Source organism: Panthera onca, chromosome A1 (assembly GCF_046562875.1).
Source record: "Panthera onca isolate mPanOnc1 chromosome A1, mPanOnc1 haplotype 2, whole genome shotgun sequence".
NCBI classification, from domain to species: Eukaryota; Metazoa; Chordata; class Mammalia; order Carnivora; family Felidae; genus Panthera; species Panthera onca.
The window spans coordinates 23,545,601-23,617,689 of NC_138339.1; positions in this window are offsets into that span (position 1 = coordinate 23,545,601).

The window sequence follows — 72,089 nt, forward strand, 5'->3', positions numbered from 1 at the left end:
GTTAAGAAAATTTTCAGCAAGTAGTTCTTTAAGTAATTTTTCTACCTCCTTCTCGGTCTTCTCCTCCTGGGACCCCCTATTATGCAGATGTTATGCTTGATGTTGTCCCATAGTCCCTGTAAGCTATCTTCACTTTTTAAAATTATTTTTCTTTTTGCTGATGTCTAGGTGAATTTTATTGCTTTATCTTCCAGCTTATTGATCTGATCTACTTTTGCTATTCTGCTGTTGAACCCCTTTAGCATATTTTTAAGTTCAGCCATTGGTATTCTTCAGCTCTGTGAACTCTGATTTTCTTATGTATTCTCTTTTTTGAGAATCTCACTATGTACATCCATTCCCCTGAGTTCAGTGAGCTTCTTCATGACACTACTTTGAACCCTTTATCAGGTACATTACCTTTCTCTGTTTCATTACATTGTTTTCTGAGGATTTTTCTTGTGCCTTAATTTGGAATACACTCATTTGTCTTCTTTTGCCTGAGTCTCTGTGCTTGCTGTGTAAGATGCAAAATAGCTATTTCTTCTGGTCTTGAAGGAGTGGACTTCTGTAGGAGAAGGAAACCCTGCCCTAGCTTTTGATATTTCTTGGACCTTCATGATTTTCTAAGTAGCTTGATTTATTCTTGATACTTTCCCATTGTTAAGGGTGTGCCAAAACTTGTCAGTGTTCCAGGAGGAAGGATCTTTAGATGTGCCTAATTTCAGGCTAATTGTTAGCCAGATTTTCAGGTAGCAGCTTAAGGTAAATGAATATACAGTCTGGTAGGTCTCCAATTATAAAATTGTCTTATTTCCAGACCAGTAGATCTGGAAGTGCCCTGTGTATGAGAACTGATATAATTATAGCCTTATACATCCATATAAGATCCTTTCTTGGAGGTATCAGCAAATTGTAGTGAGGCTAAGGGAGTGTGCTGTGTCTCCTTGCCCATGTTCCTTTGGGGGCACTTCTGTAGCCTCTGAATGTGTGGCAAACCTAAAGCCTTGTCCTTGGGATGAAGCTTCAAGAAAAGAAAGTGACTTTTTCACATGAAGACTGGGGAGTTTTTTCACTTTATTCTTTGTGCGAGTGGTAGTTGGTAGCCTGCCAAGGATTCTCTCTCTAATTGTTTCAGACCCATGAGGCCCGGAAATACAGCCCTTCTGGTTACCAGAGCCAGGTGTTCAAGCGGTATACTCTGTAAGGGCAGTATGTGCCTGTTGGCTGTGGCAGGGTTGGCTACAGCCGTGGCAGGAAGGATGGGTAACTCATCCAGTTGTGGCAGGTTAGGCCTCAGCTGCAGTGTGTAGAGGTAGGATGCTCCCACTAGGCCTAGCAACCTAGTGGCATGTGTGAAAATGATGCCCACTCCAACAAGACGGAGGGACAATGCAAAATTGGTGACTGCCAGCCCCTCTGTCCCCAGAGAGAAATCCCAACAGGTTTCTGCCTCACTATCAGATGCTTTAAAAAGTGAATTTCTGTCATGGGTCACCTGGATGGGTCAGTCAGTTGATCGTCCTACTTTGGCTTAGGTCATGATCTCATGGTTCATAAGTTGAAGCCCCACATAGGGTTCTCTGCTGTCAGCACAGAGCCCACTTCAGATCCTCTGTCTCTCTCTCCCTGCCCCTCCCCCATTCATGCTCGTGCGTTCTCTCTCTCTCTCTCTGTCTCTCAAAAATAAACATTTAAATAAATGATAAATAAATGAGTTTCTGTCACATATGTTCCAAGAACCTTTCAGACTGTTTCTTTATTATGGACGATGGGCAAATAGGTCTGTGTGGAAGCTCTTCAAAGGAAGTGTTTATTTTTATTTTTATTTTTTTTATTCCCTATATCCCTATAGTTTTCCTTTCAAGAGCTTTGGTGTCTCTTTTCTCTGGTGCAATTCCCAAGGGTATGTATGGCTGTCTGATGTGGAGCACAAATCCCTCATTTCCCAGTGACAAATTCTGTGCTACAGCATCGCTCCCAACTGTGGTTCACTGAACTTGGGTTGGAGTTTCTTGCAAGACTATGCCCCAACCCATCTCAGCGTGACCCTTTTATCCTTTGTTGTGGAGGTACTGTTCAGCTAGTTTTCAGATTATTTTATAAGAGAATTTCATATGTAGCTGCAGATGGTTTTATCAGAGGAGATAAGTTCAGAAGACCTTGAACCAACCAGCAAAAGATTTTTAGAGAAACAGAAGAGGGACCAGTCATGAACCTATACAGATAAGTATCAAAACAAGAAGATATGGCCTACGGGGTAGAACAGCAAATTTGAAGGAATAGGCCTTGAAAACTGTCACTATTGTGTCAAAGTTGTCTTTTCATTGAGTATAGAATAAATCCATTCACCACCACATGCTAATAACACCTCCCCATCTGTCTACTGGTAACACCAAACCAAATCTAGGTAATCACATTCCCTTAATGTTCATCTTGTGAATATCTATCATGTTCTTAAGTGATATACTGTGTTGGAATTTCATATTGAACAGAGCTCATAGTTTTTGGAAACAAGTTGATTTCATGAGACTAGAGAAAAAGACTGGTATCAAAAATAAAATTTCACTGATGGTGATAAAAAATTAAACTTTTACAGGAAATTGCATACTTAGAGATCTATTCCTATGCTCTTGACCAGATCCACAGTATGGCATTGGAAAACATGGGACAAGTAAACATAATTTTCTATAGAGTTAATTATTTTACACATATACATACACATATACAAACTCACACAAACATCTATAAATATGAATATATATACAAAAAATATATATTGAATAATATACATTAATTTTATGCATGTAATAATGGATTTTAAAGATAAGGCAAATAAAAAAGCTCTTGAATAATTTATACTTAAGATAATATTAAAATAATTATTTTTAGGGGCGCCTGGGTGGCTCAGGCAGTTAAGCGTCCGACTTTGGCTCAGGTCATGATCTCACAGTTCGTGGGTTCGAGTCCTGCGTCGGACTCTGTGCTGACAGCTCAGAGCCTGGAGCCTGCTTCAGATTCTGTGTCTCCCTCTCTCTCTGTCCCCCCAGGCTGGCACTCTGTCTCTCTGTCTCTCTCCATCTCTCTCTCAAAAGTAAATAAACACTAAAAAATAATAAAATAAAATAGTTATCTTTAATATTTTTCCTTCTGAAGTTTTAATTACATATTACCTCAGTTATAAGATCCTTATCTTCTCATATTTTTTTAAAGTTTGTTTCTTTATTTTGAAAGAGAGAGGGAGCACAGCAGGGGATGGGCAGAGAAAGAGAGGGAGAGAGAGAATCCCAACCAGTCTCTGCATTGTCCATACAGAGCCCATTACGGGGCTTGAACTCACAATCCATGATATCATGCCCTGAGCCAAATCAAGAGTTGGATGCCTAATTGACTGAGCTTCCCAGGTGCTCCATCTTCCCATATTTTTATGTGGATATAGGTAAGACATGTTTGACGTTCAGTGACATAGTACAATTGTCATTGGCTAGGTGGTAGTTAAAATGACACTGGTTGTCAGAGCCTGCACAAGGATGAACCTACTTATTTCTGTTAGCATGACTAGTCACCCTCAGTCTTTTGAAGTCTCAGTCAGTAATAATTTAAAAATCATTTGAAGAAAGAGTACAGGTCTTCTCTTCCATTCTGCAAACCTTTCATTGTCACCTTTAGATGAGATGAAACAGAAGTTTCTTAAAACTTGGGGGAACAGAGATCAATGTATTGGGGGAAAAAACCTCAGAGATACTATAACACATTTTATTAAATTAATGCTGTACCACTAACACTATTGATGGCACAAAGTATGATTTTGAGTGGAAAATATAGAGTTCACTAACCTTAGGAAAAAATCATTTGATTCTACAAATGAAAAAAAAATTAGGAATATTTAGCATTTTCATTTTATTGTTTTCTCTTTCCACATATCCAAGAGTATTATATTATAGAAATCTATGTGTAGTATAAATGAGCTTTTTTGTAAATGAAATACTCTGGTGCTGTGATAGTTAGATATTTTAACTTTAAAATAATGTTACCATTAACTAAATAAATGCAAGTATTCAAGGAGAAAAGTATTGTCAAGGGTCTAAGAACAGAGGTGTGTAAAAAGACGACCATTTTACACGTTTGGAAGCAGTTCATTATTGACAAATGATAGCTCATTAGTTTATTCAAAATATATATTGAGTACATACTCAATGATAGACCCTTTTAGATGTTTACATGCTTAAAGGTGCTCACTAGATAAAAAAAAAATTAATGATCCTTATCCGTTGGTATAAAACAATTATAAGTTTTGGGGTGGTTTATCATGCAGCATTTGATAAATGATAAACCTCAATAAGTTTATGAAAAGCCACCATCATTTACCACGACCCATATATTTTATGTGTATGCTAAATAGGCCCACTGAATATGGCTATGATGAAAATCCCCATCCTTGCATATTTCAAATCTTTCATGGTGGCATTGTTCTCTGGAGTCCCTCTATAAATATAATATAACTTTTAACTTACCACTTTTGTAGGAGGTAGTATTAATGGATGCCATTTGGCTTTTCCAACAGAATAAATCATTATTCCGTGGATCATGAAAACCAGTGTAGGTTTTCTGCTAATTATATCTAATGAAACCTTACATCCTGAAACTGAAGATATAATCACAAAGAGGTTTGGGGAAGACCTGGACCAATTGTAAAATTAACCCAAGTCAAAGTTCTACTGATTACCTGATTTTTATAAACTTCTTCTCTGGTGGACAGAATATAATAACATTGTCCTCCAGATATTAGTTTCAGTTTAAAGCTAGGAGTTCATGAAAAGTCAGTTTATTTCTCTTTTGCCAATGTACAATTACCCTGGTAAGTGGTCTCAGCTCCCCCCACCTTTTTTCTATTGTGGTAAGGACATTTGATAGGAGATTTATCATAATTTAAAAAAAAATAAGTGCATAATATAGTATCATTAACTATTATGCACAGTGATATACAGCAGATGTCTAGAACTTATCTTGCATAACTGAAATTTTATACCTGTTGAATAGAAACTTCCTATTTTTTATCTCCTCTCAATTCCTAGTAACCCCTATTCTCTCTTCATCTATGACTGACTATTTTAGATACCTCATAAAAATGAATCATGCAGCATTTTTTCTGCGATTGGCTAATTTCACTTAGAATGTCCTCAAGATCCATCCATGTTGCCACTTACAACCAGATTTTCTAAGATTTACTAAAAGGGAAAATTACAGGGTGACATTTGGTTATGTAGCAGGATGCTCCTGCAAGAGGAAATGATCTCAACTTTATTTAAAGGTTTTTGACTATGTAAACCGGCTCAAGTCTGGGAATTGATTATGGTGATTGCAGTCATTTTCTGTTCAATAAATACAGATATTTCCTGCATATGCAAAACAAATATTACCTTTGCAGGCTGTCCATTTGTATCCATTGTTGAGAGCATGATCAGCGAGGCACATAAACATTCTGTGAGTCAAAGTGGGGGCACCTGAGTGGATCAGTGGGTTAAGCATCTGACTCTTGATTTCCACTCAGGTCATGATCTCACACGAGATCAAGCCACGCATCTGGCTCTGTGCTGACAGCATGAAGCCTGCTGAGAGTCTCTCTCTGTCTCTCTTTTTCTCAGCTCTTGCCCCACTCTCTTGCGTGTTTTCTCCCTCTCTTTTTCTCAAAATAATGAAATAAACATTAAAAAAAAATTCTATGAGCCAAAGGGAATATCTTTTTGGTCCTTCCAGAGAACATTGTTAGAGTAAGCAAGTCTTATATTCTGCATCCACTGAAAACTTCTGATCTCGTTCTCTCTTCTTTTTGTACAGAATACCAAAAAACTTTAGGAGTTTCAATGTTATTTTCCTGTTACCTTTGGGTTTATGATTACATTTACCCACCAAAATGTGTCATTTCTAGAAAATTGAGTTAACACATGGAAATCAGAATCTCTCCTGGTTCACAAATTATACATTCAAGCTGTTCCAATACTACATACCTTAGATCCTGATGCACGTCCTTAAAGACCTATTCCTATACTTTTTTTCCATAGGCTTCATATTAAAAACCTCTTTTAGAAAAAGAGGTGCAATTTTATGAATCTAAAGAAATAAGTGAAATCCCAAAGAAGTAGGAAATGGCTGCGAGTGATGTGGTCTTAATATTCTCAAATAACAATATGGTGACTATTATCTTCAGATAGTGAATGTCAGTGGGAGTGACACCATGAAACTGAGCTTACTGAACTAAGTGGAGATGATAGTATCCATGGTAGCTATGGCTAATGAGCATACATTAAATGATATTTATAAGATTAGTATGGTCTCCATAATGGGCAGTTGAGTTAAAGAATTAATCAGAGTTAAAGAGTTGAGTTAAAGAGTTGAGTTAAAGAATTAATCAGGAGTTTTGGGTTCCTTTGGCTGGCTGTTAAGTCATTTGTGAGTCAGTGAGATACTAGTTTTTCCAGGGAGCATAAACTACAACCTTTATTCCAGGGATAGTTCAACTTTATTAGAAGGAAGATACTTCTGGTATCTCCACTAATGAGCCTAGTGGTCACTGAAGACTAAGTTGATCGTTGAACAGTGTGGGGGTTAGTGCTGCCAACCCACACACAATTGAAAATCCACATGTAACTTTTTTCTCCCCCAAGACTGAAAGCTTCTAGTCAAAAGTAAGCTATTAGAAGTTATCAAGAACATGGTTGATTAACATATTGGCATGTTATATGAATTTTATAATGTATTCTTGTAATAAAGTCAGATAGAAAAAAGAACATGTTATTAAAATCATGAAAAAGAGAAAATACATTTACAGTACTATATTGTAAAAAAAAAAAAAAAAAAATCCTTGTGGAAGTGGACCCATGCAGTTCAAACCTGCAGTGTTCAAGGGTCAACTATATTTATTTTGCCTGTACATAGCTGAAATATCTTCACGTTCTGTGTGATTAATGGATGTTTTCAAGTTTACAGTCTTCCACTTTTTATTTCCTGGCCTTTTAGATTTATTCTCCATGCTTACATAGTTTCATACTCAGCAAATATCAATTGAGACATTATGCATATTTCTGGATTTATTTTTCTTTATGGTTCGCCCCTTTCTGGAACTTAGCTCTGTGACTTTCAGCCATTTATTCTCCTCAGATTCCCAATCTCTAGTATCTCTTCTTAATAAGGCTCTTGGACTCTGTTTTATTTCCCATACCTGATTCCATCATCATCATCATCATCATCATCATCATCATCATCATCGTAATAAAAAGCATGTAAGCAGGAAATCTGAGTCAATGTCAAAAAATCTCATTTATTTTCCTCATGTATATAAATCAAAATTTAGCATTTCTTAGTGTCTAATTTCTGAAACATTTGTTGATCTCTTGGCAAGTTATTTAGGTTTCGGTTTTCATTTATTTTTAAGGCTTAAGTGGAAGTCTTGTCCTTATTAATTCATCATGATTAGAAATGGATAAATACATTTTAATTTAAAAATGGAGACAAATTACCAAGGGATACAGGAGTGCTGATGCATACGGGCACTTGTACCCCAATGTTTATAGCAGCACTTTCAACACTAGCCAAATTATGGGAAGAGCCTAAATGTCCATCAACTGATGAATGGATAAAGAAATTGTGGTTTATATACACAATGGAATACTACGTGGCAATGAGAAAGAATGAAATATGGCCTTTTGTAACAATGTGGATGGAACTGGAGAGTGTTACGTTAAGTGAAATAAGTCATACAGAGAAAGACAGATTTCATATGTTTTCACTCTTTTGTGGATCCTGAGAAACTTAACAGAAGACCATTGGGGAGGGGAAGGAGGAAAAAAAAAAAGAGAGAGGGAGGGAACCAAACCATAAGAGACCCTTAAAAACTGAGAATAAACTGAGGGTTGATGGGGGTGGGAGGGAGAGGGTGGGGGGGTGATGGGTATTGAGGAGGGCACCTGTTGGGACGAGCACTGGGTGTTGTATGGAAACCAATCTGACAATAAATTTCATATTTAAAAATAAATAAAATAAATAAAAGGAAAAAAATGTAGACAAACGAAATAAGAATGAAATGTGTCTTCACAGTATTTTATACATTATAAATAAAAATGAAATGCAGTCATTATTCTCAACATAAATATTATTAATTTTCTTAAAATTTGGCATGGCAGAATTTTGGCAATTGGCAAATTACTGAAATAACACCTGATGCATACAAGCTTTTTATTGTTTTTATTGAAACTAACAACAAACCTATGAGTAACTTGATGGTAAAGAATTTTTTAAATGAAATATTTCCATACTTGTCATGTAATTTTCAAGTGAGGAAAACTAAATCATTTCTGTTAGGTATTGTTTAATTTTAATGATGTCAAGAAAAACAAGTATAACATTGATAAAAAGTAATCATTCTTTTCAAAATTCCCATGTTAATTCATAGATTTTAATGCCAGATTTTAAATACATATATTTATATATATATATATAACATATATATAAATATATATGCCAGATTATATATATATTATATACATATATATTTTATATACATATGTATTTTTACATATGTATATATATTATATACATATATATATTATATACATATGTATATAATATATGTGCCAGAGTTTAAATATATATATTTATTTATTTTATGTCAGTATATCCTGGAACAAGACATGGATAAGCAAACTATTTACATTATTCTCTACTGTTGAAATGTTAGTTTCCTCCTTAATAATAATTAAGGTTTTTACTTAATTTCTCATATTATTTCAAGTGAGTGTATCGTTTCTCTGTTCTAATGGTTTTTTTAAACCCGATTTAAAAATTTTATTTTTTTTTTATTTTTTATTTTTTTTTATTTTTTTTTTTTTAAATTTTTTTTTTTCAACATTTATTTATTTTTGGGACAGAGAGAGACAGAGCATGAACGGGGGAGGGACAGAGAGAGAGGGAGACACAGAATCGGAAACAGGCTCCAGGCTCTGAGCCATCAGCCCAGAGCCTGACGCGGGGCTCGAACTCACGGACCGTGACATCGTGACCTGGCTGAAGTCGGACGCTTAACCGACTGCGCCACCCAGGCGCCCCTAAAAATTTTAAACCAATACATTTATCTTTCTTGGATTGAAAATGTCGTTTATTTATTAAATTTACTTAACACAGTTATTTTATGTGTCATGTTGGTAAAAGTAAGAAAAGCTCAGTTTTAAGGAACTATGCTATTTTACATTTATATTTTTAAAAAGCCTGTAGTATAGAAAGTTACTAAGCCTTTCAGCTATATTGCCTGGGGCAGACTGTTTCATCTAATTTTAAAGAGCGTAATTAGACATTACAAACACTCCTTTTTAAGAAAAGGAGGGACAGGGGCGCCTGGGTGGCTTGGTCATTTAGGCGTCTGACTTAGGCTCAGGTCAGGATCTCACGGTCCGTGAGTTCGAGCCCCGGGCTCTGTGCTGACAGCTCAGAGCCTGGAGCCTGTTTCAGATTCTGTGTCTCCCTCTCTCTCTGCCCCTACCCTGTTCGTGCTCTGTGTCTCTCTGTCTCAAAAATAAACGTTAAAAAAAAAAAATTTAAAGAAAAGGAGGGACTAATTTATATCTCCTAGGTATCCCTTGCTACCAGCAAGTTATAATTCTAAACATACTTATTCCGGTATTGAAATGTATAAAACCCTAACGTGACATAGATTTATGGTAATTTTTAAACCATTAGCAACCAAGTGTGGGTTAAATCTTTGAGAAGAAATAACCAGAGGAAATTATTCCTTAGGACGTCAAAGAGAAGAGAGGGATGGATGGTCAGCAGGAAAGGGACAGATAATTATTTTACCAGGGTATCTTTTTTACCTGTTGAATTTATTCTAAATCTAGAGAAGTATACTTTTTAAGCTGAAACTTAAAAGAGTAATTGGAATGTATGTAACAAATCTTTTTTAGCTCTGAAGTAACTCAAAATTAATAAAAATAATAAAGTCATGAAAAATGTATTTTTCTACTGAGGTAATTGCATATTGCTTTCAAATTTTAAACAAATTTGAAACAAAATAACATTTGGACAAAACAACATAGATGCCTATTAAAAAGAATAAAACAGGGTGCCTATACTAGATATTAAGAATTTTGCTATCACTACTCTACATATTTTTAACTTCATTTTCTCTAAGAGACTATGAGGTTGATATGATGATTTTAATGTTTGTTAAATGAGAATAAAGGCCCAAATAATACTCAATTGCCTGATTTTTTTTTCAGTTATGTGATTGGAAGGCCTGTATTTTATTTTATTTGTGTGTGTGTGTGTGTGTGTGTGTGTGTGTGTGTGGTAGTTTTTTATGTATTTATTTTTTTATTTTAACTTGTTTCATTTTTTATTTGTTTTTAAATTTACACCTAAATTAGCATATACTGCAACAATGAATTCAGGAGTAGATTCTTAAGAGGCCCTTAGCCATTTAGCCCATCCCCCCTCCCACAACCTCAGTTTGTTCTCCATATTTATGAGTCTCTTCTGTTCTGTCCCCCTCCCTGTTTTTATATTATTTTTGTTTCCCTTCCCTTATGTTCATCTGTTTTGTCTCTTAAAGTCCTCGTATGAGTGAAGTCATATGATATTTGTCTTTCTCTGACTAATTTCACTTAGCATAATACCCTCCAGTTCCATCCACGTAGTTGCAAGTTTGCCTGAATTTTTTGATGGATAAGGAACCAGAAGTGGATTTCTGACACCAATGCCAATCCTCTTAACCAAACACCCTCTATTTTCTCTCAATTCATTGATACTTTGAATCATGTTTAGATACAGCCAATGTGTATATGAAAGATAATGATACATGGATAAAACAAATGAGCCCTGTTTTCTCCACGTGTCTTACAGTCTAGGAGGAAAAACTCGTCACCAGATATAATTGTTTCCTCAAATCTTTACAAAAGGAGCATTTCATTAATCAGAACACAAATTAATGAGAAATTTAATGAACACATAGGTTTATAAGATTATTAAACTAACATTCATATTGAAAAAAATGATTAAACAGAACAAAATCATCAAGGACTCAGAATGGGTTAATGACATTAAGAATGAGATGCATATATGTGAGTCCTATTATACAAAGCATAAATGAAAAATGAATGACAAAATTCTGGTTGTAAGTAATCATATACAAGTAGGTGCCACTTTCCCCCTAATCCCTTGTGCTGTTTATGGAATGATTATTTGGATAACACATTGATTTTTATCAACACATGTGTCACATTACAACAAAAGTGTGATTGCTATGAATTTGTTAAGTTGATGTGAGGAAGGAGGGGAAGAATAAGAAGGTGAAGCAGGGGGAAGAGAGGAGAGAGGACGAGTGGGAAGAAATATGAAACTTTCAGACAATGTAGTAGGAGTTGCTGTGTATTCCTGTTTAATTTTTTTTTCACATTTTATTTATTTTTGATAGAGACAGAGCACAAGTGGGGGAGGGGCAGAGAGAGATGGAGACACAGAATCCGAAGCAGGCTGCAGCCTCTGAGCTGTCACCACAGAGCGTGACACAGGGCTCGAACCCACAAACCATGAGACCATGACCTCAGCCGAAATCGGACACTTAACCAACTGAGCCACCCAGGGACCCCTGTGTATCCCCGTTTAAAACCAAAGGTAAGTGGGCACCTGGGTGGTTTAGAAGGGTAAGTGTCCTACTCTTTTTTTTTTTTTTTTTTGAGAGTGAGAGGGGTGGGAGGGGCAGAGAGAGAGAGAGAGAGAGAGAGAGAGGAGTCCCAAGTAGGTTTATATTGAGCAAATGAATGGAATAGTTAGATAGGAAACCAATGTTGAATAGATTTAGAGTGCAAACTGACTTCTAGTTTTTGAATTCTTTCATGTAACATTAACTGTTTGGCTCAATGAGTCTTTAACAACTGCCTGACTGATTTATTGAGACGCTGATATACCAAATACCTGACTACTGGATGAGTTAAAAGAAAACTAAAACAAGATTCCTTATGGAGAAAGGAAAAAAGAAACATGCTGGGTAAACTCTCCTATGAGCTACAAATCATTTATGTACTTGCCACCTTGGGACACCTTTATGGGTTGAGTGCTATGTCCTGAAAATTCATATGCTGAAGTCTTAATCCCCAGCATCTCAAAATGTGACTGATAGGGTGTTTAGATATTTAAATTAAAATAAAGTCATTAGGATGAGCCTAATCCAATATGAATTGTATCCCTATAAGAAGGGGAAATTAGGGCAAAGAGCTGAATAAAGCAAAGGATAATGTGCGGACACGTAGGGCAAAGACAGCCACATCTACAAATCAAGGATAGTGATCCAGAACAGATGCTTCCCTCAAAGCCTTAGGAAAAAAAATTAAAAAAAAAATAATCCTGACAACACCTTGATTTTGAACTTCTAGTTGCCAGATTGTTAACAAATTCCCGTTGTTTAAGCCACACTATCTGCAGTACTTTGTTACAACAGCCCTAGCAAAGCAGTACAGGCACTCTAACACATACCATTAATTCCAGTTTCCGTTCTCATTTTCGTTAGCTCTCAAGGTTCACAGGGAGCTAATCAAAATTAATCATATTTGTTTAATTGTGTGTATACCGGCCAACATAGTGTGTCTCACATTTGGTCTCCCCTTTATTGACACAAATTATATTTGTGCACATGAAAACATATTAGATCCAGCAACTGTATTCCTAGACTCCCTTACCGGCTTATTTCTACTTCGTTGCTGTAATTAGGAGGTAGAAGAATCAAGAGCCGATTTGGGGACCTGCAGAAAACTGTTAGCCCCAACACCACTAGCAATATTGGCAATGGGACTCTCTAGATGCCTAGCTACAAATGTAGAGTTGTGGGCTCTGGGTTAGGGTAGTGATGTCTTCCATGTTTCTGTGGAGCCCCCCTTTTTTTTTCTTCTTTGCAATTTCAGCTTTACAAACAAATTTGTGAAAAATATATGCTTGGAATGTCCAGAAGTTGTTTTTGTTCTATCTGTGCACTGACTGATACAGAATAGGGTACAGAAATGAGTAGCACAGAGACAAATTAAGACAGTTTCAAGAGGAAAACAAGAGCACAGGTTACCACTGGCCGTGGCAACAGTACATAATATAATAGAATTTCAAGAGCATACTTCGTTTAATGTGTTTGGATGTGAGGAGGTAACATAGGTACAAGCCAGAGCAAAAAGGGCAGCATAAGTGGGTTAATAGGAGGTTGGATTTCTCGAAGAAGAATTTATATTTTCAAATTTGTTGACTCTTTTGATGTTACAAAAATCTTTGTGGGGAAGGCCAGGTAACTGTTATTATCTTCATATTATGGATAAGAAAATAACATGTCGGTTGCAGTTAGCTAGTTATATTGTTAATTCGATATTTGAGCTTTCCTATAGCCTTGTTTTTCACATTCAAAAAAAATGTATTTTTGAGGAACCATGGCTCTTTGTCTTATATTGATTTAGTTTGAAATATAATCCTCTGTACAATCTCCCATCGTATTGTAACCCAGTTGTTTTTCTCAAATTATGCTTTAAGGAGATATTATAGCTTCTTTTTATGTTCATTCACGTAAAGATTTCAAGAGTGATTTCAATATGTTACCCACTTACACTTGAGAAGATACATATTAATGTGACTTAAACTAATTTTTTTCTGAAGTGCAACACCCTTTTTGATAACTTAATATCCAGCCGTAAATCAAATAATGTCCAATCCGAGCAAAGAAGTTTAAAAAGTAGTTGAAACATGTTAATCTCAAATCTCAAGTCTGTATCTTTTCTTCACATTTTATTTAAGAAAAATTGACACAGAAGTTATAAATTTACATGCAAATTATCTTAATAGATTACAAGGGAAGGATGGAGAGTCCCTTACGCTAATAATAAATGTCTAGATATTCATAATGAATGTTCAGTTAAGAGCTCCATTATAAATTAATTTACAGTAACATCCAAGAAATGCAGTGGAGGCAAAAAGTGGTTGTGTTTACGAAGTTCAATCCACTTTAAGATATAGTTTGACAAAGGATACCCTTGAAAATCAGAGACCATAAAATATACAGACCTGGAGAGAATTTACCCTCGAAAGGATTTCAAGGCATAACAAGTAGATAAGTAAGAATGGGAATGAATTAATCATATTTGTTTAATTGTGTGTATACCGGCCAACATAGTGTGTCTCACATTTGGTCTCCCCTTTATTGACACAAATTATATTTGTGCACATGAAAACATATTAGATTTCCTGGAAATAAGTTAAATCAACAGAAAAAGGAATAATTATATTAGACTAGGGTAATACTTTAAAACATTTTAAAAAGGTGTTTAATTTCCTAATAAACCTAGGCATTGTGAAATGACATTAGCCGTAGCAATAAATATCCTTAGGTCAACTGTTATATACACATGGATTTTCATTTTGCGATATTAAGAATAGGAAAAGAAATTTGGGGATGTCAGTGGGTGTTGACAACCCCGGTCTCTTTTGGAAGGAATTATTGAACTTATATTCTGGGTAAATTACTTACTGTGTAGATAAACTTGAGTGAGACACTGAAACTCTGTAAACTGAACTCTTTGTTTATGAAGTATGGGATATAATAGAACCTCATAAACATTTGCAATAATTAAGTGTAACCCCATGCTAACATATTTAGATTTAGAAGGTACTCAATAAATATTAATAGCTTATTTTAAAGTTCTTTTATATGTGTTTATGAAGATTATATATATGTAGTAAAAATTGCTTGAAGGACAAATAACCATGATGCTGATAATGACCATAAAAATGTCAATTGCTAATGTTCATTATATTTAGTTTATGTTGTCTTTAAAGTCAGCCTTAGAAATTTAGAAAGTCTTAAGTCTATCCATTACTCTGCACTACCAATTCAAGTGTATTTTCACTCATCACAATTTAGAATTGTTAGTAATATTTCACAACAAACTCAGAGGAAAAGACTGCGCATAAATTAAGCAGTGATTAAGATATATGAAATTTAACTTATTTAATTTCCTAAAATACTAGTTTTATTTTCCTCTCTGTTGTATATGACAACAAAGTAAATTAAATACAATTAATTAGTAAGTAAGTTTATTGGTAGATAGATATTTTGAGAAAGTGTGAGTAGCGGAGAGGGGCAGAAGGAGAGGAAGAGACAGAGAGACAGACAGACAGACAGAGAGAGATTTTCAAGCAGACTCCATGTTCAACCCAGAGCCCAAACCCACAATCCTGGGATCATGATGACCTGAGTGGAAATCAAGAGTCAGACCGCAGCCGGCTGAGCCACACAGGTGTCCCAATTACCAAGTAAATTTAATAGTGTGTTAGAGTGTGATAGGTCTATGGACAAACATTGAGTGGATCCACAGCAGTGTAAGCCCAGGGGAGGGGATGCTGAAATTTTCAGTGAAGAAGTCAGGATGGATCTGAGTGATAAGGCAATATTTTAGTGCATGTGATGAGAATGTGACCCAAATAAATTTCTAGTGCAGAGTTCTAGCAGAAGGGAAGAGCCAGTGCAGAGGACCTGGGGCAGAATTATGCCTGGAATATTTGGGGAATATCAACAAGTTCAGTTTGACTAAACAAGTTGGGAGACTGAAAGGAGGTATGAAGACAGAGAAGTCTGTGCAAAGTAAGGGAGAGAATATGTGCAAAACATTAAGCGCTTTAAAGATACCTTACTGCTAAGAGACCATAGACTGCCATGGTTAAAAGCATAGACCCCTTGGGGCGCCTGGGTGGCGCAGTCGGTTAAGCGTCCGACTTCAGCCAGGTCACGATCTCACGGTCCGTGAGTTCGAGCCCCGCGTCAGGCTCTGGGCTGATGGCTCGGAGCCTGGAGCCTGTTTCCGATTCTGTGTCTCCCTCTCTCTCTGCCCCTCCCCCGTTCATGCTCTGTCTCTCTCTGTCCCAAAAATAAATTAAAAATGTTTAAAAAAAAAAAAAAAAAAAAAAAGCATAGACCCCTCAAAACATATACAACCACTATTAGCCAGTTAATATGGATTAAGAAACTGAACCTCTGTGCTTCAGTTTCTCCATTTTTAAAATTGTTATGATAGCACTTTCAACACATAGGATTGTTCTCAGCTATTACTTTATACTATGAGAAGCCAGAGTTGTTTTGAGCCACGTAGTGATATAATCTGGTTTATTGAAAGTTTCCTCTGACTAGAATATTAATACACTCTAAGAGGAAAGCCTGAATGAGTAAAAGCAAGAACAAAGCAGGCTAGTATATTCATTCAGGTGAGAAATCATGAATACCTTGTCGTGGTGGTGTTGAGGACTTTTAGATTTTAGACATTCTGAAGAAACACCAACAAGAGTTCATGACTGAGTGGATAAGAAACTATGTGAAGAAGACAAGAGTTAAGAAAAATTTCAATACTTTTCACCTGAGCAACAGAAAGGATGGGATCGTTTGGACTGGGGAAGACTGGTATAGAAAAAAAATGGTGATAAAGCCAGTACATTTTGAAAGTGGAAAATTTGGGCTTTCTATCACATATTGATTGGACACTTGGAAAGTAGGGCATAAATATTGAATAGACAGTTGGATTGGTGTGACTTGTGTTTAGGGAAGGGAATGAGGCTTGAAATATACATTTTTAAATATCAGGATACAGATATTTAAAACCATGTCACTAGACGGATTCACCAAAGAAGTAAATACACATATCCACACACTATAATTTTCTAAGCATATACACATACACACGTACTATAATTGATAAATTGATGTGTTTTATAACAGAAGTTTCTTCTTAGGCAACCCTGTCATGTGGCATATTATTTGGCAAGTGGTAGATACTTGAAACACAGAGAAGCCAGCATCTATTTCTGAATCATGGCTTATGGCATAAAAGGATAAACTGAGCAAAAGGTCAGTAGAGCAAAGCTGAGCATAAAATCTTTCCTGCTGTGAACACAGACTTGCCAGGGATATCACATTCAGCTTCTTGAGTAGCTTCAAAGTGTCACCATGAGCCATCCTCACCATCAACTGAAAACGACAGCCTCACAAATCAATGAGACCACTAATACTGAATTCTTTAGGAGGCACATGAAAGTAGGAAAAGCCAGCAACTGTTTCCTGGCTCCTTACAGAGTTTTTGCTTAAGGATAAACTAGGAGCACAACATCAAGCAAAAAGATAAACCCTATGACACCTAGGAAAATTTCCACCTGTAACAGATGGGATGATTTTATAATGCAAGAAAGAATATTTTGAGGACTGAGAAAACATTGGCTTAGTACAGCAAATCGATAACCAATGCAAGTGTAGGTCTTAAGCGTCGACTGGAACACAACATATGCAGTGGCATGGACAGCTTTGAGATTTTCAAAAAGGAGACTGACAACATGTATACATATACCAAGGTCCTATTGACTAAGTCCTTTACCTTGATGAATGTATATCCCTATTAAGAAGTATGTTTCTTAACATAAATGATGGTTTCTTTATAATACTATCTACAATGTATTGTGGACTAACATCATGCAATTGCAAGTGCTTATTTCTCCTGGAAAAGAGAAACTAGATTCTCTGCCTAAGATATGATTATGAAAATATTGTGCAGTAGTTTGCAAAAAAGGAAGGGGAGATTCTGGATGCCAGAAGTAAAGAACGAACTGAGTACTAGACACAGAGGTAAATAAGACGATACAGCAGTCGTCCAGTGAATTTATTGCAATAGTAATGGTTAGAGTACAGCACTTACAGGACTACAAAATTCCTATGGAGTAGGTACCATCAAAGGCCTTTAGTGTCAGTAATAAGGAAACCAACTAAATCTGTCGCCAGAGAAAACTAAGCTTGCCTTTGCTATGGCGCAATGCGTGGGGCAAAAATTCTCTCAAGAAATCAAAAGAATAGCCTTGCAACTTTGACATGTTTGAACATAAATTTACACTATACTTATAATATGGGGATAGCGCAAGCTGAGAAGGTAGCAATTAAAAAATGATCCTGGTGTGGTGCAAACCCTGGGTGGCCTAGAAATCAAATGCAAAATTGCTCTGGAGAGAGATATTAGTCCATGTAGGATTTATAAATGGGGAAAATCAAAAGAGGCCAGGTTAAGATGAGCTCACCAGCTCAAAATCGGAAATTAAAACATTCATGGGGATAGTCAGCAGTCAAAAGCACCAGCAGAATTTGAGGTATTGGATTTAAAACCTCAAAGTAAACCCCAAGAGTATGTGATCGTGTGAGGACAGAAAAATTACACATACGTGCATACATACAGCTAGCCTAAGTGTGTTTAAAAGGATTAAAGAGGTAACATTTGTCTTCTGGATAAATGTGGGAAGCTTGAAAAGACAGAATCTTAATTTAGCAGTGGGGAAAGTTAAGAACGAAGTTAATATATCCCCATAGAACTTCCAGAAGACATAGTAATTAGTGGCAGTAAATGCTGAAAGGTGAAGGAAGGTGACCTTTAAAGCAGATGGACTGGTTCAAAGTCTAATTGAGAAGAAATTATACATAAGTATCTTCCTCCCACTCCATGCAGGCAGGAGATTGTAGCTTCCTTACTTGAGAGAATACTGAAGGATTGTACTCTAGAGAGTATAAAACACAATTTCCTTTGCCTGGGAGGAAAAGTGGAAGGTTGGAAGACCATACTGTTCACATGAGAATTAAGGGATACTCAAGGATTTTTTTCTACTATTTGGTATTCCAACTGGGAGACAGGTATTCACCCTTCAGGTAGAAAATGGGCATTAACTTCTCTACCATATGTAAGGAAGTACAGCCAAATGGGAAAAAAAATATTATCATCAGAGATTTCCACAATAAGTACTAGCAAGGTCAATCTATAGTAAAGGATAGAGAGGGCAAGTATTCCCACGTGAATCTCAGTTGAACATGCTTTTTTAGTACACCCGTCTTATACATAAGATAATAGATCAACATCACCAGGAAAGCAACTAATAAAAAAACAAACTAAAGCAATTTGTGAGAATCATTTTATGGGGAAAAAAATACCATTTTGTGCCCTTAAAGATCTAAGAGAATGCTGCATGTATCAAAGAGAATCTGATATAAAAAATGAGACATAATATATATAGTTATAACATATTCATATTATATATGTTTGTTATATTAATATAGATTATATACATAGTATAACATATATATGCATACACACCCTTACATACATATACATACACACATGTATACATACACACCATACACATCTGATATATATATATGATATCATATATATATATATATATATATATATATATATATATATATATATCACTCTTCCAGTCTTCTAGTACAATGTTGAATAGAAAAGGTGAAAACAGATGGTCTAGTCTTGCTCCTGAGCCCAAGGGAAAGTATTCAATCTTCTGTCATCAGACTACAAATATCATACTTATCAAAGATGCTCTATATGAGGATAACAAAGTTTCCTTCTGTGTCTGCCATGAGAGTGTTCCACTCAGAGCTCTCTTCAAGAAAGAATCTGTGCTGGAAAGGGTAAAGTTAGTTGACAGACTTCAGCTGCCACAACTTGAGGATCCACCAAAGCATTTTATCAAAGCCACACTTTCCAATTTATGCCCAACCAATGACAGAACGGCGTGAGGGTACTGGAGTTATGATATTCCTGCCTAATATGTAAATCTTCTAATGGAATATCTTTGTGCTGGGAATGTCATTATCCTGGCCAGTACCTGATCAGAGATGCATTGCAGGCTGAAGCTCTTTCAATCCAATTTTTCCTCTTTTCTTCTCTCCTTACATTGTGGTTATGAGGGTCTCCTCACTACTCTCTTTTTCTTCTATGCTTCCTGGCATGGAATTCTATACATAATAAAACTATCATCTAAAGTGAAAACAAGGGGCACCTGGCTGGCTCAGTCAGTTAAGTGTCCAACACTGGATTTCAGCTCAGGTCATGACCTCACAGTTCATGGGATCAAGCCCCACATTGGGCTCTGTGCTGATACTGTGGAACCTGCTTGGGATTCTCTCTCTCCCTCTCTCTCTTTCCCTGCCCTGCTCACTTTCTTCCTCCCTCTCTCAAAATAAATAACAAACATTAAAAAATAAAGTGAAAGCAAATATTTTTGTGACACAGAATTATCTTCAGGAGACCCATAGTAAAGAAATCTTATATGTAATTTTTCAGACAAGAAAGTTAACAATATATGTAAATATGGATCTATACATGAGAATCAAGTTCTAGAAATAAACGTGGGTCAGAAAATATACTTTGCTTTACTCATTAATTTATACTTAGAGTTGTTTTTATGGTCCACCGTATGACTTAATATTCCACAGACATTTGAATATTTATGTTTTAGTGGTAGGTTGTATTTGTTGTTTAATGAGGTCAGTTAGATGTACAGAACTTAGGTTAACTTGATAGTATTGATCAAATATCTGTACCTATAGTCATTTTTATATACTTGTTCTATCAACTAATAAAAGTGATATTAAAATATTTAGCATTTATTGTAGATTTGATATTTCCATATTTAGCTCTGTTATTTTTCTTCATATATCTTGTAGCTCTGTTAATAGGTGCACACTTAGGATTATTAGATTTGAATAATTGATCCTTTATTTTTTATAAAATATTTTTTCAACTCTAGTAATGCATTTGAGGTGAGATCCACTTTTTCAGATATTAATATAGTCATTACAACCTACTTTAGCTGGGTCTTAGGATACTATGTCATTTTTCAGTGTTTTGTTTTAGCCACTCTATCTGTTAATTTAAAATATATCTCTAATGAGCAAGTATAACATGTTCTTAGTTTATCAAAAGACTGGTCTGATTTGTTTTATTGGTAATCTTAATTCAAACATATAAAATGAATAATTGACATGTTTGGATCTTGGTTTTTGGTTTTGTGTGTACCATTTGTTCTTCTTTATTTTTCACTCACCTGTTTGTGGCAAATATATCCTATACTGACTTAACTATATCTTTGATTTGGTAAGCTAGTGATTTTAGTATGCAAATAATATTACTGTATGTCATGAGAATTTTATTTTATTTTATTTTTTAATATAATTCATTGTCAAATTGGTTTCCATACAACACCCAGTGTTCATCCCAACAAGTGCCCTCCTCAATGCCCATCCCCACTTTCCCCTCTCCCCCACCCCTCATAAACACTCAGTTTGTTCTCAGTATTTAAGAGTCTTTTATGGTTTGCCTCCCTCCCTCTCTGTAACTTTTTTTTCCCCTGTAATAAGAGTTTTAAAAACATATCACAGTATATTTACTTTGTTCAAATACTTGACCAAAATTTTTGTATTTTACTTTCCCTTCATTATAAAACTAACATAATTTATTTTAAAGAAATAACTAGAGTGGGGGCGCCTGGGTGGCATAGTAGGTGAAGCATCCAACATCAGCTTAGGCCATGATCTCGCGGTCTGTGGGTTCGAGCCTGGACTTGGGCTCTGTGCTCACAGTTCAGATCCTGGAACGTGTTTTGGATTCTGTGTCTCCTTCTCTCTCTCTCTCTCTCTCTCTCTCTCTCTGCCCCTCCCCCTGCTCACTCTGTCTCCCCCCATCTCTCTCTGTCAAAAATAAACCTTAAAAAAAAAAGAAAAATCACTAAACTCTAAATATAAAATTGTGAACATAGAAAAATTATAAATATAAAAAAATACTAAAAAATTCTGTCATATATTTCTCTAGAGATATCCCTTTCCTGGTGTTTTTATTACATACTTTAAATCTGGCTATTTGTTAATTTTTCCCTCCACTTAAAGAACTTCTTTTAACTACTTCTGGTAGTGAATTTACTGGATAAAAATACTTTCAAGTTTTGTCTGGAAATATCCCTTGAGACCTATCAAAATTCAAGCAATATTTTCAGAGAATATAAAATTGTAGCTAAAAATTTTTATTTTCTTTTGCCATCTGACATTCCATTTTCCCTGATGGGAAGTCATTAGTCATTCATTTTGTTGTTCTGCTCTATGTAGTAAATCCCTTTTCCTTGTTATTGAAGAATTACTTTTTGTTTGTTTTAATAATTTATGGTATGCTATATGTGATTTCATGTATTTCATGTATATATGCATTAGTGTCTTTTATCAATTTGGAAATTTTCCATTCATTATTTCTTCTAATAGTTCCTCTAACTTATCTCTTCTCTCCTTGGAAGCTAGTTATATATAGGTTTTCCATTAACTATTGTAGCACATATTGGAGATGATTTGTTTTCTTACAGTTCTCACTCTTTATTCTCTCTTTATTCCACTTCGATTATTTAATTTTACCCATCTTAAAGTTCACTGGCCTTCCTATTCTGAATCCAAACGAGGTTAAGCCTATATAATAGAAAGTATTCCAACTTAAATACAAAGAATAAGCAATAAAGTAACACAAATAGAAAATTAGTTAAGTGCAATGTAGTGAAAAAACTTAGCATGCATGTAATTTGATTTATAATGAAAAAAGGGGAAGAAAATAAGAGTACAAAGAATATCTAAAGATATACTCACCACAAATTTTCTAAAACTGAAGAGATACCACACAAAAGTTAATAAAGTATTATGAACACCAAGCAGAGTAAATGAAAATAAAATGACTTATATAAACATCATAGTAAAATACCTGAAAAAAAAGAAAATGGTAAGAAAATTAAATGTAAAAATTTTAAATTAAGAACCAATAAAACTGACATCTGACTTTTCAGCAGAATCAATGAAATTCAGAAGACCATGGAATTATATCATTAAAGCACTTTAAGAAATGCAAGATTCTATAAAGAATATTCTTCAAAAATTAAGATATTTTTAAAGAAAAAAGGAAGTAATTTTTAACAAATATCCCTACACTATAATTCTAAAAAAGTGAAAGAAACTCATTCCAGTCAAATATAGGGATTTTAAAAAATGTACTTGACAAGGAATTGAATGTCAGGGTAGACAAACTTGAAAATTTTAAGTGAATGTGCCAGGTAGATGAATATTGATAGAACATATTTAAATTAGACAAAGATAAATTAAGAGATCTAATATACAAAGAATATAGCAGTATAAAGGGAATAGAAGTAATTCTCTTACCACACTATATTTTAAAAGTGATGGGATTACATACATTTCAGGGCAGTGAAATGTTGAAGAGTGATGTCCAACCTGCCAGTATTTTGATCCAGGGGAAGTTAATGAAAATTGAAGCAGGTTAAAACCAACCTTATATTTTTGGTTATTTTGAAGCCAGCCTTGCCTTTTGGTTGTTTGTTTTATTAAAGTGCATTGTAAATAATTGACATGCGAACAAGACAGTGAAAAGCAAAACAGCAAAAAAATCAATAGCTTTCTGCAAATTCACTTCAAAGTATATCTGGTCAGTGCCTTCTGGTGCACTTGAATCCAGATGAGTTGTAAGTCTCAAAATTCCAAGTCTATTTCTTGTATCCATATAGCGTGCATTTATTATATTCTTTATTCCAGATTTAGTTAATTCCCTCTATCTACCAGTTAATTTTACTATCAATCTAAGCCCTTCATCTTCTTTGGATATTTAAAGGTTTGATAGTATTTATCTCTACTTTCAGTATTTCTCAGGGGAACCAACATCCCAGAATATAATGCCAATTATTAGCCCCACTCACATCCTGTCTTGTTTCTTAAAATGTTGCCTCATTAGGGATATACAATAAAAGATCTAATGGAGTATGTGCAAGTTTTAAACAAAAGTGTACTGCAATAGAAATATAGCTATCAGGTTTGTAACCAGCTTGAAGGGCTTAGGGAAGGTGTTTGTTCGTTTCTTTCTGTCTTCTTCCCCAGGCAGCAAAATATTTGTAAAGACTAATTACATTAGTGCCTTTTATTAATGGCCTATAAAGTCTAATTTCTCTCTTAAATTGAAAAAAAAAAGTTTAACTTTATTATTAGGAACTGTTCTCATAGTAGGTGGCAAAATGCCAATTCAAGCTATATTAATCAAAAATTGAGTAAGGCGTAATAGTGATGCTGCAGTAATTCAGGAAACTCAAAAAGTGCTGAACTAAAATCAGAAATATAAATCCTTTCAAACTCTATTTTTGTGCCTTTCTCCCCACCCCCCATAGGCTTTGTCTCACCTGCCCCATATCTGTTTGCTCCATTTTCAAGTTCACACAGCAGAAAACAGCCAGTATCAGTAAGGTGATATCTCCACCATACCAGAAAGCAAGTATTAAAGAGCACAGTGGGATCTGGAAGTGTTTGTTCAGTTACCCAAAAAGATCCTCATTTGCATGTCTTGTATCTGATTCCCACCTCTGGTCAATAATTTATGCACTGGAGGCAGTGTCATCCCATTTTAATCTGAAAAGTCCCAAAGTAAACATGAAGTGAGAATGAAAATAGAGAGTTTCCAAAATAGCCTGGGGAAAGGGAAAAAAAATGATAAAGAACTAGAGAAACATGTCAGTTCTACCAAGATGACAATTTTTGTTCTCATTATGATTTTGTGTGTGTGTGTTAGGACTTTTTAATAGAAAACTGGAATAATAACAGAGTGTCCAGTCAGTGCTTTAAGCTAAAAGAATGAAAACAAGTGACAAAATCAACTTGCTTTAAAAAAGTTTAAAAACTGGTCTTTGCTTAAATATGTTGCATTATTGTTACATGAGAGTAAAAGACGATATATATACATATGTATATACATATATACATACATATACATATATACATATACATACATACACATACATATACACATATATATATCCTCTTTTACACTCGTATAACAATGTGTGTATATATTATATATATATATATATATATATATATATATATATATATATATGTATGTGTGTGTGTGTATAAGTAATTTTGGTATTGATATATTTCATAATATATCTTCACCAAGGCTCTGTATCTTTCATTTTTTATTCCTTTTTCTGAAACATTATGTTGTTTTGCTACTTCCAGAATATAGCATAGTAACACAACTCCTTTGGTCCTTCTTGAAATACCAAGTAGTTGGTCTAAAAACTAGCATAAATCTTTTAAAAATAATGCTTTATTAAGCATGCATACATATTTATGCCTGTGTTAGGAAACAAATAGAAGGTGAAAGGCGAATGCAATAAAAAAAAAGACAACTTCTTAGAACAAAAACATAAGTTATTGTTTTCATTACACTCCTTCAGGCTTGAACATTAGAAGGGATAATTTAGAGTTGCATATCTGGTGTCAAACAAAATGAAGAATCTGACTGCATAAAGCAAAGTACAGTAGACAATGGGTGGTGTCAGCTTCCCTCTAGTCTCCTCACGGAGCAGACATTGCAATATCATATGAAAGGTAGTGGAATAATGCCAAAGTTGCCAGGATCCAAATATATGTAAATATGGTGCTTAATTCTTTTGGCTCCTTCTGCTAAAATTGAGTTGTCTGATATATGTGTACCTTTGCAGGTTCTGTAGTTTAAATTGTGTTCTCAGAAGCTGCTGGAATAACCTTTGTAGTTAATGTTTTATGCAGTAGTTATACACCCGAAAGAATCTGATTCCGGATGTAGAAAAGCCATATTTGTACAAAATCAAGTAGTTTCAGAAAATTCTTCAGAAGAATAAGGCCATATTAGGGTGTCTGCCAGAAATTATTTTTAGAAAAAAACTATTTCACTCTAAAGTATTCAATACTTAAGATGGGTATGTTACCACCCACCAAGTACAAAACAAAAAAAAGCAAAAAAAAAAAAAAAAAAAAAACCCTGTTCTCTATCTTCTACTTTTGCTTCATTTATCATTTCAAATGTATTTAAAATATGCCTTTCATCTCATTTAATTCTTAACCAATACACTGAGGTAAACTGTATGCTGGTATTAATAGCCACATTTTAAACATAAAGAAATGACAAACAAGTAAGGTTTTAATAGCTTGCCATGGTGACGGAAGGAAAACTGGATTGTAGAGTTTGTATTTATTTCTACATCAGTTTTTACTACTGCCTCTCTGTTTTAGGAATAAAATGAGAACTGATTTTTTTGAGAAATATTTGGATAAATATGTTAAAAATATTCATCTGAGTAAACTTAAAGACCAGTTGGCTTTAACCAATGACTACTGAATCAAGCAGCATCCCATCTAGCAAATGGAAAGGAGAAATCCAAAGAGATAAACAAAACAGGAGACATTCATAGGTGGAAGGGGACAGGAACAAGGAAAGAGTGAATTATCTCATCTTTGGGGGATAGAAAGGCTTATCAGGTGTAGTAGCTTAGGAACACTGACCAGAACATTTCAGATTGACTGTAAGATGAATAACATTCCTGGGAGTGACTGAAATTGCAATTAGGTTAAATATTAAGTCTTGATTCGCTGATGTAGAGTTTAGCACAAGTGACTCCGCTGTAGGCCTATTGCCTTTTCTTGTTGTAATTTCCTCCTTTTGATCAAAATTTCAGATTGAGAGACATGAACAAAATTTAAGGCATTAGCACCTCTCCCAGCCTCTACTCTGAAGTTCTTGCACTTTTTGCTTTTTGTTGATCCTCTGTGTGGTATTCATGCTTTTTTTTTTTTTTTTTTGCTTAAATTCTGCGATATTCATATTCACAACTTTATATCTACAAATTTATTTCAGTCATTTTCTTCATACCTTTTCTACCATTTCAGTCTTAGGGAGATCATTTGCTTGGTGATTACCGGCTGCAAACATGCATGTAAAACTTTTGAGAGAATACAGCACAACAGGGAGACTACTGCTGAGTTTTATAAGTTAAAAAACTACATATACATATATATATTATATGTATATATATATATATACGTATATGTATGTATGTGTATATGTATATACGTATATACCTATACATACATATATATATATACTTACACGTATATATACACATATACATATACATATGTATGTATATGTATGTGTATGTGTATATGTATATGTATATGTATATGTATATGTATATGTATATGTATATGTATATGTAAAATGTATGGAGTGAACTCCAGAGCCATGGTCCCCAAAACACAAATCAATCAAAATCAAGTAAGTCAAGGAAAGACCCCATTAAGGAATTATCTTTTTTTTAAGCCAAGTGTCTTCCTCAGTGATCCTACAGTTTTGGAAGATACTGAATTTCATTTTCTCCAGAAGTGTTAATCCTGGTGTAGGAATGGTGTTGGCCACAGAACAATACCTCCTGGTTCAGCTAAAAGATAATCAAGCGCTATCCTATATCAAGAATGACTTTGGCCAAAGAGTCTAAGATTTTTGCTTGCAGCTGTTGTTTTAGCAGCTCTGCAATATCTTCAAGAGTTAAGGAGAGATTCCTGGTCACAGCGTCATTTTCACCTATTCCTAGCCAAGGGAGCTATGATCTACCAAAGGAAGCTAAATTTGAAATTTGGTAATTTCCATTTGAGTCTATGGCTCTAGACTGGAAAGATAAGAGCCAGGGATGCCAGTAACTTTTAATGGTCTGTAGACAACACAAATAGTTTTATTCTGGTCACCCATGCCTGTGTCTCTTTCTTTTTGTAGAGCCTGGGTGCAAAGTTCCCTGGGTTTGGGGTTATTCATCACAGACAGGGAAATAGAATCTCTAGGTTAGGTAGTTTGACACAATAGAGAGAGAACTGAGTTTGTTCCAGAAAAACTGAGTCTTTGGGAAACCCAAAAGTAGTTTGTGATAGGCACAACTACAGAATCACTAGTATCACTGAAAATTTAACAGTTGTTTGAAGTTTGGATGACCCCCTCCCCTTAGCAATGGACTGGGAGATAAAGATGATAGCATTGTCTTTCCAAGTCAATGCTAGAGTAAGAAAAAAAAGCAAAAAGAAGGTTTTATGTCTGGCTACTGTGTGAAGTCTTGATCTGGAATCTTGAGAGAAAGCAGTCTATCTCAAGGTCAGCTACTTCTCTTCCCAGTCAACTAGTTTTAGAGGTCTCCGGCATTAGGACCAGATGTCAAGTGGAGACTTCCTCGGCTGTGAGATGTATATCCAAGGTTCACCTTCCTGAAGTTTGGCTGCCCTTTGGATAATGAAGACAACCTGATATATTTATTTCTAAGGAGATTCAAAGGCAGTCTTTGTTCTTAATGATTCCAAATTAGAACGGTGGGAGAAAATTGGAAATGTTAGTTTGGAGAGTTGTAGCCGGATATTTGAAAAAATTAAATTTCAGAATCCAATCCAACTTCCAGCTATGTAAAAAAAAAAATGTAATTAGACATGTTAACAGGATTAGAATTTAATATTTACAAAGATATAAACATTTTTCTGTCTATAGTTATCACCATTTTCATCAAAGATAATCATATTAAAAATAATGTATGCATTAAATTTGGCCTGATTATTTACAAATGTAAAGTGAGAATAGTGATTGAACATATAAGCTCTTTTTAAGACTCGTTTACTGAAATCTTTTAAAAAAGATACGATGGTTTTTCCAAGAAGCTTTATTGGCTCCATAAAGTCAACTTTTGTTTCTTAGAACTGTCTTGTCACATCTAAGTATATGCACATTTCTCTCAAATATGACATTCCAATCAAAGCCTTGGTAATATAGTCAACATTTCCAGTTATGTTCTGTAACAAGAACAGGTTTTACTAAACTTAGGTAAATAATGATTTTGCCATTAAAAGAATACTCAAAAGTTTATAAATTCTAGAGGAATCAGGCAGGGAGGAAAAGTGAATGTTTTTATCTTTGTTTACAAAAAGTGTGCTTTACCAAATTGCTATAAGCTATAGGAAGCCTAAGAAAAAGTTTCCTTAAATTTTGAAAAACAAATCATCATAGAACCAGCAATGTTTCCAAAAAGTCATAAAATTATAATCATGCTTCTTAGTTCATATGGTCCTAATAATTAATACTTGTTCTGCTTTAATACAGTTTCTCCACTAGTTCAAGAAATTCTTACCCAGTTCAGTTTTGTCATCTTAAGTTTATCAGAAACCTATACTCCTCAATATCGTTTCCATGAATCTCCTTGAAAATAAAGCACTTTTGCAGGAATAATGTAAAACCATGAAAATAAAACAGTAAGAACCTGTTACTTGGTATGATACTGATAAAGATCTGATAGGAATTTAGTATAATGTAACTGACAAGGAAATTTCGTTATTTCCATGCATACATTTTAAGATAATAACTGGAATCATGACTAATGCTATACCAGGACAAAGCAGACTTTAGAAATTTCATATTTCTGGAACACTTATATCTATACAAATACAACAGAAAGAAAGCTTACTATTCTTATTTGACAATGCTTACCATATAAATTTACATACCAAGTTAGCCTAATTAGTTTAACATCTCTTCTTTTTTATAAGGAGAGAGAAAAAATCTTTTCAGATGCTTCAGGGACTCTGCAAAATCCCAAGGTTAGTTCTAGGTGAAAAAGACTCCCCTTAGAATTAGATTTTGGAAAGTTTGTCAAGAAAATCAAAAGATTCTAAAGCACTTGGTCAAATATGATCATAGGTCATTGTGAAACAATACTTAGTTATCCAGTTAACCAGAGTGAAATTTAAAGACTTCACAGGCAAATACAGAAAATTATTTTCCTAAAGCTAATATTACAAGTCTTTTGAGATAAATAGGAGATGTTTGGGGTGGGTCAAAAGGAAAAGGTGAACTCTGAACTACCTCTAGACCTGTATAGTTTTCAGCGTATAGGTCTTCACCTCCCTAGTTATATTTATTGCAGATATTTTATTCTTTTTTGGTGTAATTTTAAATGGATTTGTTATCTTAATTTATCTTTTTGGTAATCCATTGTTAGTTTATAGAAATGGAACAGATTTCTGTATATTTTGTATCCTGTGATTTTACTGAATTTGTTTATTAGTTGGTACAGTTTTGTGATGGAGTCCTTAGGGTTTTCTATATATAGTATCATGTCATCCACAAAGAGTGATAGTTTTATTTATTTATTTTTTTTACCAGTGTAAATCCCTTTTATTTATTTTTCTGGTATTATCGCTAGGGCTAGGACTTTTAGTACTATGTTAAATAAAAGTGCCAAGAGTGGACATCCTTGTTTTCTCCTGATCTTAAAGAAAGAGCTTTCATTTTTCACCATTGAGTATGATGTTAGCTGTGGGCTTGTCATATATGGACTTTATTATGTTGAGGTATATTTCCTCTGAACCCACTTCCTTGAGAGTATTTTTAATAAATGGATGTTGAATTTTGTCAAAGACTTTTTCTGATCATGTGGTTTTCATCCTTCATTGTGTTAATGTGATGTATCATGTTGATTGTGGATAATAAACCATACTATGTTCCTGGAATAAATCCCACTTAATAGTGGTGAATGATACTTTATCGTATTGTTGTATTTGATTTGCTATATTTAGGTGAGGAGTTTTGCATGTAGGTTCATCAGGAATATTGGCCTGTAGTTTTCTTTTGTTATAGTGTATTTAGTTTTGGTATCAGGGTAATGCTGGCTTCATAGAATGAATTTGGAAGCTTTGCTTCTTGTTCTAATTTTTAGTAGTTACTAGCTCTTTCATTTTTATAATATTTAATAGGTGTTGACTCTTTTTTAAAGATGTGGTAGAATTCACCAGTGAATCTATCTGGCCCTGGGCTTTGGTTTTTGTTTTTTTTTTGGGTTTTTTTGGGGGGAGATTTTTTTTATCACCAATTCAATTTTATTAATAGTAATCAGCTTATTCAGATTTTCTATTTATTCCTGATTCAGTTTTGGAAGATTTATGCATTTCTTCTAGATTGTCCAATTTGTTGGCATATAATATTTCATAGTAGTTTCTTATAATTATTTGTATTTCTGTGGTTGTGTTGCCTCTCCTTCATTTCTGATTTTCTTTGAGATTTCTCTCTCTCTCTCTCTCTCTCTCTCTCTCGTATGAATCTGGATAAAGGTTTACCTTTTCAGACAACAAGGTCTTGGTTTCATTGATTTTTTTTCTAATTTTTTTAGCTGCTATTTTATTTATTCCACTCTAATCTTTATTATTATTTTTTTTACATTAACTTGGGATTTTCTTTCTTTTTGTTTGTTTGCTTGTTTGTTTTCTAGTCCCTTTAGGTGTAAGGTTAGATTGTTTATTTGAGATTTCTCCTCCTTTGAAGTAGGCTTCTATTGCTAAAAATTTTTCTCTTAGAACTGGTTTTGCTGAGTCCCAAAAATTTTTGACTATCATGTTTTATTTTCATTTGTCTACATGTATTATTTTATTTCTTTTTTTGACCCATTTGTTGTTTAGAAACATATATTTAGCTTTCACATATTTGTGTTCTTTTGCAGTTTTTTTTTTTTTTAACGTTTATTTATTTTTGAGACAGAGAGAGATAGAGCATAAACGGGGGAGGGTCAGAGAGAGAGGGAGCCACAGAATCCGAAACAGGCTCCAGGCTCTGAGCTGTCCGCACAGAGCCCGATGCGGGGCTCGAACCCACGGACTATGAGATCGTGACCTGAGCCGAAGTCGGACGCTTAGCCGACTGAGCCACCCAGGCGCCCCTTGCAGTTTTTTTTTTTTTTTCCATGTAATTGATTTCTAGTTTTATACAGTTTGGGTTCGCAAAGATGTTGATATGATTTCAAGCTTCTGAGTCTTGTTTGGCAGTATAACATATGATCTATCTTGGAGAATGTATATGTGCACTTTTAAAAAATGTGTCTTCTGTTTTTGGATGAAATGTTATAAATGTATCTGTTATTCCATCTAGCTAATGTGTCATTCACACCCATTGTTTCTGCATTGATTTTCTTGTGAATAATGTATCCATTGATGTAAGTGGAGTGTTAAAATTCCCTACTATTATTGTATTACTATCAATTTCTCTTCTTATGTTATTTAGTATTTCCTGTATGTGTTTAGGTGCCTCTATATTGTATTCATAGATATTTACAATTGTTGTACTGTCTTATTGGCTGATCCCTTTTTCATTATGTAAGACCTTCTTTGTCTTTTGCTACAGTCTTTGTTTTAAAATCTATTTTGTCTGGGGCACCTGGGTGGCTCAACCAGTTAAGCGTCCGACTTGGGCTCAGGTTGTGATCTCATGGCTTGTGGGTTTGAGCCTGGTGTCAGGCTCTATCGCTCTCTGCCCCTCCCCGACTCGTGCTGTCTGTCTGTATGTCTATCTCTCTCTCTCTCTCAAAACTAAATAAATACTAAAAAATAAAATCTATTTTGTCGTTCTTTCTTTCTTCTTCCATTTGCATAAAATATATTCTCATCCCTTCACTTTTTTAGTCCATATGTGCCTTTAAGAATGAAGTGAGTCTCTTGTAGACAGCATAAAGATGGGTCTTGTTTGTTGTTGTTAATCCATTCGGTGACCCTATGACTTTTGATTATCACCTTGTTTAATTTGCATTTAAAGTAATTGATAGGTGTATACTTATTGCTATATTGTTAATTTCTAGTTGTTATTGTAGTTCTTCTCTGTCTCTTTCTTCTTTCTTGTTTCTGTTCTTCGTGGTTTGATGGTTTTCTTTAATGTTATGTTTGAATTAATTTATTCTTTGTGAATCTATTATATGCATTTTTATTCTGGTTAACTTTGGGTTTATATATAACATTCTACATGTATAGCAGTCCATATTAAGTTGACAGTCTCTTATGTTAAAACACATTCTAAAAGCACTACGTTTTTACTTCCTCCCTATGTATATGTATTTGATGTCATAGTTTACATTTTAAATTTTGTGTATCCCTTGACTAATTTTTATAGCTATAATTGATTTTTATATTTTTTGTGTTTTAAACTCCATATTGGCCTTATAATTGATTCATTGCCTTCAATGTACATTTTATGTGCATTTTTTCCCTTCTATAATTTCTTGTAGCTCTGACATTTTCCTTCCACTTAAAGAATTCTCTTTAACATTCTTATAAGGGTGGTTTAGTGGTGATGAACTCCTTTAACTTCGGGAAACTTTATCACACTTTCAGTTCTGAGTGATAATCTTGGCAGGTAGCATGTTCTTGGTTGTAGTTTTTTGCTTGTATTTTTAGCATTTTGAATATATCATGCCACTTTCTTCTGAATTGCAGTTTCTGCTGAAAAAACAGCTGATAGTCTTATGGGGTTTTTCTCGTATGTAACTGTTCTATTCTCTTGCTGCTTGTAATGTTCTCTATGCTTATCTTTGACATTTTTATTATTTTTTCTTGTTGTGGATTTCCTTGGGTTCATCTTGCTTGGGCTCTCTGTACTTCCTAAACCTGAATGTCTATTTCCTTCTTAGAAATTTTTCAGTCATATTTTCTTCAAACATGTTTTCTGCTCTTTTATCTTTCCCTTTTCCTTCTGGGAATCCTATAATATGAATATTATTTCACTTGATGTTTTCCCAGAGCTTCCTTAATCTATTCTCATTTTTATTTTATTCTTTTTTTTTCTTTTCTTTTCGCTATTCAGCATTGGTGCTTTACTGTACCCTGTCTTCCAGATTTCTGATCCATTATTCTGCATCTTCTAATATGCTGTTAATTCCCTTTAGCATATTCTTCATTTCAGTTACTGTATTCTTCAACTGATTTTTTTTTACATTCTCTTTCTGTTGAAATTCTTAATGAGTGCAGTCTTATCTAAAGTTCATCTTTATGAACATTGCTTTGAACTCTTTGTCAGGTAGATTGTGTATCTTCATTTTGTTCAGTTCTTTCCTAGAGTTTTATCTTGTTCTTTCTCTTGGAACATATTCCTGCCTCTTCATTTTGTTCGACTTTCTGTGTTTGTTTCTATTAATTAGATGGAGCAGCTACTTCTAGTCTTAAAGGAATTACCTGGTGTGGGAACATTCCCTGTGTGGGCTATGTGTGCCTGGCAGCTGTGGTTGGCTTACTAAAATTTTACTGGCCGTGGGCTTGGGATCCCAGAGTACTCTGCAGTTAGGCCAAAATGGTTGGTTGGCTGGAGATGAAGCAGGAATGGGCCAGTGGGTGCCAGGGTGTTCTGTGGAGGGGGCTTTCTGGTGGGACAGTAGGAGCTAAAGCATGTGCAGGCCTGATGCTCCAGGGGCACTGCATGCAGGGGATGTCCCAGTGGGATGGCTAGAGCTAAGGCATACACAGGATGGATGGTTTCAGAATGCTCCACACAAAACCCTCGGTAGGACAGCTAGAGCTGAAACAGGTATTGGCCCCCCATTGTTGACAGACACCTAATGGCTGTTTACCTGGAATTCTAGTATAGGCTGAGGCGCCTGGGTGGCTCAGTTGGTTAGCCGTTTGATTCTTAATTTTGGCTCAGGTTATGATCTCACAGTTCTTGAGTTCAAGCCCCACATCGGGCTCTGTGCTGTCAGTGTGGAACCTGCTTAGGATTCTCTCTCTGCTCCTCCCCTGATCATGCTCTCTCTCTCTCTTTCTCTCAAAATAAATAAATAAACATTAAAAAAAATCCTAGTATGTAGGAAGAAGAAGATAATTTAGTGACCTCTAAAATCATTTATGATTATCATGGAATTTGTTTTCCTCATGTAATCCCTTTCTTCAGAGACTTTATGGTAAAGAAAACATACAAACTCTATGTGTAGTCCTTGAGAATAGGTAGGTAAATTCTTCCACTCAGATTAATAGTCACTAAATATTGACTATATGCAATTTAAAAGCCTGTTTTTATTATTTTTTCCTTTTTAATGTTTCCAAATAAATAAATGTGTAATATTTAAATTGTAAATGTGTCAATGTAAATGTATAAAATGTAAGTAATTTTTAAAAATTATCATTATTATAGATATTTTCTGAAAAATGAAGAAATTCCCTTTAATTGTCTTGCTGAAACTGTATTTGGTAAATTATTTATTTGAATTTTAACTGAATTCTTCAGATTCTGCATTTTTCCTATACAAAATTGAAATGATTATTTTTCATTCCTGAATTCATTCCTTAATGAATTATTTTCATTCCTTAATCTTTGAAAAATGTTTCATTTAAAAATTAATGTATTTATAAAATTCATATTTATTTTTTCAGACTAAAGAAAAAATAGTCATTTGAACCTCAAATTGTAAAAATTCACATATACATTTTAAATGCCTTTTTTTGGGTATTTTCTCATATTCTATTTATTTTTTTATGCCACTCCTTGCTTTCTGCCCCAGAAAGGCAATAATTCTACTTCATACATAGAGAAAGGATAGCAAAAACAAAATTTTAATTATATATGTTTAAAAATTCAAGTTAAAGTAGTTGGAAACCATTTTTGTGCTTAAATTATAAATTCTGTGACTTTTAGGATCTTTTTGTTGGTTAGTTTCCTAAAGTATAAATATTAGTAAACTGGACTAATAGTCATGGATTATTTTTTAATTACAAACCACTCAGATGATGGTTGGCTTTTATAACTTTCTGTACCTATTATTCCCATATGCTACCCTATCTTAAATTTATTTTCATTTTATAAGAAGAACTTTTTGAAGCATTTTTTAAATATTCTCTCTCATGTCTATCTCTAACCTTCAAACTCTCTCATCAATGCATTTAAGCCTCTCAATATGTTGCCTCTGTTGTTTCTTTCTCTCCATCTTTGTATATCAGCCTTTGTACCAGAATTTTGTGAGATAATGGAAACATTCTCCATCTGCACTGTTAAATATAGTAGCAACTAGCAAATACCGACTAGCTGTTAGAGCATTCAAAATGAGGCTAGCGTAGCTGAGGAACTAAATTTTTAAATTTATTTAATTTTAATTAATTGGAACGTAAATACTTTCATGTGGCTAATGACTGTCGTACTCAACAGTGTAGTGTTACACCCCTTTATTCTTATTTTCTCATTCTGTCTCCTCTGCCTTCGTCTCTGTTTCTCTCTGGTCTGTCTCTAATTCTGAGTAGTATTTTTTTTTTTTTTAGAACTTAGGGTTATTTGCTTAACTCAAATCAAAGGCAGAAGCTATACTTTAAATTAAAACAGAAGGCACTGATCTTGTTCGTAACATTAACTCCTCTTCCCGTACCTCTAGGGACTGCTGACTGGAGCTGTTTGAATATTTTGCAGGTTCAGTTGTGATAAACTCTGAGGGGATTTATCATATACATTTTTTTTTTCTTGGTCATTGTTCTTGAATTCCGCAAAAATAAGGAGCCTACAGGGCACTTTGAAGTTCATTATTCTTGAGGTAAGCTAAAGGCAAGGAAATCTTACAAATGGCTTTAAACTTGTACAATATAGGGCTTTACTCTTGGCTTTTATTGTTATTTTATATTTGCCCACACAGTTCTTCACATGTTTTGACCTAGTCACTCATTGAAGTCACAGATTTTGTATCCTCTTATGTTTCAGAGACTATATCCATTAAAGTTTGTCTTTAATTTATTCTTAATTTTTTTCTTAAGCCACGTATAAAATCTGATATGTCTCATATTTTTAAGATTAAGTGAAGCCTCGATCAAAGAAAACACCGTTCAATTTTAAATTTTAGAGCACTATTTCCAACACCACTTGTATTACAAAGCTGTTTACTTTTTATTTTTCATTTTTAATTAGTTTCAGTTTTTAACTTTAATTCTAGTGTAGCTAACATGCAGTGTTATATTAGTTTCAGATGTACAATATAGTAATTAAACTATTCTGTGCATTACACATTGATTATCATGATAAGTGTACTCTTTTTTATTAATGTTTGTTTATTTTGAGAGGAGAGAGAGAGAGAGAGCATGAGCAGGGGAGGGACAGAGGGAAAGGGAGAGAGAGAATCCCAAGCAGGCCCCACACTGTCAGTGCAGAGTCGGACATAGGGCTCAATCCCAGGAACTGTGCGACAGCTGGATGTTTAACCAACTGAGACACCCAGGTGCCCTATTTCACCCATTCCCCCTACAAACCTCCCTTCTGGTAACCATCAGTTTTCTGTAGTTAAGAGTCTGTTTCTTGGTGTTTCTCTACCTTTCTCTCTCCTTTGCTCATTTGTTCTGTTTTTTGAATTTCACATGAGTGCAATTAAATGGTATTTGTCTTTCTCTGATTTATTTCACTTAGTATTATACTCTGTAGTTCCATACATGTTGTTGTAAATGGCAAGATTTCATAATTTTTAATGACTGGATAATATTCTAGTGTGTGTGTGTGTGTGAGAGAGAGAGAGAGAGAGAGAGAGAGAGACATCTTCTTTATTCACTCATCTATCCATAGACAAATGGGTTCTTTCCATCATTGGACTATTCTAAATAATGCTGTATAAGCACTAGGGTACATATATCTAATTGAATTAGTGTGTTTGTCTTTTGAGGTAAATAGCCATTATTGCGACTCCTGGATCATAGGGTAGTTTTATTTTTAACTTTTTGAGGAACCTTCACTCTAACAGTGGCTACACCAGTTTACATTGCTACTAACAGTGCTCAAGTGTTCCTTTTTCTCCCAATCCTCACCAACACTTGTTTCTCGTGTTCTTGATTTTAGCCATTCTGACAAGTGTAAGGTGGTATCTCATTGTAATTATGATTTGCATTTCCCTCATGATGAGTGATGTTTAGCCTCTTTTCATGTTGCTGTTGGCCATCTGTATGTTTTCTTTGAGGAAATGTCTGTTCATATCTTCTGCCCATTTTTAAATTGGATTATTTGGGTTTTTTTGTTTTGTTTTTGAGTAGCATCAGTTTTTTATATATTTTGAATACTAACCCTTTATCAGAGATGTCATTTGTAAATGAACCTGGACCACTTTTTTACACCATCCACAAAAATAAATTCAAAATGGATGGAAAACCTAAATGTAAGCAGGAGACCATCAAAACTCTAGAGGAGAAAACAGGAAACAACCTCTTTGACCCCAGCTGCAGCAACTTCTTAGTTGGCACATCTCAGTAGGAAAGGGAATTAAAAGCAAAAATGAACTATTGGGACCTCATCAAGGTAAAAAACTTCTGCACTGCAAAGGAAACAATCAACAAAACTAAAAGGCAACCAATGGAATGGGAAAAGGTATTTGCAAATGGTATATTTGATAAAGGGTTAGTATCCAAAATCACTAAAGAATGTAGCAAACTCAACACCCGATAAACAAATAATCTAGTGAAGAAATGGGCAGAAGACATGGATAGATACTTTTCCAAAGAAGACATCCAGATAGCCCACAGACACATGAAAATATGCTCAAAGTCACTCATTGTTAGGGAAATACAAATCAAAAACCCACTGAGATACCACCTCACACCGGTCAGAGTAGCTAACTAACATTAACAGGAAACTACAGATGCTGGTGAGGATGTAGAGAAACAGGATCCCTCTTGCACTGTTGGGAATGCAAACTGGTGCAACCGCTCTGGAAAACAATGTGGAGGTTCCTCAAAAAATGAAAAATAGAACTACCCTATGACCCAGAAATATCACTACTAGGAATTTAGCCAAAGGATACTGGAGCACTGATGCATAGGGGCACATGTACCCAATGTTTATAGTAGCACTTTCAACAATAGCCAAATCATGGAAACAGCCTAAATGTCCATCAACTGACGAATGGATAAAGAAGATGTGGTTTATATACATACAATGGAATACTACTTGGCAATGAGAAAGAATGAAATCATGCCATTTGCAGCAATGTGGATGGAACTGGAAGGTATTATGCTAAGTGAAATAAGTCAGTCAGAGAAAGACAGATATATGTTTTCACTCATATGTGGAATTTGAGAAACTTAAAAGAAGACCGCAGGGGAAGGCAAGGGAAAAAACACAGTTACAAACAAAGAGGGAGGGAGAAAAACCATGAGAGACTCTTAAATACAGAGAACAAACTGAGGGTTGGAGCGGGGGTGGGGTGAGAGGAAAATGGGTGATGGGCATTGAGGAGGGTACTTGTTGGGATGAGCACTGGGTGTTGTATGTAAGTGATGAATTATGGGAATATACCCCAAAACCAAGAGCACACTGCAAACACTGTAGGTTAGCTAACTTGACAATAAATTATATTAAAAAATATATGGAAGTTTTCCTTATATGTTTTAGAATAGTTTGAGAAGACTAGGTATTAACTCTTCTTTAAAATGTTTAATTGAAAAACATAAATGTTTAATTAGCCTGTGAAGCCATCTACTCCTAGGCTTTTTTTTATTGGAAGTTTTTTTTTTTTAATTACTGATTCAATTTTAATTGGTAATTGGTCAGTTCAGATTTTCTACTTCTTCCTGATTCAGTCAGTTTGGGGAGATTATATGTTTCTATGAATTTATTTATTTCTACTAGGTTGTTCAATTTGTGGGCATATAATTTTTCATAATCTCTTAAAATTGTTGGTATTTCTTAAATACCTCATCTTAAAAATGTTGGTATTTCTGTGGTGTGGTTGTTATCTCCACTTTTTCATTGTGATTTTGTTTGAATCTTCTCTTTTATGAGTCTCGCCAGAGGTTATCAATTTTGTTGATCTTTTTGAAGAACCAAAGTTGTGTACTTTTCAAAGCTTAGGTACATGCGAAATTATATTTTTGCTTACATACACTGTAGAATTTACTGCTTTAAAAAAAGTTGATGGGGGCGCCTGGGTGGCTCAGCCGGTTAAGCGTCCGACTTCAGCTCAGGTCACGATCTCACGGTCCGTGAGTTCGAGCCCCGCGTCGGGCTCTGGGCTGATGGCTCAGAGCCTGGAGCCTGCTTCCGATTCTGTGTCTCCCTCTCTCTCTGCCCCTCCCCCGTTCATGCTCTGTCTCTCTCTGTCTCAAAAATAAATAAAAAATAAAAAATAAAAAAAAATAAAAAAATAAAAAAGTTGATGTATTCATGAAGCAAATAAATCAATAAAAGCATTTAAATATTTTATCTAACTCTATTAAGAACACACTAAGGATTTTTTTTTTAATATTTAATTTTGACAGAGAGATGGAGGGGGAGTGGGGATGGCGCAGAGAGAGAAGGAGACAGCATCTGAAGCAGGCTCCAGGCTCTGAGCTCTCAGCCCAGAGCCCAACACAGGGCTCAAACTCACAAACCAGGAGATCATGATGAGTCAAAACTGGAAGCTTAAGCCACTGAGCCACCCAGGGGCCCCAAGAACACACTAAGGATTTTTTAAAAGGATTAACTAGGCTTGGTTCCAATCAGACTGGTGAATACATAACAATTTCATGTTGAATTGTGATTTTTCAGTTAAATAATTCTACTCTTTTAAATTGTGTGATCTGTACTTCCTAAATGAGTTTTCCTTTGCATTAAGAATGTTCTTTTTCCATTTCTGTCACACACACACACATGTACAGACACACACATAGGTTTTCAAACTTGTATGCTGAGTTTGAAATCTCCTAAATCTTGTAGAATTTAAAACTAAGTTCCCAAATTAGTGTCCTGAATTTGAAAAGTCCTTAAAGTCAATTAAACAGTTTTGCTCCCTTTGAACTAAAATACACAACCTGTTATCTATTTAGTTTAAAACACTGTTCCAAGACTATAATTAGCAAAATTTATGTCTTGTAAAGTTTAACTTCTTGTGATTTTTTTTTCTTGTTTGTTTTTGTTAGATTTTTTTAATTGAGGTATTTGTGTTTCATGGTTCTTTGTTTGAAATAATTTTCAGAAAAAAAGGGATTAAACTTCATCTAAAATTAACTTCTTGCATTAATTTGCATTTATAGATCAATTTTAAGATTCCAGGAAAAACCAGATTTCTCAAATATTCCTAAAATAAATTATTTTTATCACAAGATGGAATAGGTTTTTTAAACTACTTTAATGATTTTTAAAAACCCCGTTTATCATCTTATTAACAGTGACAAAAATATATTTGTGTTTCCAAAAGTTAAAATGATGTACAGACTGTTTTGCTGCTCTAACTTCAGGTAGGGGGTAAATAAGAATTACAGCAGAATATAACGTATGGCAGAATAAAGCCAGATTGCAAAAATCCATTAGATCTTCCTGATGTGACCATTCAGCATATAAAGGTACTAAACTCTGTTGACATACAGATGACTAAATGGCTGGCTCAATTCACTCACTAAGTGGAAAACATAGATGTATGGCCGTGATTCAGATTTGTGGCTTAGGTTATTTAACAAGTACTATGTGTTGCAGATTTGGTGAGTGACTTATGAGCATCACAACAAACAGTGAAGTAAAATCTGCCAATACTAAATGTGTATACTCCATTGTATTTCTTATATAGACTGTTGTCTCTTCTAAATAAGCAAATTTAAAAACTGTCAGTGGTGGCTAAGAGTTTCATATATACTATGTCTATCCATGTTGTGTTCTTAATGTGATTTTAAGATTCCCCATGCCTTTGCTAAACAGCTCAGGCCAATTGAAACAATTCCATTTGTGGACAGTTAGTTTATTGTCCAAGTTTATGAGTCAATTCCATTCTATAAGTATTTGTAAGAACTCACTTTTTGCCATGCTCTATGACAGATACTGGCAAAAAACAATGAGGTGTAGTCACTATCATCAATAAAGTAGCTACTATTTGAGGTGATGGAGTTGTACAACAGAGAAGAGGCTTCCATCTTCAATATCTCATTGCCTATAGAAGTGTGAAGGCAGAACACATTAAGGTAGAAATATTGGCAGTTATATTAGATATTATGACCAAAAATAGAATGTCAGTCTTTAAAAAAAATCTCCAGATCCAATTAAGAGAGTACAATTCCACTGAACTACGAATACTAATCTTGTCACAAGTGCCTTCAAATGGATGATAACTATATGTTTGATAATGTGGGCAGCTTGGTTACAGAACACTCTCCTTAATGCAGAGCCTAATTACAGTGACACTAGATGGAAATATTTGAGCCTTACTGAAAAAAGCTGAGTGACAGGTATTCATATAGATCTGCTATGGTATCGAGAGGGCAGAGTCACAGTCTGATTGATGTCATTTTCCAATCCTGATCTCAAGACTGTTACCTAAAAATTGTAAGCTGTCTTGGATACATTATATGCTGTGTAGGATATTAGGTTTCAATTCCTTGTCCCATAAAGTTGACATGTTTTTATATTATACAATTAAAAATTGTTAGTCTCTAGCAAAAGTCAATCAACACAGAGGAAAAAGAAGGTATTTAATTTTATTAAAAAGAGTGAAAAGTTAAAAGGCAAGATTGTAGAGAATTATTGGCAAATAGATTGATATTTGTGCTGAATCTTTTTATTTCAGATTTCCATTTTAGATTTTAGGATATTTAGATTAGCAAAATCATATCCAAGTTTTCTTCGTATATCTATTAACAAGATTTCACATTTCTTGACATGTTATTATTTTAGACATTCGTGCTTAAAGAGCCACCCAAAATGGAATGGGGTATTGAGATTTTAGACTTTAAATTCAGAGTCTTGGGATCATGTCTTATTTTCCTTTGTATTCCCCAGATATTGTTTTGCAGATAAATCACTTCTTTACAAAGTTATAAGGTTTAATAAATATCTGAATAAAGTAACAAGTAAAGTATAAATTTATATATTTTTTAGCTTGTCCATGCATTTAGGAAATATTCACATTTACAATTTATAACATAACATCAAATGTAGTACTTAGGAAACTATAATATGTAGAAGGCATGGAATATATTTGAATGTTGTGTAACTTGAATTAGACATGAGTTTTCCATCAAAGGACCATGAATTTCATTTAAATTTTGAGATTTTTTTTTTATTAAAACATGAGCCACAGTGTTCTAACACACTCTTTTTCCAAATAGTCTGCGACTTGATAAATTAAATTTTAGTGTGCACTTTTATCAGTCTTAGTCTTTTCTCATGAGGGCTCACACTCTTGTTCTGGAACTCAATGCTGCCCATAGCCTGGGGTAATGTTTTTGTTATTTGATAAGATAACGTCCACTTAATTGAGGAATAAAAACTAAGTCCCTAAATAAGGTTATAATTTTCTCACAAATACTACATAATGTACTGGATGCTGAAGAACTGAAAATTTCCAGAGACTCTTGCTAAACATTAGCCCCATCTATTTCTCATCACCCCTCACATTATGACTAAGCTGACTCACCAATTAATGCTAAAACATTGACCAGATTTGCTGAACTGCTGTCTCTAGATATGATCCCATGTTTATTGTAATCTCATACAAATACTCAAAAACAAAATGAATAGGACTAGTCTTCTCTAATCCACTATATGTGCACACACACACATACACACACACTAATTATATCCATAATGCATATATATACTAACAGAGCTGAATACATTATACTGTATACTGCACTCAGAAAAGCCACTCTAAGATCATATCATATTGCAATATTTAATAAAGCTGGAGATAGCAATTTTTGTATACGATCTCTTCTTACACAGAACAGAAGGTCCCCAGTTTACAAATTTTCACCTTAACAACGGTGTAAAGACAATGAGCATTCAGTAGAAGCCATTCTCTGAATTTTGCATTTTGATCTTAAAGGCTAGAGATAGACAGTGTAATACTCTCTCAAGATGCTGGGCAGCGATAGAAGCCACAGCTTCCAGCCAGCCACATAAGCATAAGGCCAAAAACCAGATTCAGTTAAAACTATTCTGTACCGATACAACTGTTCTAGTTTTCACTTTTAGTGCAGTGTTCAATTATTATGTAAGATGTTCAACACTTTATTATATAATAGGCTTTGTACCAATTGATTTTGCCCAATTGTGGGCAAATGTAAGTGTTCTGAACAGGTTTAAGGTAGGGTAGGCTAAGTTATGATGTTGAGTAGGTTATATGTATTAAATGCATTTTTAAATGTCTTTTTGACTTCAGATATTTTCAACTTACAGAAAGTTTATCAGGAAGTAACCACATTGCAAGTCAAAGCAGATCTACTACTTTGTGTATAACTACTCTGTGCTCATAATATTTGTTGTCAATAGATTTAGGGCATTTGGACATCAATGGTGCTTGTCAAAAACTTTGTGGTGAGTTGCGGTGATGTTTCAAAACATGGTGGTAACCTTCAAGTTATTTCTAACTCACAGAATTGTAGCTATATCTTCAGAAACCAAAAAAGAAGAGATCGGAAAACTATACTTAGCGTTTTTCTAAATTTGCAATTTTTTTTTTAATTTTTGTCTGGGTGTTGCGGTAATTACAATTATTACAGTATTCATTTGATATCAATTCACAGTGGAAGGCATTATTTGTTATATGTATTTAAAAACTATACATTTTTAAAGACCTGAGTAAAACTCTTTTTATTGATTCTACTTTAAATGACCAGCTCCATTTTCGACATAAAAATAAAGGATATTTGAGGAAATTTATTATCTGTAGGTTTGTAATTTTTTTTCTAAATTTTCACAAGATAAATTATAAGAAATAAATGTTAAAGTTAAATTGGGGTGCCTGGGTGGTTCCGTCAGTTAAGCGTCTGACTTCGGCTCAGGTCACGATCTCAGGGTTTGTGAGTTCGAGCCCCATGCTGGGCTCTGTGCTGACAGCTCAGAGCCTGACTCCTGCTTCAGAATCTGTGACTTCCTCTTTATCTGCCCTTCCCTCACTCACGCTCTCTGTCCCTCAAAATATAAATAAACATTAAAACAATTTTTTAAGTTAAATAAAAAATAATTTCCCTTCGTTTATGAAACCATATGTTGTTTTCTTTTTTTAAATCTTTTTTTAATGTTTATTCATCTTTGAAAGAGAGAGAAAGAGAGCGTGTGAGTAGGTACAGGGCAGAGAGAGGGAGACACAGAATCCGAAGCAGGCTCCAGGCTCCGAGCTGTCAGCACAGAGCCTAACGTGGGACTCGAACTCAGGAACCATGAGATCATGACCTGAGCTCAAGTCAGACGCTTAACTGACTGAGCCACTGAGGCACCCCTATTATTTTCTTCATATTAGCTCCAGAGAGTATAACAGTGAATATTAACTGAAAATGTTAATTGGATATTCTATTCATAAGCAGAGTATAATTTCAATAAGAAATGTAATCTTACAAGAAAGGCCAAGCATAAAAATTCTAGGATTGTATGCTCCAGTGTGGTGTGGGGGTAAGCCATGGGGCTCCACTGCTCTATTCAAGGAGGTCCCTATTTAGTCATCCCAAAACCATCAAACTTCATGCCGGGATAAGTGTGATCCTACTTTGGGAAATGAGAAAATTGAAGTTCAGAGAAATGTAGCGATTTTTTTTCCCCAGGTTGAGTGACAAGTTCTGGTGGGATCAGAACCAGAAAATTTTGTACTCCAACTTTGGTAGATCACTCTCTTTTCTAATAAAGTTCTAACGATATATGGGTGATGTCCATATACCTCTTCAAGCCAGGCTACAATGGCCTCCACTCCACATAAAATCCTTTGACAGGGGCGCCTGGGTGGCTCAGTCGCTTGGGCGTCCGACTTCAGCTCAGGTCACGATCTCGCGGTCCGTGAGTTCGAGCCCCGCGTCAGGCTCTGTGCTGACAGCTCAGAGCCTGGAGCCTGCTTCTGATTCTGTGTCTCCCTCTCTCTCTGCCCCTCTCCCATTCATGCTCTGTCTCTCTCTGTCTCAAAAATAAATAAATGTTAAAAAAAAAAAATCCTTTGACAGCATTGACAGTGATGCCCAGTGCTGTTTTAGACAGCATAACACAAATCCTCCATATTGGCCTACTGGACTTGGTAAATGAGGATATGACATACTGTAGAAATGGTTTAAGAGTACTGTAAGTACAAAATATCCTGTTGAGAGTCCTAGACTCCAACAAGCTATCATTTCTGCTGATCAAAACAAAAAAAAGCATGAGAAATTACAAAAGTGCTATTTTATTGGAAACAGCCAAAGAAATAAAGAACAATTGTTGAATGAAGTCCCAAAGAGGAAGGTATTATTCATAAGTAAATTCATAGTAATTAGTAAAAATCTCTTAGCTAAAGCTGAGAATCTGCATTAGGGTCAGGAAAACAGTAAGAGAAATAAAAAAGTGGTTAGTTGATCTGCATGGCAAAGTGATTAAAATGTAAACTTCAATTTATACGCCTTCCTTTTTTTGCTACAAAGTTTTTATTTTAATCCTGGTTAGTTAACAAATAGTGTAATGTTGGTTTTAGGTGTAGAGTTTATGTGTTTATCACTTACATATAACACCCAGTGATCATTAAAACAATTGCCTTCCATAATAACCATCACCCATTTAACCCATTCCCCTGCCCACCTCCCCTCCAGCAACCCTCAGTTTCTTCTCAGGAGTCTCTGTTTTCTTTCTTAAATTCCACATATGAGTGGAATCATATGGAATTTATCTTTCCCTGACTTATTTTGATTATCATAATAGACTCTAGCTCTATTTACCCAGATGTTTATAGAAGCATTATCAACTGTAGCCAAATTACGGAAGAGCCCAAAAGTCCATCAACTGACGAATGAATAAAGGAGATGTGGTATATATACAGATGATTTTCAAGGTCACATATAACGTTTATCAAAATGGTCTATATTCTTGATTGTTGGGAATTGTTTTAATGTTTATTTTATTTTGAGAGAGAAAGAGAGAAAGGGAATGAGAGCATTCCAAGCAGGCTCCACACTCAGTGCCTTAGTGGGGAACTTAAAATGGAGCTTGATCACAGGACCATGAAATCATGACCTGAGCTGAAATCAAGAGTCCGACATTTAACCAATTGAGCCACCCAGGTGGCTAATTCAGAAATTATTAACACATTCTATGGGGCTCCTGGGTGGCTCAGTCGGTTAAGCGTCTGACTTCGGCTCAGGTCACGATCTCACAGCTTGTGGGTTCGAGCCCCGTGTCAGGCTCTGTGCTGACTGCTCAGAGCCTGGAGCCTGTTTCAGATTCTGTGTCTCCCTCTGTCTCTGCTCTTCCGCTGCTCACACGCTGTCTCTCTCTCTCTCTCTGAAAAATAAATAGAATTCAAAAAGAAATTATTAACACATTCTAAAGTTTGAAATTATTCAGAACACATATTTAAATTTTATTTATGAATATTTACTTCTATATAATAGTTATTTACATATTAAAATGGCCAGTGTTTTTTTTATATACAGGAATAATCAGAGCTGAATCTAGAAAATACTTTTATCTTTAGCAGTGTCATATACTATATATTAATATAAATGCATGTATATATGTTTTATGTTTATTTTAATGTGGATATATCTATAAACATATATACATCTGTAAGATATGTATGTATGTATGGGACACCTGGGTGGCTCAGTCAATTAAGCATACAACTTTTGATTTCAACTCAGGTCATGATCTCAGTTTGTGAGTTTGAGCCCTCTTGTTATCAGCACAGAGCCTGACTGGGATTCTCTCTCTACCCTTCCCCCATGGGCTCTCTCTCTCTCTCTCTCTCTCTGTCTCACTCTCACTCTCCCTCTCTCCCCCTACTTGTGCTCACTTTCTCAAAATAAGTCAATTAAAAACTTAGAAGAAAAATAGAAGTTCTGTAGTTTGTGAAAACATCATCTAAGTGTTTCTGATATTTTAACTAGTATTCAAGAAATCTATGAAACCATCGGTAGCCAAGATTCTTTGGATTATTATCTTTTAGTTAGGAAATTATTTTAGTTCATCACAGTTAGGTATTTTTTCAAGAATTAAAAAGCATATCTAGTCTGATTTCATAGTCATGCCATTTTTTAAATGGTGCAAGCCAATGAATTATGAATGTTGAGATGGGTTTGTAAATCAGGGGCTCCCTCTATTTTTGTTAATACAGAAACATATTTTGCTTCTGTCAAGTGATAATTATTTAGAAGGAAATTTAACCATCATTAGGAGTGAATATAGTACCACTGGAATACATGTATAATTTATAAATAAATATACGTGTCTTGATTTTTAAATACATGGAGTGTATTCATTATGTGTTTTTGTGCATATATGACATCATGCATATACCACATACATAGAAACACAAAATCTCATGTACACACACAGAAACAGACACAAATATGTATGTGTGAGTACATACCTGGGCAGTAAGCTAGATGGCTATATAACATATAAAGATGTTAATTTTACATTAGAATCCATGGATTATGATCCCATTTAAATCTTGAGAACTCCAGCAACAATACTGTGACACATTAGATGTTATTTTCTCTTATTGCATAGAATTATTTACTAGTAAATATATGAAATATAATCTCCCATCTTCCTAAGCTACTTATGAAAATGGCACTGGTAAATGAAAAATGGGAATAGAGGAAAATGAGTTTCAGCAAACATTGCTGTTGTGTTCAGTAAAGGTTGAAATACTTTCTGTAAGAGTGTATAGTTAAATACTTACCTGTCAAAAAAGTTTCCTTATTTTTGGCAATGTGCTTTGCTGACTAAACAGGTATTATGGTTATTTATTTTTTAAATTGAAGTGTGGTTGACATGCATTAGTTTTAGGTGTAAAACAGTGATTCATTATTTATATACATTACGAAGTGATAACCACAGAAGTTTAGCACTATGTGTCACCATACAAAATTGCAAATATTATTAATTATATTCCCTGTGCTGTACATGGCATCACCATGTCTTATTTATTTTATAACTGAAAGTTTGTACCTTTTAATCCCCTTCTTTTAATTTATCTATCCTTTTACTCCCCTTCCCTCTGGCAACTGAAGATTGTTCTCTGTATCTATGAGTTTATTTCTGTTTTGTTTGTTCTTTTGTTTTGTTGTTTTTCAGATCCATACATATGTGAAATCATGTGATATTTGTTTTTCTCTGGCTTATTTTATTTGGCAAACCCTCTAGGTCCATCCATACCACCATAAATGATATGATATCATTCTGTTTTATGAATGAGAAATATCCAATTGAATATATTGATTATCATATTAAATATATATGTATATATTTACATTACATCTTCTTTATTTATTCACCTGTTGATGAATACTTGGGTTGCTTCCATATCTTAACTATTATAAATAATATTGCAGTAAACATAGTGGTACATACATTTCAAATTATTGTTTTTGTTTTCTTTGGGTAAATACCAAGTAGAATTACTGAGTCATATAGTATTTCCATTTTTAATTTTTGAGAAACCTCCATACTATTTTCTATAATGATTGTACCAATTTTTATTTCTACCAACAGTGAACATAGGTTCCCTTTTCTTCACATCCTTGCCAACAGTTGTTATTTCTTGTCTCCTTGATGATAGCCATTCTAACTGGTGTTAGGTGATACCTCATTCTGGTTTTGGTGTAAATTTCCCTGATAATTAGTGATGTTGGGCATTTTCTCATGTACACATTGGCCATTTGGATGTATTCTTTGGAATAATATTCATTTAATTCCTCTATTTTTTAATGATTTTGTTTTGTCATTGACATGTATGAGTTCTTTATATATGTTGGATAATAATCCCTTATCTGATAATTGGTATGCAAAAATACTTTCTCACATTTTGAGAGAGAGAGCAGCAAGCACAAGTGGGGGAGGAGCAGATTGAGAGGGATAAAGAGAATCCCAAGCAGGTTCCATGCTGTCAGCACAGAGCCTGATTTGGGGTTTAATCCCAGGAACTGAACTGTGAGATCATGATTGGAGCCCAAATGAAGAGTCAGTCCCTTAACCTACTAAGTCACCCAGGTGCCCCTAAAGGCAAGATTGATGTACAATTTAAATCAAGAAAACTGCATCATTTTAAGATATACTTTTCTATAAACAATGCAAAAACCTTTACTGTTTAGTTTTTTCTAATGTATCACAAAAACTAAAAAGACCTTAAAAACAGAAAATATCTCAATTTCCTACCCTGTCCCTCCACCATACACTCTTACTGTTTCTTTTTCCTGATTTATTGAATGGGAGGGGGAGGGGAGCAAAGAGTATTCCCACCCAAAGAACATCCTGACCTCTTCTTACCTTCTGCTCCCTGGTTTTGGATCCCATTCCATCTCATTTATGCCCTTGTTTACCCAATCTTTCTTTCTTTTAGTATTGTCAAATTTTTGTTCCATACTATTTCTATTAACATGTGTACATATTCCATTGACTTTAAAGACAAGTAATCACAAAATCTAAACCATAGTACGATACACACAACTTTAGCTCAAATCTTATTTCCTGAACACATTGTCTCTGTACAGGTTATGATTGCCTCACCTCCCATTTCATTTCCTAGCCAATCTTTTCCATTTTCCCAATCACTCTACTGAAAATATCTATCCTTTCAATCAAATAGTTGCTTCCTCTTTCTATTTTTTCTCTTGAGTTATTCAATATTATAGTCTCTTATGTTCACCTTATAAAAAATAAAAAGGCCAGATATTTTACAAGCGAAATGAATTTATTTGGGAATAGCAGAGAATTTCAATTTGACACAAGAAAATTATAGTGAACAATAGGCAAATTCATAGAACAGAGAAGTGTGTGCTTTTATGGAAGAAAGGAGGAAACTAGAATGGACTGATTTAAAGAGTTCAAAGTGGTGATTGCTTCTCATTGGCTGAGTGTGGCAGTTTCTCATTGGCTGGGCTCTTGTTGGGAAAGGAGAGATCCTTTCCTTCCTCTTACTGGGGTATGCAAAGTAAGCTTTCTTCTGTTTGGGGTCTGAGTGGTACTGTATGAGAAGTCCCCCTCAGGGCCTCCAAACTCCATTTTCAACAAAGCTTTCTTTATTTACTTTCATGGTTATCCAACAAACCTTTTTCTGAATTTTGAGTCTGTATTGTAGATTTCTTCTCTATAGTCTGATTGTGTAAATGGAGCCTCTTCCTCACCAAAAAAAAAAATATTCAATGAAGATAGTACACCCAGAAATTGAGTACAACATCTGGCACAGCATGGACAAATATTTGTTGAAAGAAGAGAGAAGGAAGGAAGGTGGACAAGTGGGCAAGGGAGGAGAAGAATCAATGAAGTTGTCCTTTAAATTGTCCTGTTAAAATATGAAGTTCATTCTTTTTTTTTAATAGAAAATTTTTCTTTTTCTATTAATTATTGTGATTGTAAATGCATATTGTCATTGCATTGAACCAAACAGTAGTTAGAATCCAATAATTTGATTCCCAACCACTGAGAGATGGAAAATTTTAATTACTAGTAACATGTTTATTAAAGTATTGTAGGGGCACCTGGGTGGCTCAGTCAGTTGAGTGTCTAACTTTGGTTCAGGTCATGATTTTGCGATTTGTGAGTTCGAGGACTGTGTCAGTCTCTGTGTGACAGCTCAGAACCTAGAACCTGCTTTAGATTCTGTGTCTCCCTCTCTCTCTGCCCCTCTCCTGCTCTCCCTCCATCTCTCTCTCAAAAATAAACATTTAAAATAAATAAAATTTTAAAAATGAGGTATATATAAAGATATACAGAGAAGTTCAAAAATTGTGACTTTCGGCAAGGAAGGACACTCATCTAGCCATCAGTAGATGAAGAAATAGATCATAACCAGTATGTAAGATTGCCCTCACATAAACCCTCCCATGATATAAACCTCATTCTCTTTAAAATACTTACTATTCTTTCTAACAATATAATTTTAAATTTACATAAATATTATCATATCGTGTTTTTTGTGTGTCTAGCTTCTTTTGTTCAGCATTTTGTTGTCTAGGGTGGTGAGATGAGTCTATGTTGTTGTGCTTTGATTATTTGGCTTGTGAATTGGCAAATTACCTACGTGGAACCGTGGTAGAGAATGTCGGGCTTCAACTGAGGCATTTCCTTCTTCTAGGATTTAGTCCATCAAATCCAGCCTAGCTTTGTGCCTCTCTGATGCTCACAAATAATATCATTTTTATTTACCAACTTTCCTATTGTTTCTGCCCCCCACCCCCCAGTGGATGAATTAATCTGTTATAGGCTACTCCAGTATTGAGAAAAGCAGAAAGTACCTAAATCTGTTTTTCCTCCATAATTTTGCTATGTGTCTTCCTCCCTGAAATGCCTCCTGTGCAATATTTTAAAGTTAACAGATTTCTGAAGTGACATCATTCAGGGCAAGTGAAGAAAAAAGGCTGCTGTCAATACTATATTAAAGACATTCTTAAAAATAATATGATGTTTGCTTGACCTTCAAGATAGTAAAGCACAGATCATATTAATGAGAATTCAAACTTGCAGTAGGTTTAAGTTGAGAAAATAATAGATTAGAGATCACTTGCCCAGATAAATTGTTGTGTTTTATCATTGTCATATTTATTTCCAAGAAAGACTGAAACTTCAACCAAAGAGAAGGACAAGCTCTACTTATAATTGTAATGTGACAAAGCAAAAGATGATGCTATAGCAAAAAACCTTGCTTTCCTTTAGTCATTAGAAAACAAAGTTAAAGACCAATACAGAATGACTGAGATACATCTCACAAATGTATTTACTTTTTTCCTATTTTTATTGAGCATGCCAGATACTTCTATGAAGAATTTTACCCGTGTTATTTCATTTGCATGCCTTTAATCCCCCCGAAGTCCCCCCAAGTAGTCCTATAAATATGCTACTATAATATTCCCATTTTGCAAATAGGAAAAGTTGGAACAGAGACATTAAAGTCTGCGCTGGCATTAAAACAAAATTTGGAGATTGTAACCACTAGGACATACATAAAGCAAACATTGCTTTGAGATCCAATTATGCCAGTAACTGACCCTTTGACACCTATCTAACTAATGAAACAGACACAAAGTAATGACCCAATGGGGCCATGACACCAACATACACCTCCAGTAATATCCATCCTAAGGAAGAATTCTGAAAGAATGAAGATTATCTACTCTGTCATATAGAAAAGTTGTGTATTTATATGCTAAATTTAATGATTGTTATTCATTAGGACTTCAGTGCCAAGTTTTAGGTTAAAACATTTGAAAGTTTAGAAGGAAATAAGATGATGATTCTTAGTTTATGTTATATTAAACTCTCTTGTCCAACAGTTAACAGCTTGCAGTTAACAACTTGCAAGTCAAGCTCTAAGTAATTTATTTCTCAAAAATACACCCCCTCCTTACATTGGACCTCATGGAACTCTCCCTATAAAATCTATGTCTATGCATTTTTATTACAATGTTATAAAATAATGAAATACCCCAAAAAGTACTAATGCATGGCTGGTAAATGTCAAGCACATATTTACTAACAATGGAATTTTAAAAATTATTAGCATTTATGTGCCTGCAATGAAAAAGAAAGAAAAAATAGTAATTATAGTTACTTTTACTCCTATAGATTTTAGATGCTAAGTACTCTTCTATAGTTCCTTCATTCCCATAAATTTACATTTCTCATCTTGTTGGGGATCCATCCAGATAATTTATATTTTATTATTACTATGTGTATATACATATATACATGATATATATACACACACACACATATACACACACACATAAAATATGAACTTAATAAAGTCATATATGAAATATGTATATTAAAATATTTTAAAAGTTTCCACTTATAAAAGTCACATGAATAATAAATATATTGTTGACATAATTCTGGAATGTGGTTTCTTTTTGGCATTATAAAGTTAAGATGTGTATATACTATTTTTATGAGTATATTCTGATTTACTTCTCTACAAAGATATGCTTTAAGTTTTGACCATTGCTTTAAACATATAACTGAATAATTTCATTGTATATGGTCCTTTAGTTTCATTTGCATGTTTTACTACCTGCTTATCACTGCCATTGTTCTGTTGTGGGGCCTGTACATATTTAACTAAGCTCTGTTACCAAATCGTTCTCCAAAATGTAGGTGATTTTTGAGTACCCCTGGTTTCTTTACTTCTGTGTCAATATTTTGTATTGGACAAACTGTTGGGGTAGTAAGATACTACTCTCGGGGCGCCTGGGTGGCTCAGTCGGTTAAGCGTTCGACTTCAGCTCAGGTCACGATCTCGCGATCTCACGGTCCATGAGTTCGAGCCCCGCGTCGGGCTCTGGGCTGATGGCTCAGAGCCTGGAGCCTGCTTCTGATTCTGTGCCTCCCTCTCTCTCTGCTCCTCCCCTGTTCATGGTCTGTCTCTCTCTCTGTCTCAAAAATAAATAAACGTTAAAAAAAAAAAAAAAAAAAAAAAAAAAAAAAAAGATACTACTCTCTATTTGGTAGTAGATATGACATGGTTACTTTTAAACTTGACTTAACAAGTTTTCCTGTTTCCATATGTTCAAGTATCTGTTAGGTTTTCTGATTATGTAATTTACATTCAAAAGATACTCTTCACTCATTCTTCAAATGGATTTTGAATTATTGTTTATGAGCTTCTATAAATTATATATGCTGTATACTAATGAGTTGTAACATTTATTAGCTATTGGCATTTCTTTCCATTGGTTGTTAGTCTTTTACAATTATTTTTTATTAGTTTAAATAATTCTTAACATATTATAAACTGTCTAAATTATTTTGCTGCTCATATTCAAGTATTTAAAGAAAAATATATTTAATGTGAGATGGATATTTAACTATATTTGTTTGCCATATGGATAACCAATTATCCTATGATGGTTTATCAAAAGTTCTGTTTTTGCCTACTGATTTACAATATGCAATATGTTGTATATAACACATACCATCTGCAGAGTACATCTGTTTTTTAGCTATATATTCCTTTCCATGGGCATCACTGCATTAAGTGACAGTTTTACCATTCTAGCTTTAAAAATTCCACCTATTGGTGGCAGAATGGATTAAAAAAATAAGACCTATCTGTATGCTGCTTACTGGATACTCACCTCAGACCTGAAGTCATACACAGACTGAAAGTAAAAAGATGAATAAAACATTTGCCATGCAAATGGAAGTGAAAAAAAGAAAAGCTAGGATAACAATACTTACATCAGACAAAATAGACTTTAAAACAAAGATTGTAGGGTGCTTGGGTGGCTCAGTCAGTTAAACATCTGACTCTGGCTCAGGTCATGATCTCATGGTTTGTGGGCTTTGAGCCCAGCATTGGGCTCTGTGTCAGTTCAGAACCTGGATCCTACTTCGGATTCTGTCTCTGTCTCTACCCCTCTCCTGCTCATGCCCTGTCTGTCTGTCTGTCTCTCCCTCTTAAAAATAAATAAAGAAAATAAATAAATAAAAATAAAACAAAGATTGTAACAAGAGAAAATGAAGGGCATTATATAATAAAGGGATGAATTCAATCAACTCAACAAGAGGAAACAGTAATTGTAAATATCTACACACCAACACTGGAACACCTAAATACAGAAAGCAAAGATTAACAAATATAAAGAGAGAGTTCATGGTAATATAACAATATTTGAGGACTTTAACATCCTCACTTACATCAATAAATAGATCATCCAGGCAGAAAAATCAATAAGGAAAAGTGTCTTTGAAATAATAACACAATGGGCCAAATAAACGTAACATGTATATACAGAAGATTCCATCCAAAACCAACAAATAAATATTCTTTTCAAGTGCACATGGAGCATTTTCCAGAATAGATCAGATGTTAGACCACAAAATAATAAAATTTAAAACATTGAAATGCTACCATGCATCTTTTCTGAGCACAACGGTATGAAACTGGAAATAAATCAAAAATAAAAAACCCCACAAACATATGGAGGTTAAGCAACATGTTACTGAACAACCAATGGGTCAATGAAGCAAAGTAGCAATTTTTTAAAATATGCATAGAAACAAATGAAAACACAGTGGTCCAAACTCTTTGGGATACAGGAAGAGTCCTAAGAAGGCAATACATAGTGATCTGGTCTACCTCAAGAAACAAGAACAAGTACAAATAAACAATCTAACCTTACACCTAATGGAACTAGAAAAAGACCAAACAGAGCCCAAGTAGAGAGAAGGAAATAATAAAGATGAGACCAGAAACGGATGCCACAGAAACAAAAAATAAGATCAAATACAAAGGAGTATAAAAGAATTGTACAAAAAATTATATGCCAACAAATTGGGCAACCTAGAAGAAATGGACAATTCCAAAAAGCATACAATCTTCCCAAATGAAGCAGGGAGAAATAAAAAAAAAGTCTGAATAGACCCATTACTAACAAAATTGAACCAGTAAACAAAAAACAACCAAAAAATAAAACATGAGGACCAGATGTGTTTACAGGTGAATTATACCATTTAAAGAAGTATTAACACCTATTCTCCCCAAAGTATTGCAAAAATAGAAGAGGAGGAAAAACTTCCAAATATATCATATGAGACAAGCATTTCCTGGATATCAAAACCAGATAAAAATACTACAAACACACACACACACACACACACACACACACACACACACACGGCCAATATTCGTGATGAAAATAGATGCAAAAATCCTCAACAAAAGATCAGCAAATCATATTCAACAACATATTAGAAACATAATTCACTGCAATCAAATGGATTTATTTCTGGGATCCAAAGATGGTTCAATATTCGCAAATCAATCAACATGACAAATCAACAAAACAAAGGACAAAAATTATATAATTATCTCAGATACAGAAAAATCATTTCACAAAATTCAACATCCATTCATGATAAAATCTCCCCACAAAGTGGGTTTCTAAATTTTTTTGTGTTTATTTATTTTTGAGACAGAGACAGAGTGTGAACAGGGGAGGGGCAGAGAGAGAGGGAGAAACAGAATACAAAGCAGGCTCCAGGCTCTGAGCTGTCAGCACAGAGCTTGACGCGGGGCTCAAACCCACAAACTGTGAGATCATGACCTGAGCCGAAGTCAGATGCTTAACTGACTGAGCCACCCAGGTGCCCCCAAAGTGTGTTTATAGGCAACATTTTTGGGGTGCCTGGATGACTCAGTCAGTTAAACACCCAACTCTTGGTTTTGTCTCAGGTCATGATCTCACAGCTGGTGAGTTCAAGCCCCGTATCTGGCTCTGCACTGATAATGCAGAGCCTGCTTGGGATTCTTTGTAACCCCCTCACTCTGCCCTTCCCCCTTTTTCCCTATCTCTGTCTCTGTCTCTGTCTCTCTCTCTCTCTCTTAAATAAACTTAAAAAGAAACATGCTTTAACATAAGGGACATAAATGAAAATTCACTACTAACTCATATTCAGTGATGAAAAACTGAAAGCGTTTCCCTTAAGATCAGGAACAAGACAAGTATGTCCATTCCTACAATTCTATTCAGCATAGTACTGGAAGACTTGTTTGTTTGTTTGTTTTGTTTTGTTTTTTTAAAGTGTATGTATTTATTTTCAGAGAGAAGGGTGGGAGGAGCAGAGAGAGGGGGGAGAATCCCAAGCAGGCTCCACCGACAACACAGAGCCTGATGTGAGGCTTGATCTCAGAAACCATAACATCATGACCTGAGCTGAAATCAAGAGTCAGATGCTTAACCGACCGAGCCACCCCGGAGCCCCTCAACATAGTACTGGAAGTCTTAGCCCCAGCAATCGGAGAAGAAAAAGAAATAAGACATCAATATTGGTAAAGAAGTTAAACTATCACTACTTGTAGATGTCATGATACTTTACATAGAAAATCCTAAAGATTTAACCAGAAAACTAACAGAAGTAATAAGTGAATTAGTAAAGTTGCAGGATACAAAATTGATACCTAAAAATGGGTAATGTTTCTATATACCAGTGTAGCAGCTGAAAGAGAAATTAAGAAAATAATTCCATTTACAATCGCACCAAAAAGAACAAAATACCTAGGGATAAACTTAACCAAAGAAGCAAAAAACCTGTACACTGAAAGCTATAAAATATTGATGAAATAAATTGAAGATGACATAAACAAATACATATTTCACGCTCATGGATTAGGGGAACAAATATTATTAAAATATCCATGCTACCCAAAGAAATACACAGATTCAATGCAATCCCTATCAACATACCAACAGCATTTTTCACAGAACAAGTAATACTAAGATGTGTATGGAACCCCAAAAGACCCTAAATAGCCAGAGAAATCTTGAGAAGGAAGAACAAAGCTAGAGGTATCACAATTCCAAAATTTAAGATATATTACAAAGCTGTAGTAATCAGACACAGATCAATAGAACAGAATAGAGAGCCCAGAAATCAACCCGTATTTATATGGTCAATTAATCTATGACAAAGGAGGCAACAATGTACAATGGGGAAAAGACAATCTCTTCAACCAATAGTGCTGGGTAAATTGGACAGCTAATGTAAAAGAATAAACTAGAACATTTTCTTATGCCAAACACAAAGGTGAACTAGAAATGGATTAAAGACCTAGATGTGACTCCTGAAACCATAAAAATCCTAGGGAAAAAAAACTCACATGCAGTCATTTATCTTACATCTGTAACTACATTTTTCTAGATATGTCTCTAAAGCCAGGGAGACAAAATCAAAATTAATATATGGGACTACACCAAAATAAAAATACTTTACACAGTGAAGAAAACTATCAAACAACCCCCAAGAGGCAACTTACCGAATGGAATAAGATATTAGCAAATGACATATGTGATAAGAGGTTAATATCCAAAATCTACAAAGGGCATATACAACTCAATACTGAAAAAATGAACAATCCAGTTAAAAAATGGGCAGAGGATTGAATAGACTTTTTTTTTTTTTTTCAAAGAAGACGTATAGATGGACAGCAGACACATGAAAAGATGCTCAATGTCACTATCAGGGTAATGAAAGTCTAAACCACAATGAAATATCACCCTTACACCTTCCTGGATGGCTAAAATCAAAACGACAAGAAATAACTGTTGGCAAGGATGTGGAGAAACAGGACCCTGTACATTGTTGGTGGGAATGTAAATTGGTACAGCCACTGTGGTATGGACATTCCTCAAGAAATTAAAAATAGAAATACCACATGGTTCAATAATCCCACTATTGTGTATTGACACAAAATTAAACCAATTTTTTTAAGTTTATTTACTTATTTTAAGAGAGAGAAAAAATACAAGTAGGGGAGGTGCAGAGAAAGAGAGAGAATCCCAAGCAGGCTCTGCACTGCCAGCACAGAGCTGGATGCAGAGCTCAGATCCACTAACCATGAGATCATGACCTGAGCCAAAATCAAGAGGGGACGCTCAACTGACCTAGCTACCTAGGAGCCCCCAAAACAAAATTTCAACAAATATATACACCCCTATGTCTACTGAAGCATTACTTATAACAGCCAAGATATAATACTGACCTGTCTCCTTTGATAGACAAATAAGGAAGATGTGGTGTATTTACACACACACACACACATCAAACATACATGCAGGAATATTATTCAGCCATGAAAAATGATGAACTCTTGCCATTTGTGACAACCATCAGTGCAGGGGAGGGGCAGAGAGAAGAAGAGAGAATCCCAAGCAGGCTCGGTCAGTGCAGAACCTGAAGTAAGGCATGATCTCAGGAACCTGAAATCATGACCTGAGCTGAAACCAAGTGTCAGATACTTAACCAACTGAGCCACCCAAGTGCTCCCAATTACTCAACTCTTAATTATATAAACAAATGAGTTGACAAAGTATGTCTTCACAAAGACTTGCACACATATTTCTATAGTAGCTTTGGCTGCAACCACCAAAAATAGAAACAACTGAGCTACCCGTCAAAACATGAATAAATGAACAAAATGTATATCTGCACAATGGAATAATACTAAACAATAAAAATGAATTCGTTATACTTGTCAATCCTGATAAATTGGTAGCAAAATAAGGCAGGCATAAACTAATACATATTGTGTAATCCATGTTATATGAAATTCTAGAAGATACAAATTAATCTGGTCAAAAAGAAGATTAGTAGTTTAGGCATGAAGGGCAAATATGATGGTCTACAAAGTGAGAGTAATGTTCTACAAGTGATTGTGGAAGAAATTTCGGTGGACACTTCTCAAAACTAAAAGAATTATTATATGTAAATTATACTCTGGACATTTCTCAAAACTAAAAGAATTACTGTATATAAAATATACTCTTTTGAAGGTGATTTTGTAAAGTTTAATATTCTCTGCCCCACCCCCAAATAAAATAAATCCATTAATATAAGTTATACAAGTCTGTTATCATAGTATAAAGTTTAATAATGAAAATGTATGAAAAGATTATCAACACCATTACTTTTCAGAGAAATGCAAAAAAATACACAAGGTACCTGTTAGAATGTCAAAACAAGTGCTTTATCTAGAGAAAATAATTTAAGGTAAATATTTATAATAAAACTGCTGAAATTGGTAAAGCAATGTAACATTTAATGTCAGAAAACCAAAATTTACAATAAAGTACATTTAATTCCTTGTTCCCAATATCTTTTAAAGTTAATATTCAATATATTACTTTGAGAGCTTTATGTGATTTTCATTGTTTTCTGATTTTTTAAATATTAAATGTAAGATTAAATTACTCTCTACAGTATGGATATTAGAAATTTTGGCCAAATCTAGAATATGAAGTGAAAATTTAATAGACATATGACCCTGTGTAAAACTCTGTAATAATCTTAACTGAAACCAAGACTTTTTATAAAAAAAAGCTATATGTATAAGATTCCATTAGAGTGAAGAAGAGATATTTTATTTTCTTCATTATCTTTCTAGACACAATGATTTTGTCAGTATTTCATTGTTTTTTTAAAGGATTTTTGATATTTTACATATGTGATTTGGTATATATGAATCATTTTAATCTAAAATCTGGACATTTTATTTTTCCAATCATATTAAAAGATAAACTGTGGGGGTGCCTGGGTGGCTCAGTCGGTTAAGTTTCCGACTTCAGCTCAGGTCATGATCTCACGGTCCATGGGTTCAAGCCCCACATTGGGCTCTGTGCTGACAGCTCAGAGCCTGGACCCTACTTCAGATTCTGTGTCTGTCTCTGCTCCTCCCCTTGTCGTACTCTGTCTGTCTGTCTCTCTCTCTCTCTCTCTCAAAAATAAATAAAAATTACAACATAAAAGACAAACTGTGGTGCCCCCAAATTGCATTTTTTCCCATAAAGAGACCATAATGTTTTTATGTTCTAAATTGATTCCCAAATTTAAATGGTGGAGAATGCCTTTTCATTAAGATTGAATTCACTGTGATCTCTCTAATAAGACCAAAGTTAAAATTTTAAATATTCCATTCCATTTGTAAAAAATGTGCTAGCAATTCTAATCCTAAAATTATAGCTGAAGTAAATTTAGAAAAGGAACTTTAATTAAGATAAAGCTTATTTAATTTTAATATATGATAGGTAGTAGTTCTGTCATATGTAGGATTTGGGTGCTAAAAATGGAGAATTTTGGATTATAAAAAATCTTTTATAGAATAATCATAAAGATGAGTCAAATTATAACAAATGTACCATAAAAACACATTTTACTGCTTACATTTTTCTCTGTTATATTGTTTTGACATTGATTTAAAAAGGTAAAAAAAAATACACTCTAAATTTTTTCAAATAGAGTCAAGTTTTAGTTACTCAAGTTATTTTAGTTGTAATCATATAAAAAAGAAGGTAGACAAAACGATCTTACAATGCCCTCCAGTTTATGTTTCTTCATAGCCTTAGAATAAATGTTTTGATTATTATCTTAGAAATATTAAGTGGGAGTATTAATATTAACATCCCATGCATAATAATCAAAGTAACATCTATTTTATGAGTGTGCAGCTGGTAATTAAGTTTGATCCAGGTGGGTCACCTTGGGAAAATAATGACAAGTCAAAGTGCCAGTGTTTAAGGTTGTACTATTTTATAAGAAAAGGTTTCTTACTGGTTTATACTTTTTGTATTGCTATTACTAATATGGATTTCTTTACATGTTAATAAAAATGTTTATTTTACTCTCATTTTTAAATGAGATTTTTTAGGGTTTTTGTTGTTGTTCAAGCCTTATTGAACCTAATTGTTATTCAAGCCTTATTGTTGACCTAATTACTTAACAGATATTCAAAATGACATCAGATCCTACTAAAAAAATATTGCAGAGAAGGAGAAAAAATACCCTATTGTCTTCTAATGCCCAATTTTTTCTTGATGATCTTTTATTGTGGAAATATTCCGTTATGAGTTATGTGTCGGTGGTAAGTTTGATGGTTTTGCCTGAACTGTGGCCTGGACACCTTGGAGCATATTTATTGGAGGTAAGGAGTGAAGCTGGATGTTATGCTATCACACAGCCAGTAGGTCATTCAGCCCAATGCTGAGACCATGGGTCAGTCCTCCGCCACTGTCTACTACTTCCTAATAAATGTCATTGTTTTTCAAGGTTAGATTTTATCAATGTATTTGGTCAGTCTGTGTGGTTAATTTTTTTCTAATGTGTATTTATTTTTGAGAGACTGAAAGAGACAGCATGAGCAGCAGAGGCGCAGAGAGAGAGAGAGGGGGAGACACAGAATCCCAAGCAGGCTCCAGGCTCTGAGCTGTCAGCACAGAGCCTGATGCAGGACTTGAATTTGCAACTCGCAAACCGTGAGATCTCATGAACCGTGAGATCATGACCTGAGCCGAAGTCTGACACTTAACTCAGTGAGCCACCCAAATGCCCTTATGTAGTTAAATACAGAAGGCTACGATACGCTTTCTTTTGCATTGCCCCTCATCAGACCCTGTCCCTTATTTGACCTAGGGTTTATCTAGAACTGAAAGCTATTAATATCTTCATTTTGTGAATGGGCACACAACCATTTAGAAATATTCAAACAATAACATACTTACTGAGTGAGGGTAGCTTTAACGCACCCTAAAATTGTCTCAAAAACATCAATGTTTTAATTCAGTTAGCAAGTAAATCAGTCACTAGATCCTAACCAAGAGGTTCTATTGTAAGAAAATATGAGACCTATATAAGATTGATGGATCATCTGCAAAATATTCAAGTGCATGAATATCTTAGAATTAACATGGTTTTATCACTGTATAAATCAACTTAGCTTTTATTACTCCACTTAAAAATAACTTAAATCCTAAAGAGCAAAAGAAAAGAACTAAAATATTTATCTACTTTTTCCTATCTTTTCTTGTAACTATAGTGAGAAACTTAGTTATTACCTAATAGTTTCATAAAACTTCAAATTTTCTATTTTGAATTCCAAAAGAGGAGATTTTTTGTTGTCGTTTATTGGGGGGGGGGGGGCAAAGAGAGGTAGAGAGAAAGGGCGACACAGAATTTGAAGCAGGCTCTAGGCTCAGAGCTGTCAGCACAGAGCCGGACATGGGGCTCAAACCCATAAACCGTGAGATCGTGACCTGAGCCAGAGTCGAATGCTTAACCGACTGAGCCACCGAGGCGCCCCCCAAAGAGGGGATTTTTTGATGATTATTGCAAAACAGGACAGTTGAGATTATGTGGTTGTATACTAAGTCAAACAGAATGTGACATCATTGGAGTTGTTACGCTCTCATCTTCATAAAACCTTTATACCTCATCTTTAATTTTCCTTTAATCTTCAAAATTTTAACTTTAAAAACTTTTGCTCAAGGGAAAAATTCAGTAACTGCTTCATTGCTTCTCGTGTTTTGCTGCAAATTTCAGACACATGAGGGAAGAGCAAGCAAGAGACAAGACAAAATCAACTTGCTCACATAAGCAATAGAAGACAGATGGAAGCCGATTGTGAGAAACGGGATAGCATTGGATAGAGAGAGAATTATTGTCAGCTCAGCCATTGATGACTAGCACCTACTTTATTTTTGCCTGGATAGAGTGAAATTTATTTTCCATCACACTTTATATACTATTCATATGTATTAAATGCTTTTCTTTTTTTTTTAGTTAAGATTATCTTATTTAAGTCTCACTACACACTGACTTATGTGTCAGTGTTTCCAGTTTCCAGTTTGTGGAAACCAACATTCAGAGAAATTTAGTAACGTACCTGGGGAAGCATAGCTGGGAAAATGTAGAGCTTGGCTGATTCCAGAGATCTCTTACTAAGCCTTGAATTTTTCAAACATATCTCACTCTCTGTGTTCAACTCTTCGCCTACTAAGTGTACCTAAATACCTAAAGCTACTGTTTCATGCAAGAATGAATTGGGATGGAAGGATGTTGTAGAGAAGAGGGCAGAAGCTGTTGTATAGTTTTATTGTACAAATACCTATAAAGGATAAAGGAAACTATATATTACAATTATTAACTCCCTAAGGAAATTAAAATACAACATATGCTCTCAATGTAGAAACGAAAGCAAGAAAGGCCCATTTTGGAGACGAACCCTACTTCAGTCAAATGTGCTATACTTTTGGAAACAATGATTTATTCACAATACAAAAATGAGGTTATTATTTTAGATTACATACAACGTGAATAAGAAGTGATCTTGTGACTGAGTCAGGCCTTGTGGCTCTCTTTCCCACCCAAACAGATTCATAATTTGGCCACTTAATTTTTGCAAATCTGTTTCAAAATTCACAGTTAATTCTCAAGTTTAAAAAATACTGATGTTTCCTTTTCTTCCCCCTGATATGTTTGTGATGTTATCTTTTTGTATAATAATGAATCATATTTTGACACATTCCAGTATTTCTTTCTCACATGCCTTTCCTTTTTTCAGTTCCACATAATGAAATAATCACTGACCCCATTGGCATTCATTTGTACCCTGATTTGTGTAAAGGGACTCTTCGACCGAAGAGTCCCTTTATACTCTCAACTACAGGGACTGCTGTGATCTTGTCACAGTCTATTTGTTTTGTGCTGTTTCGTTTTTCTCTCCACACATTCTTTCAATGTAATTTCATGTGAAAATACGGGTTAGTGGCTGCTTTACTTATTTTTCTGCATCATCAATGGAAATACTAACTCTGACAGGAATAAATATAAGACTTTACACCACCCTACCAGATATCTGTCTTCATGAGTTTATTATTTACTATAATCCATTTACAAAATCTGCCAGTCATTTTTATGATGTGTTATACACATTTCACTCTAAGCCCCTCCTCTTGATTTTGCTATTAAAATTTAAGTTATTGTATTATTTGACAAAAATATAAGAAGGAAAGAAAGTTGCTGTCCCACTTCATGATCAGACTCAACTTCTAAGACTCAGAAGCAATGCCTGTACGATTTCATGTAAGTTTTGCTGGGCCATTTTAGTAGACCACGAAACAGTTGTATCTTGTATCAATCTGCACTTCATTTTCATAATTAAGTATTGTTTACTTTAAAGAAAACTCAGGGGCACCTGGGTGTCTCAGTCGCTTGAGCGTCCGACTTCGGCTCAGGTCATGATCTCACAGTTTGTGAGTTTGAGCCCCATGTCGGGCTCTGTGCTGACAGCTCAGAGCCTGGAACCTGCTTCAGATTGTGTGTCACCCTGTCTCTCTACCTCTCCCCTGTTCATGTTCTGTCTCTCAAAAATGAATAAATGATAAAAAAAATTTTCAAGACACTCAGAAGGTTTTTAAACACTTTAAAATCTAAGATTAATATAAAATATCAATAGATTTTTCTTAGAAGATCTTCAGAAGTCATTATTGGCAAACCTTCAAATACAAAATAACAAATGGATTTTTGTGACACTTTTAGCATATTAGTACACACTCTTTGTACATATGTCTGTTGCCAATGTCTTGATGGTATAAAGTTGCAGAAAAGTGGTTCCAAGTTTTAAGGTGGCTCTGAAAGTTGTAGAAAATGATCATGGAGAATCCTTCTCTGGGTATTTCATAATCAAATAGACTGTTGGAGTTGAAAATACTCAAGGATTTAATTTAGGCCAATTTTTTTTTTTTTTTTGCATACAACAGTGAGTGAGAAGATTAAAACAGATTTAAATACTATATCTCAGACTAGAACTCAGCTTTTTTAGAGGTCCAGAACTCTGATGTGCACCATCCAAATTGTTTAAAGGGAAAAGGATATGTATTATTTTTCTGTTGCTGCCTTACAGATAAGCACAGACTTGGCAATTTTAATCACCTTTCGTCTATTATCTCACATTTCTCGAGTCAAGCATCTGAACACAACTTCACTCGCTGCTCTGCTCAGGGTTTCAAAAAGTTACAATCGGGCTGGAAGCCAGACCACATTCTCATTTTGGAGGCTCACCCGAGGCAGAATCTGCTTCAAAGATCATTCGGGTTGTTGGTAGGAGTCATTTTCTCATGACTGTATAAGCGACGGCACTGGCTTTCTGCACATCCAAGGATGGAGGCCAGGTCTTAGAGGCTGCTAAATTTCCCAGAGGCCACCTGCAGTGTTTGTTTGCTTGCTTTTTTCTGTTTTGGTTTTTTTTTTTTTTTTCTGTTTTTTTTGTGTTTTGTTTTTTTGTGAGTGAGCTTCCTTAGCATGACTGCTTACTTCATCAAACCAGAAAGGACAATATTTCAGCTCCAGGAAGTCCTAGTCCCTCTTTTAAGGGCTTTCACCTGATTAAGTCAGCCCAGCACAAAATAGTATCCATTTTGATCAACTCTAATAGAACTGATTGGGAAATTTAATTCCATTGGCAACACCTCTTCACTTTTGTCCTATTCTATTAGCTTGAAGCAAGTCACAGATCCAACCCACATGTAAGGAAAGTGATTACAAAGGTATGGATGCGAATGGATATCATGAGAAAGACCAGCCTAGCATACGTCCACCACAGCTTGCCATCTTAGATCCAAACCACATAAAAGCAATCCACTGAAACAATGGAACATATACCACATACAGAAAGCATACCTAAACTTTCACACTTCCTCTCCACAATTCAAGACCTACTTTTTGCAGCTATATGCATCCTCTGCCTTCTTTAAAAGATTGAACCCAATCAACCTTATTTATAATTTCATCTTTTGTCTATAAAATTGAGAGAAATTAGTTTCCTCTTCCTTTCCTATCTCTCCCTCAGTTGAGTCAGACTTTTCATTATATTTTATGTCAGCCCTGTGCAATAGAAATACAATGTGAGCCACATATGTAACCACATTAAAAATAAAAAAGAAATATGTAAAGCTATTTTTCTTAATATGTTATTTAACTCAACATATTAAACATATTGCCACCTTGATATGTACTCAATATAAAATATGCTTAAGAAACAATTTATATTTGGGGCACCTGGTGGTTCAGTTGGTTAAGCATCTGACTTTAGCTTAGGTCCTGGTCTCCCAGTCTATGAGTTTGAGCCCGTATGGAGCTCTGTGCAGACAGCTCAGAGTCTGGACCCTGCTTTGGATTCTGTGTCTCCCTCTCTCTCTCTCTCTCTGCTCCTCCCCTGCTAATGCTCTGTCTCTCTCTTAAAGATAACATTAAAAAGTTTAAAAGTATATATATTATTCCCATCAAATCTTCAAAATCTGGTGTCTGCTCAGCAGGCATTGTGAACACTTCTTACCTTATGAACCAGGGTAGGTCTGTCTGAAAAACATCCTTATAAAATATCCCCTTCCAGCCATGACCCTATTAATTCATTCTCTTTGTCTATTTTACAAAATGTTTTTCTGCAAACAGCTTCTACTTCTTTAACCTATCAGTTAAATTACTCTTTTACCCTTTTTCAGCGGGCTTCCACCCTTTAAATCCATCATTGCGCTTGTTAATATCTCCGTGTGGCTAAACCAAATGGAATTTTTTTTTTTTTCTGACTAAAACTCTCATCAGCCTGTCACACAGCTGAAGTTTTATTTCTGTAACTTCTTATTATTTAAATATCACTCCAGCACTCATGCCTAGTTTCATCTCTCCATCTCTGATATCTTCTTAATCCTGTCCTTAGCGATTAAACCTGGTCTAAAAGAAACTCCTATCCTTCTCTACAACCAAAACTTCTTCCAGTATTTCCCATATCAACAAATGGCACAGCTATTGACCCAGGTGTCTTATGATTGTGCCATTCTCTCTACATACTTTACATATTTTATAGTTCCAGAAAAAATTATTGAGTTTCTTTGTCAAGAATTATCCCATACAGTAAAAAATGACAGCTAAGGATGAGTAAAGATTGCTTTCCTGTGCGTATAATGAGTAAGAGAAGATAATTGTGTATATCATATAATGATTAATGTATCATAATGATATGGACATAATACAATAATACATGTTCTTCAAATCCTTTATTCCACATCCTCTCTAACACTTGTTCTTTGCCATTTTGATAACTGCCCTTCTGACTGGTGTTGAGTTAATGACTCATTGTGGTTTTGATTTGCATTTCCCTAATAACTAATGACATTTTTTCATGTGCATTGGCCACCTTTATTTTTCCCTTGGGTAAAAAAATTCTATTCATTCTTCTGACGAGCTTTTAATCAGATTGGCTTTTTTTGGCCATTAATTTGTTTGAGGTCTTTGTAAATTTGGGGTATTAACCCCTAATTATTTTCTCCTATTCAGTAGGTTGCCTTTTCACTTGGTTTATGGGTTCTTTGCTGTGCAGAAGTTTTTCAATTTGATGAAGTCCACTTGTTGACTTTGCTTTTGGAGTCAGGTCCTAAAATCAGTGCCAAGACCAGATGTCAAGGACTTTACTGCCTATGTTTTCTTCTAGGAGCCTAATGGCTTCAGGTCTTACATTCAAGTTTTTAGTCTATTTTTATTTAATTTTTATGTATGGTGTAAGATACTGGTCTAGTTTCATTCTTTTACGTGTGGCTGTCCAGTTTTGTTTTTTTAAATAACATTTATTGAGGAGATCGTCCTTTTCCCATTGTGTATTATTTCCTCCTTTGTCATAAATTGACCATATTTGGGAGGGTTTATTTCTGGGCTCTTTATTCTATTACATTAGTTTATGTGTCTGTTTTTACACCAATACTATACTGTTTTGATTATTATAGCTTTGTAGTATAGCTCGAAATCGGGAAGCATGATACCTCTACCTTTGTTCTCCTTTCTCAATATTGCATTGGCTATTTGAGGTCTCCTGTGGTTTCATACAAACTTCAGAATTGTTTGTTTCATTTCTTTAAAGTTGCCATTGAAATTTTGATAAGTATTGTACTGAGTCTGTGTATTTCTTTGAGTATAATGGACATTTTAACAATATCATATTTTCCAGGGTATGAACATGGAATGCCTTTTATTTATTTATGTCTTCAATTTATTTCATTAATACCTTACAGTTTTCATTTTACATGTCTTTTACCTCTTTTACCTCTTTGGATAAATTTATTTCTAGGTATTTCATTCTTCTTGATGCAATTATAAATGAAATTTTCTTATCTTTCTGATAGTTTGTTATTGGGTATAGAAATGCAACAGTTTTATATATATTTTTATTGTATTCTGCAACTTTACTAAATTCATTCATTTGTTCTATCTGTGTGTGAGTGTGTGTGTGTGTGTGTGTGTGTGTGTGTGTGTAGTCTTTAGGGTTTTTTATATAAAGAACCATAGCATCTGCAAATAGTGACACTTTTACTTGTTCCTTTCCAATTTGGACGCATTTTTTTTCTTGCCTAATTGCTTTGACTAGAACTGCCAATACTATGTTGAAAAAAGTAGTAAGACTTGGCATCTATGTCATATACTTAAGTTTAGAGATTTTAGCTGTTCATCATTGAGGACAATGTTAGCTATAGGTTTGCCATATATGACTTGCATTATTTTGAGGTGCATTCACTCTATATCCACTTTGTTGAGAGTTTTTATCATAAACAATGTTGAATTTAGTCAAATGCTTTTCTGCATCTATTGAGATGATCTTATGATTTTTATCTTTTTGTTAATGCAGTATATTACTTTGATTGATTTGTGACTGTCCAAACATCCTTGAATCCATGGAATAAATCCTACTTGAGCACACTGTATGATCCTTTTAATGTATTCTTGAATTTGGTTCATTAATATTTTGTTGAGAATTTGTGTGTCTATGTTCATCAGGGATATTGGTCTATAATTTTCTTTTGTGTGTGTGTGTGTTCATGTCTGGTTTTGTTTTCAGGGTAATTCTGGCCTCATAAAATGAGTTTAGAAGTGTTACCTCTACTTTATTATTTGTAAGACTTTGAGAAGGATAGATATTAAGTTCTTTGGTAGAATTCATCAGTGAATCCGCTGGTGCTGGACATTTTTTTTTGCTGGGAGGTTTTGGATTACTGACTCAATCTCAATAATAATCATTCCATTCATATTTTCAATTTCTTCATAATGTTTTCTTGAGGGATTGTATATTTGTAGGAATTTATCCATTTCTTTTAGGTTGTCAAATTTGTTGTCATGTAATCATTCATAATCTCTTTTGATTCTTTGTATTTCTGTAGCATCACTTGTGTTTTTCTCTTTCATTTATGATTTTATTGATTTGAGACTCTTATTTTTTTCTTGGTAGGTCTAGCTAAATATTTGCCAATTTTGTTTCTCTTTCCATAGAACCAGTTTAGTTTCATTAATCTTTTCCATTGTCTTTTCAATTGATATTTCATTTACTTCTGCACTAATCTTTACTTTTTCCCTTCCCTATATTAACTTTGGGCTTTGTTCTTCTTTTCTCATTCCTTTGGAGGTAAAGTTATATTGGTTGTTTGAAATGTCTTTTGTTTCTTAGGTAGACTTGTATAACGCAGAACTTTCCCGTTAGAATCATTTTTGCTGCATCACATAAAATTTAGTATGTTGTATTTCTGTTTCCATTTGTCTTTAGGTATCATTGTATTTCTCCTTTGATTTCTTCTATGGTCCAGTAGTTGTTCACTAACCTGTTGTTTGATCTCCATGTGTTTGTAGTTTCTCCAGTTTTCAGCTTGTAATGATTTATAGGTTCATATTATTGTAGTTGGAAAACATGCTTGATATGATTTGTCCTTTTAAACACTTTGAAACTTGTTTTTGTGTAATTATCTATTCTAGATCTATTCTAGAGCATTTTTCACATGCACTTGAGAAGAATGCATATCACAGAATGCATTCTTCTCAAGTGTATGTGAATATATATATATATATATTCAGATGTGATATATATATATATAAATATATATATATAAATATATATATATATTTATATATATATATATATATTTATATATATATGTATCATCTGTTCTAAGGTATCTTTTAAGGCCAATGTTTCCTTATTGATTTTCTGCCTGGAATATCTATTCATTGATATAAGTGGTGTATTAAAATGTTATATTATTATTGTATTGCTAATTTCTCCTTTATGACTATCAATATTTGCTTTATGTACTTAGGTCCTCCTATATTGGGTGCATAAATATTTACAAAGTTACATCCTCTTTTTAGATTGACCCCTTTATAATTGTGTAATGCCTTTTTTTGTCTTTTATTATAGTCTTCGGTGTAAAGTTTATTTTGTCTGATGTGTAGCTATAACAGCTTTCTTTACATTTGCAATTTCATGGGATCTTTTTCTCCATCTCTTTACTTTCAGTCTATGTCCTTATATTTGAATTGTGTCTCTTGTAGGTGAAAAAATAGGTGATTTTTAAAAAACTCCATTCAGCCGTTCTATGTTTTTTGAGTGGAGATTTAGCCCACTTACACTTAAAGTAATTAGTGATAGTTTTGTTCTTCTTGCTGTTTTGTTAATTGTTTTCCGGATGTTTTTGTACTTCCTCTCTGTTCATTTCTTTACTTGCTCTCTTCCATTGTGCCTTGATACCTTTCTTTTGTGTTATGTTGGATACTTTGTATTATCTTTTGTGTATCTACTATAGGCTTATGCTCTGTGGTTACAATGTGGTTCATGTATAAGACTCTATTTAACAGCATATTTTCAGTTTGTAGCAACTTGAATTTGAACATATTCTAGAAACTTTACATTTTGTTCTCTTTCCCCACATTTTTTTTGATGCCATATTTTACATATTTTTTTTTGCATCCCTTAACTATTATAGTTATAATTTTTTTACTACTTTTTTTCTTTTAACCTTCATATTAGGTTTATAAAAGGTTAATCCACTACCTTTATTGTATATTTTCCTTTACCGATGAGATTTTTACTGTAATGTTTTGTTGTTATTCATTAGTGCATTTTCTTTTCAGCTTAAAACTGTCCTTTTAAAATTTCTTGTAAAACTCGTTTCATAGTGATAAATTCCTTTAGCCTTTGCTTGTCTGGAAAATTCTATCTCCCATTCAATTTATTTATTTATTTATTTATTTTGAGGGGGAGAGAGAGCGAGCAGGGAAGGGGTGGAAAAAGAGGGAGAGAGAGTCCCAAGCAGGCTCCAAGCTGTCAGGACAGAGTCCGATGAGGGGCTTGAACTCACGAACTGTGAGGTCATGACCTGAGCCAAATACAAGAGTCAGAAGCTCAACTGACTGAGCCATCCAAGTACTCCTCAATTCTTAATTATAACTTTGCTGGGCACAGTATTCTTTGTTGAAAGTATTTCCTTTTCAGCACATTGAATATGTCATGCCACTTCCTTCTGGTCTGCAGTTTCTGCTGAAAAATCAGCTGATAATCCAATAAAGATTCCCTTATACATAATA